The sequence below is a fragment of the Scardinius erythrophthalmus genome (assembly GCF_964197995.2).
Source record: "Scardinius erythrophthalmus genome assembly, chromosome: 18".
Taxonomy (NCBI): Eukaryota; Metazoa; Chordata; class Actinopteri; order Cypriniformes; family Leuciscidae; genus Scardinius; species Scardinius erythrophthalmus.
In genome coordinates, this window is record NC_138238.1 from 33,121,399 (window position 1) to 33,193,487 (window position 72,089).

At 37.3% G+C, this 72,089-nt stretch overlaps 2 protein-coding genes across 4 annotated transcripts; one reads left to right on the top strand and one right to left on the bottom strand.

Moving 5' to 3' along the window:
* Nucleotides 1-20,250: 20,250 nt before the first annotated feature.
* On the top strand, nucleotides 20,251-38,320 carry fam13c (family with sequence similarity 13 member C; the record flags this gene model as incomplete). The annotated part of the gene is made up of 10 exons (XM_081392241.1): nucleotides 20,251-20,419; nucleotides 23,889-24,081; nucleotides 25,774-25,915; nucleotides 26,198-26,279; nucleotides 32,753-32,949; nucleotides 33,059-33,142; nucleotides 33,256-33,351; nucleotides 34,896-35,080; nucleotides 35,905-36,006; nucleotides 36,401-38,320. The coding sequence occupies 10 exons, from the start codon at nucleotides 20,251-20,253 to the stop codon at nucleotides 36,513-36,515; spliced, it is 1,365 nt and encodes a 454-aa protein (XP_081248367.1). The 3' UTR covers nucleotides 36,516-38,320.
* An 84-nt stretch (nucleotides 38,321-38,404) lies between these two features.
* Nucleotides 38,405-50,388, bottom strand: phyhiplb (phytanoyl-CoA 2-hydroxylase interacting protein-like b). 3 transcript variants are annotated; one of them, XM_081391997.1, is made up of 5 exons: nucleotides 50,252-50,388; nucleotides 42,035-42,231; nucleotides 41,712-41,886; nucleotides 40,827-40,944; nucleotides 38,405-39,051 (listed from the first exon to the last, which is right to left on the bottom strand). In XM_081391997.1, the coding sequence occupies exons 2-5, from the start codon at nucleotides 42,197-42,199 to the stop codon at nucleotides 38,514-38,516; spliced, it is 996 nt and encodes a 331-aa protein (XP_081248123.1). In that variant the 5' UTR covers nucleotides 42,200-42,231; nucleotides 50,252-50,388; the 3' UTR covers nucleotides 38,405-38,513. The 3 variants fall into 3 exon arrangements, with proteins under 3 accessions (XP_081248123.1, XP_081248121.1, XP_081248122.1); XM_081391995.1 differs by having other exon boundaries at nucleotides 40,809-40,944; XM_081391996.1 differs by lacking the exon at nucleotides 50,252-50,388 and adding an exon at nucleotides 46,451-46,569 and having other exon boundaries at nucleotides 40,809-40,944.
* Between the last annotated feature and the right edge of the window lie 21,701 nt (nucleotides 50,389-72,089).

The following is a 72,089-nucleotide window of genomic DNA, read 5'->3' on the forward strand; positions in this document are numbered from 1 at the left end:
ACCCGAATAATTGATCTGTTTAAAATGATTGGTATATCTGCTAGGTGTTAAATTAAAATTCAACATTAAAATTCTATTTTTGTGAACGCACAATCAGAAAATCGGAAAACGAGTCGTTATTCGTTTTTTCATTTTAGTTCAGGAAATAAATAATGGAAAAACAAGTTGTTTTTTTATTTTTGGTTTTAATAATAAAAAAATAGGCTGATTTAAAAAAAAAAAAAAAAAAAAAAAAACGGACTTCCAAAATAATCCGGCGGGCCAAAAAATATTGCTCGCGGGCCAATTGCCGACCCCTGCTTTACAGCTTGGCAAACGCTAGAGCGGACGTTAGCTAGCAGGCTAGCTATTATGTTTTGCTAAATTACTCAAAGACAACCAAACCAAACATTTTATACATTTCCTGTGAGAAAATGTCTTCCACAAACACGATGATGGAGGTTTGGTTCCCAGTCTGCCCCGTTAGAAATGGCTATTCCACCACCAAGCAGTCTTGCTATCTTTTCTGTAGCACTACTTTTGACAACGTCCACTCGCTTTAACCTCCTCACCCACAGGTTCCGCTGGATAAATTGACTCTTTTCTGAAGGAAATCGATAAAACTCAACACGTTTTCTTCATCGTTTCAACTTTGATCAACAACAATGTTTTTAACTATGTACAGGTAACTGTTTACAGTAGCCGGCTGGATCTCTTCAGTTGGTCAGTAGAAGCCACTCGCGTTCTGCCACCCGGAAGTATCTTGGTGCCTATTGTTTACAAACAAACACATGAAATGCTGTATAAAAGGCCACTCTAAAATGTGCAGTTTTATCACACAGCACAATGCCACAGATGTCGCAAGTTTTGAGGGTGCGTGCAATTGGCATGCTGACTGCAGGAATGTCCACAAGAGCTGTTGCCTGTGAATTGAATGTTCATTTCTCTACCATAAGCCGTCTCCAAAGGCGTTTCAGAGAATTTGGCAGTACATCCAACCTGCCTCACAACCGCAGACAACGTGTAACCACACCAGCCCAGGACCTCCACATCCAGCATCTTCACCTCCAAGATCATCTGAGACCAGCCATCCAGACAGCTGCTGCAACAATCGTTTTGCATAACCAAAGAATTTCTGCACAAACTGTCAGAAACCGTCTCAGGGAAGCTCATCTGCATGCTCGTCGTCCTCATTGGGGTCTCGATCTGACTGTAGTTTGTCGTCATGACCGACTTGAGTGGGCAAATGCTCACATTCGATGGCGTCTGGCACTTTGGAGAGGTGTTATCTTCATGGATGAATCTCGGTTTTCACTGTACAGGGCAGATGGCAGACTGTGTATGGCGTTGTGTGGGTGAGCGGTTTGCTGATGTCAACGTTGTGGATCGAGTGGCCCATGGTGGCGGTGGGGTTATGGTATGGGCAGGCATATGTTATGGACAACGAACACAGGTGCATTTTATTGATGGCATTTTGAATGCACAGAGATACGGTGACAAGATCCTGAGGCCCATTGTTGTGCCATTCATCTACAACCATTACCTCATGTTGCAGCATGATAATGCACGGCCGTGTTGAAATGATCTGTACACAATTCCTGGAATCTGAAAACATCCCAGTTCTTGCTTGGCCAGCATATTCACCGGACATGTGAGTCACCATTGAGCATGTTTGGGATGCTCTGGATCGGGGTATACAACAACGTGTGCCAGGCCCTGCCAGTATCCAGCAACTTCGCACAGCCAATGAAGAGGAGTGGACCAACATTCCACAGGCCACAATCAACAACCTGATCAACTCTATGCGAAGGAGATGTGTTGCATTGTGTGAGGCAAATGGTGGTCACACCAGATACTGACTGATTTTCGGACCCCCCCCCAGACCCCTCTAATACAGTAAAACTGCACATTTTAGAGTGGCCTTTTATTGTGGCCAGCCTAAGGCACACCTGTGCAATAATCATGCTGTCTAATCAGCATCTTGATATGCCACACCTGTGAGGTGGATGGATTATCTCCGCAAAGGAGAAGTGCTCACTAACACAGATTAAGACAGATTTGTGAACAATATTTGAGAGAAATAGGACTTTTGTGTACATAGAACTTAGATCTTTGAGTTCAGCTCATGAAAAATGGGGGCAAAAACAAAAATGTTACGTTTATCATTTTGTTCAGAGTATATTTATAAAACATTTCCAAGTTTCACAAAAGTAAATGGGGAGATTATTCAAATAAAAAAATGTCTCCTCAGCCACAGTGCAGAACATAATTAAACAGTCATAAATGTGATACTTCTACAGCTTATGGCTACTATTATTGATTATACTGTATTTACATGTTAATTCTGGTTCAATATTTCTATGTGCATTTTATTGTGGACAGATAACCTGCTTACACCCAAAAATAAAAATGATGTCATTAATTACTTACCCTCATGTAATTCCAAACCTGTAAGACATTTGTTCATCTTCGGAAGACAAAAGATCTTTTTGATGAAATCTGAGAGTTTTCTGTCCCTCCATTGACAGCTATGCAAATACCATTTTGATCCTTAAAAAAATTCATAAAGAGATCGGAAACCTAATCCATATGCTTCAAGCGGTTTACTCCAAATTTTCTGTAGAGACACGATCACGACCAGATTGAATTTAGGCTTTTATTCACATACAAACATTCATCAACTCACACATCACTTGTGGTAAAAGGAAGCTCAAGTATGTTTGTTTGACTTGCAAGAAGTTTGAGAACCAAAGAGGTTCATTCTCATGTTAAGCAGCACGTTTGAGCTTCCGCAAGAACCAATGAGGTTTGTTCTCACGCAGGTTCGGTTGAGCTTTAATCTCCAACGCGCCAACACACAATCTGCTCTCGTGTCAACACAAAACATGCATGCATCTCGTAAACGTGGGTTGGAGATTAATACTTTGTAAATAAATCATTTTGCACAAACAAACTAGTCATGTCACTTCATAAAGTTGAGGCTAAACCACTGGGTAAGTGTGGTTTCCCAGTTAGAAGGTCCCCATAGATTTATTTAATGATGTATTTAATATCTTTCTGGGGCTTGAAAGTGGTATTTTTGTTGCTGACTATGGAGGGATAGAAAGCTCTCAGATTTCCTTAAAATATCTTTATTTGGGTTTAATTTTTGGGTAAATTAACCCTTTAAAATAAGTGATTGTAATATAGTGAATGTATTAAATAGAGAATGCAAGACTATTTCTCTATTGAATAGTGCAGTGTAAAAGTAAAAAAAAAGGTAGTGTACAAGCATTTTTATACACAAGGGTAAGATATTGAAACTGCGTAATCATGGCAAAATAATATTTTATAATAATATATTATTTATTTTAGTTAAGCATACAATTTTATACCTACATTTTGCAAGATTTATGCTTTTGGACTTGAGCAGCTTTGAATAGTCGGTACTTTTCTACCTGATGGAAATAATATAACAGCTGACTAAGAGGAAAGAGTGTAATCCATCTGCAGTCTGTGTTTGGCAAAATGTCCAGAGAGGAAGAGAAGGAAGACTAAGGGCAGCCAATCACTTCCTCTATAAATGATGAAAGGTTTCCTGCATTCAGATCTAAAATAAGTGATTCTTAACACAAGTAATTATAATTTCTTCATAAAATTTAGTGCATCTGCTTATACTGTATCTGGAATAAAGTTATTTTATACAAAAACAAAACACGCATAACCTGCAGCCACCAGAGGGCATCACTAAACAAGGCAGACAGTCCTGCTTAAAGCAACTTCAGCCTGATTAAGATTTTGATATAATTTAGTCAGCAAATGGATCAAACATTAAAATGTTCAGATTAGTTGTTTAATATTAATATGCCATAATTTGTGTGACATGCATAAAAAATGGCATCGGGTAGAGCTGATTTAAAAATTGCGAGCTATTCTAATAGTCAGAAACACTGAAACATACTCGTCATATGAAGATGTAGCTGCAACCCAAACTGTATCAGACTAAGTAGCCAATTGGTGACCGTGGTAACGCCTGAAACGGATGCTGTTGTCATCCGCTGTTCAGATTACCATGTCTGATGAACTTATAAATAGCCCCCGTAGCCCAGTTTTTTTGCATTAGTCTTCAATTTAGTCTTCAAAAGATCAGATTCCATGTGGTTTGAGTTGTTCACACTTTATAGGAAAAAAAAATTTGCAGCACATTTTATTTCTGTATTTCTGTATTTGATCCACTTTCACCTTTGTCTCCGTTCACCATCACATGGCAAAACAAGAGCTGGGTTTATTTTTGATCCAAAAGGACTCTGACTAACACATCTCAGTACAAGAAACCAATCATCTCTACAGTAAATGAACATAAAAACTCTATTTCTGGCTTTTGGCCATTGACAAAATATCCATTAGCTGAGTCACTCTCTAATTCCATATATTGCACAGTGTAACCAGATTCACATCATGTAATAATACTAAAGTGAAACAGCTTCTGTTTAACAGCACTATGAGACTTGTGTATCCTGACTGTCTTTTAATTTTGTGAAAGCCCATGGGAGGCTCTCCAGTACCGGACATTTCATTTTCCATGGGGGCATTATATACCACTGGGCACGAGCATATTGTTTTTGCTTGAGCAATATCTTTGCGCATCAAAGTCAGTAGCATCGATCAACGTCAAGTGCAATAATTCAACACTGTAACAGATCAATCAATCCCAAAGCAGACACTAAAGCAACAACTAAATATAAAACTGCTCTCTGTATTTTCCCAGAGCTCAAATATGTGCTATCATATTATTTTCAATATTTAAAAAAAACAAATAAATAAATAAAACAACACAAAAAAGGGGCGGCACCGGAGGGAGTGGGGGAAATTTTCCTTTAGTTCCGGGACTTTCCGGGCTGGGAAGATTATTATTTTTTTTTTAACAATGTCATGTACAAACAACATGGCAACAAAAATATAGAATTGCACTATGACAGTAGGATTAGGTGCAAAAGTGCATTACAGAGAAGAAGAAGAAAAACATTATAATAAAATAAATAAAAATAAAAAAGAAGGGGGGGTGGCTAGGGTTAACTTTTCAAATCATATTCTACTGTTGTAAAGTTTGTTTGCATTTTTACTTTTCATCATTTTAAGGGCATTTGTATAGAAAAGAAACTCATTGTGAAATACACATAACTTAAGTTTCAGATATTTAGATTTGTGTATATAAAATGTATATACAAGTACTACTGTAGTTTCAAATCCAAATCTTCTTTGTACAAATTCACTGGATGGATATACACCATTTATCATTTTAAAATGGATTTCCTTAGCTTTGGGAGTTAATGGGAATTTTAAGTAAGTTTTTCGTAACCTGTGAATTATTTAATTTTGAGAAGAACTGTGAAATCAAGTTTCTATAAGATGCTATTGGGAATGAGATGTTATCAAGCATATTTCGATCATTTTTTTTGGAAGTTTAGTTTCTTTCAAATTGGAACTTTCAATTAAAAGTAATGGGAGACACATGGGTGGGGGGATTCGGAGTTGAAAGATATCCTTGGATTAAACATTTGAAAGAATTGGGGATAGCTTTAATCATAGAAATGAATGTGTTCTGACTACAGGAGGTTATATCATACTTGAGACTAGGGCTTGCATAGACTAGTCAAGTAGTCGATAGATCGACTACTTCAACCACTAGTCGACGCTGTCGGAAACAATAGATTACTCGAGCGTCCATTAAACATAAATGAATTAAAAATGGCGAACGTCACCAACAGACACCACGCGTCAGATGTGTGGAAGAATTTCATCAAGGATGACAAAAATATGTGCGATATGTGAACGGCCCCTAGAAGCAGACGTCTGAAATGAAAGGCAAGAACGGCTATTTATTTGGCTTTAGACTGTTACATGAAAATTTAAAAATGAAATGTCATAATTATAATGTGTTGAGAATTTACTTATGTAATTGTTGCATTAGGCTATGAATTAATAAATGTTTATTGATAAGATCTAGCTATTTCATGTCTTTTCATATACAGTAGCATAAACGACGAGTAGTCGAGTAACTCGAGTATTGTTTTGATAAGAAATCGACTAGTAGAAATCAGTAGTCGTGCAACCCCTACTTGAGACAGAAACTCTCATGTGATATAAAACATCCTCTGGTATGACTAAATGAAGCACCGACCAGATACCTTTCTCCATCCAGTCCTTTCGGGCTGGGAAGATGAGGCTTCCTGTCTGGAGCGGGCAGGGAAAAGCCTGCGAGTGATGGTATGGGCTGGTATATGAGCATCGAAAGTTGATGCCGTCTTCCTCAACGACTCCCACTATGAAGGAGGATCCACACACCCACAGGGCCTAACTAATGAACTCAATCAATGGAAGGCGGTCCTCCTCAACAATGCATACTCTGCTCCAAAAGATGTACTTCAGAGTCTCATCATCTCAGTGCACCTGGGATGGAAGAAAGAAAAAATAATATGAAGGAGAGAACGGTTGCTTGCTGAAGCCATGCTTTTTGATATTTTGTTGCTGGTCTATGACTCCTCCCCCTGAACTTTCACCTGCCCTGTCCTAGTGGCATAACCAATGTAACCTGCAGAGAGGCTCCCTAACAAATCGTATGTAATTTTTGTGAAAATGTTCATTTTGTCAGAATATATAGATCATTTTTAAAAGCTGAAAATGTAATCCAAATAAATTTGCCAGGTTGTGTAGTTACTGTATCTATCAGCAGGGTCTAAGTGAACTGTGTTAACCAGCCATTTCTTGACCTCTTCTGGATGAACTTCCAACCTAAATTTCTAGTATTTTTACCTGAGGCATTTTTCCCCCACTTATTTTGCTTTGGTCGGGCAGCTGTTTTCCATGACCTTATTCTTTTGTCCTGACCAGACACTCTTCACCATAAGCAGGGCAATCTCTCTTGTTTTGTCTCTCTGTTCCTCCAGCTATACATTATTCATCCGTTGTGTCCACTCGGCAGAACTAATATGGCCTGCTGGTGATGACTGCACATTAAAATGCACCTAAATGAGCATGTTTCTTGTGTTCGGCCATTAAAGACCCTAAAAGGATGGGAAAGATCTATGGAGCGCACCATAAGTGCGTTCCCAAAATAGAAGGTAAAAAGTTCAATGTTGATGTAAAGTTTAGACATGCATGACTGAATTGTTGTTTCTCAAGAACCTTTTGATCTAGTTTTATGCTTGGAATTCTTGAAATGAGTTTCAAATAGTCAAATATAAATTGTGTCTATGGATTATTATTATTTTTTACCAAACAAATTTGTCCAGATGAGTTGGACTGGATAATGAAGGAAAAGCAACAAACCATTGTTCAACAAACTCCTGCAAAACAGTTTTTTGTACCTTAGAAAACAATCATCATAGTTTTAGATTATAATAATTTTTAAACATTTTAACCATTTCAATTTGTGTTTCATGTGTTCCAGACAGACTGTCAGTGACTCTTTCTTCAAGTCCAACAATGTCACACATAGTTACACCAGCATGTGGCGACAAAATTACTGTCTTTATGAGTGAGTCATTGAATAATTCATTCAAAACACTGATTCAATCAGGACGAACAACATACAACTGCTTTGTGGAATTGGTTCTGCTGTGGCGTCCTTGGAGGTATTTTTGCTGGCGAAGCAAAAAAGACAAACAACTTTAACTGCCAATAGTCTAGAAAGTAAGTTACTCAATAACTCATTGTTTGTTAAACTGCTGTATAAACGCAATATAACTGCAAATTAATTTTTTAAGCTGTTTTGAATAGCTAACTGTTGCATTTGTGTATCTACACATTCGTTGCTTGTTTTCAGTACTACTATACCCGACACCACAACGGCGAATATAAATGACTGGTTTATTGTGCACGATTCATCATTATTCATTAATTTTTTTGTAATCATCTGTCAAAATCTCAAGTGGTGCTAACTTGCTTTGCCTCTGAAATGTCTTTTTTTTTTTTTTTTGGCTGAACCCTCAACCCACCATGCAAGCCCTATATAAAGTTAACCCTTCCCTATAACTGTCTGTCAAGTATGAAGTGTAGGCTATAATTTTTTTTGCTGTTTTTGCTTTTTGTAACTCGAGTGCTGAACAACAACAAAAATCCCATGCATTGGGACAATATAGGCTTATAATTTAACCCTTTAGCTGTCACCCCCCTTTTTGAGAATGGACATTAAAATGCACTATTCAAGCTTAAATGGTTGTAATTCAAGAATGCTTTGGAGTATAGACCCAAGTTTGGTCTTGTTTTAAAGGGGAAAAAATGCAGATTATTACTGATGTGAAAGCACTTCAAAAAATTAAAGTATGACAAAGTATTTACATTAAATCAAATATAATTTATTTAATATTTTTCTTTTATATAAAATATATATTTTACAAAATATGTTTTGCAAAAAAATTACTATAAAATCAAAGCCATATATCTAACCAAGTTGTGTTCCAAATTTGAAGTTGATATCACAAAAATTGAAGTTCCCATAAGATTTTGTTTAGGCGTATTACCAAAAATAGCCACCGGGTGTCATTGAATTCCATTTAATTTAACTGTATACCATAACAAATTAATCAATTTCTGTCCAAATATCACTTCTGTCACAAAATATGCAACCTTGAGACTCAGACCTTTCTGACAATGTGTTTTGTCAAGATTAGAAAATATTTTGATCATAAATTATGAAACATGATGACGCCCAAAAGGGGAGGAGGCTGATAAAATAATTTAGAGTACCGTTTCTATGGTAACACAATGTCCAATTTCAAAACCGTTTTCACAGGATGAATTCTGAGATCGTAAGCTTTCAAATGATACCTAATTTGTGATAACTACTAAAATATGTGATGTAATAAAAAAGGCAATAAAAAAGATATTATATTTTAGAGGATAATATGTATATTATACTTTTTAGAGGATAATATTATTTTATACTTTTTTTTTATTGTCAAATACTAGATTAAATGTTTTATTATGAACTTTTAGCATGAAAACCAAAGTTTCAATTATTAAAAGTGCGTCGACTTTTTGTGACAAACGACAGAAACACCTGTTATGATGTAGATTTTTTGAGGTGCGCTCTTGTCATAAATTCATCTATTACTGTTCCGGCATAAATTGTAAAAAAAAAAAATGCTGAAATATCTATTAAGGAGTCTTAGACCTTTCCAACAATATATAGTTTGTCATGACTAGATTAGGATTTAATAGTAATATAGTGAAGTAAATTTAGGTTGCCCGTATACGGGCAGGTGACAGTTAAGGGGCTAATATAAAGACACTTTTCACAATCTAATCAATTCCTGATAAAACTCATATTAGAATATTATTTCTCACTCAGAATATAGCACTTTACAGATTTTTTGTTGTTGCTGCAAACAGTTTAATGTTGCTTAAAAAAAAAAAATCCTTCCAGTCTCTCACTGAAAATTGTGTTTTGGCTCTATTCTGTAAGTTTAATGTCAAGTATATGGACTTGTTGATTTGAAATTAAGTAACAGATGGATATTTTTGCGTCACAGGATCAGGGTTTGATTATGTTCAAGATAACATCATGTTGTTTAACTGTTTTTTGAATCCAGTTTTAGTATCTTCTTTACACCTCCCACCCTTCCTTATGCACATATGTTCAATAATTCAACACATCCTCTGAATAACCAAGTTACTGAGTCAGTAAATCCTATTCCTGAAATTAGAATTGGGATGTTTCTTTTGCTTTTGAGTTTGTTTCAAATGTGTTTATCAGAGTCAAAAATTATAACCAAGACTTGAGTTAAAAATCTCAGGGGCCTTTAACATGACACCGTTTTCAACTAAAAACGGAAACGTTTTTATGTGTTTTTGTCGATTATTTACACGAACATGCCATTTTGGCGGGGGGGAAAACGCAAACTTTTGAAAACAAGTTTCAAAATCCTCGCGTTGTAATTAGAGAATTGAGATGTCCTTCAAAATGGCTAACTTTGGTCGGTTTCGATCCGGTGTTACGGTTTAACTGGTTACCAGAGAATGTCTAATAAGGGAGTACACGGGCTCTGTGGTTACCATGTTATGTTGTGACCGTTACGCCAAAAGATGTGAACGATCGGCCGCAGATTCGTCAATTCCGAAATCCGAAAGTGAACATTTGCACTACACTCTAAAATGCTGATTCAAACAGTAATGAAGCAAGTGACATCTTATGAGCGAGTCATTGAATCATTCATTCAATCATATTAAAATAATTAATTAATATTAATTATATATTTGTTAAAGGACAGCAGTCTGCAGTGTATATATCTATGAGTCTGCAGCAGTTAACATTTTGCCAGAACCTCTCGTAAATTACATGTTTGTTTTTTTAAATTGTCTATTCAGAGTCATGGGAGAATTGGGAACTCTATTTTAAACAAAAAAATATTGTGATTCTCAATTTATATAGAATTGTGCAGCTCTACCCAAAATACAATAAATATTACCTCTATTCTGATGCTGATTATGACTGTATCAGTGTAAGCCAAAATGAGAATTAGCATTTTAGCAATTCTGGTTGCATCATCCCAAAGTCATACCTGCTGGTCACACGACACACGCTCACACGTTTTTTCCCTTTTAAAAACAAAAACAAAAACGTTATTTCCTGTCCAACAGGATCTAGTCAGAAAAGTGGCTGCGACCGAAATCGAATACTCTCTAGGTACTTATTTTGGAAAAGTAATTACTTTGTTACCATTAAAAAGTATGTTCTGTAGGCTATAGTAGGAAGTTTATGTGTAGTATAAATGTAATCTGGACATAGTGTGTGTTCAAGTCCTCCTGGGACGTAGGCTACTTACGAAGTCGTGTTTATGACAGCAGGTGCGTTCAAGTCACTTTCGTCGGAGTAAGATGGCGGTGTAGGCTACTCTCTCTCTCTCTCTCTCTCTCTCTCTCTCTCTCTCTCTCGGTTTTTAATTAAATAAATAGGCTATGCACAGTGTTAGTGAAGACAGGGCTGCCAACGCTGTTCTCAGTTTTTTTTCACGCAATGAAAAATCGTGAAGCAAAGAGGACACTGACAGGTCAGGTTACTTTTGTTGATATGAAACAAAGTCTCAGCTTTCAAATTCTGTCAATTTTAATAAATACCGTTTTGGCGCTCTTTGTGACGTGACAGATCGCTGTAGCACCTGCAGTTCAAGCGACACGTGAACTGATCTCTTTAGTTAATATAGAAAATAAACATGTTGAAAGAAACAGTAGAACTTGATGAAATGTAACATGTCTCATTTAATCGTTCAATCAGTGTTTCAACCGCTGAATTAGGTCAATAAAACAGCTTGAGAACAAAATGTCAGGTAAGGTACATTTACCCGAAAGCCATTTGATGACCACAGCATAGCTAGAAAAATTAACTATAGAGAAGAGTATTTTGCTAAATATATGCCTATATTACATAATAATATATTTTTACTCGTATCATTAAAAATGTTATAACATTATTATTATAAAAAACACATTATATTTATTTGAGTTGTTAATTTTAACCTTTAATAATAGCCTAGTACCAGCTCACTGTATGTTTACATTATTAGTGAGAGATTTTTTCCTTGAGAAAAAATAACATGTAGCTATGTAGGCTACTGTACCTGATATGTGTCCACATTAAAGGTGAACTAAGTAACTTTTTTACCTTAACTGAACAGCTTCGGAGTCATTGGAATGGTTATATTACTTATTTCGGGTTGAATGGTGGTCGTTTCGCACCCCCCTGGTGCCTGTGAGCGGAAAATTCGCACTTGCAACTTTGAGACGGCGGGCCGCCGGCAGCCGCGGCAGGAAGTATCGCGTGATATCAGGTCTCGCGATGTAAACAATTGCTTTATGGCCAAAAGAAATCTGCTCAAATACTGTCATTATTGCGCTCCCTCACGCTGTTCGAACCCGAAGGAAGAAGACGTTTTAAAGAATGTCCCATCTGCTTTGATGTCGTTGATCTACTAGCCTCTGGTGTCTGAGAATCACCAAAGAGTTTTTACAACAGTGTTGTCAAATATCTATTCCGAAGCTGTGGGGGGAGCTCTAGAGAGAAACCTGCGAGCAAAAAGCGAGAATACAGCGAAGAAATCCCGAAGCTACTGAGTGCTGCTTTAATTGATGTAAACATTTTCACATGTTGTTACTAATCTTAATGAAATTCTGTTTAGTCACCAAATGTTTTGACAATCACAATACACTTATTGTGATGCAAGTTTTTAGTCATAGGCTGCGTGCATGTTAACAGGTAACCCTGCGGTTTTTCGTAAAATAAGTTTTCTGTAAAATAAAAATATTGTTATAATTTTCTAATTATTATTTTGTTATATTTATTCTTAAATAGTAAATACTATATTGAAAAAATTAAAGTGTTATTACAATAGTAATATTTCTTATTTAGTTAATAATTTATTTAGCAATAATAAATAATAATCATAATAATTATTATTAGTCATTCGTATATCAGCACAAAATTGTTGCAATTTTTTTTTTAAATTGTGCAGCTCTAGAAGTTATGATGATCATGAATATTCAAATTGTTCTCACTAAGGCCTCAAATCTCAGCATATATTTTCATAATGAACTGAAAATATTTTTAAAACTTCATAACATAAGAGGTCTTTAACATTGTGTTTTGCGCCATTGTTTTGGCAAAGTATCTGGCAAACAAACTAAACTCACTAGTCTAGTGGTAGTAGATTGGACCAGTCTTTTTGAGTGCTGTAGCTACTAAAATTTGGTTTGACCAGTAAAAAAATAAAATCTGTAATTTCCAATATACACTCTGCTTAATTGCCTTTTTATTTGAAGGTGCGTCTTTTACAGTGGTTCAAACAACTGTAGAGTGAAGGGTGTTCTTACAGTTCAAATAAATAAGTATGCTAAAACATACTCTATTGCTATCTCTTGGCTCATTTTATTGGATTATTTAGAATTTAGGCCACAACAAAAAAATTAGGCAATGTTTTAAAAATGTTGTCTCACTTCAACTTTAGTTATGCTGTAATAATACATAGTTATTTTTCCAATAGGCCTACCTTTAACACAAAGAAAGATAAAAAAAAAACTAGACTTTTATGCATAGGCGTAATTTGCGGGTGGGACGGGTGGGAAATGTCGCCACCACTTTTTGCTAAGGCCGATATTGTCCCCACCACTTTTGAAACATTTCGCGGCACGAATGTACCAATACAAATAAATAAAACCTCCAGTTAGCAACGCTTTTTTCCCGCTTGGCAAGCCGACCGGACGTGACATGGGGGCGTGGCATTAACTACGATTCCATTTTTTTATTTGAAGTTCGAGATTGTGACTTAATTTCGATCAATTTCGATTTAAAACCCTTAAACCAATATTACATTCACCATGTTGTCTTGATCACGTGACCTACCAGCATCAGTTGTGTGGCTTCATGGCCATTCACAAATCCCCTGTGGCCTTATGGGATGGTAAAGTGTCTATCGTACACACAATTCAGAGTCTTGCCAGAAGTAGTAGGTCATCCGGGTACTTTTTGCCTAAAAAAAGTGAAAGTGTGAATTCAGACTTACTTCTTTTGTCACATACTGTTTTTTGCCTACTATGTATTAGGGAAGTTTGCGATTTCGGATGCATCCAGAGTCCCACAGATAACCTGATTCTGCCAGTAGGGTCACCATTTCTACATGTGAGCCCTAGTGCACCAGATCTGTCAAAACACATCACACCATATTGAAAGCTCACCCTCTCTCTCTCTCTCTCTCTCCTACACACTGGATATGTGGGACTGATCAAGACCAGTTTTTGTAGATGTTTTTCAGTTCCTGCCAAGCCAAGCCTGGGACATCCGCACCATGCAAATGAAAGCGCTTTAAGGGCAATCTGTGGGGATTTCACAAACAACAACACCTAATGAACAATCCAATGATGCGGAAATCTTTGATCGTTTACTGAGGTAAGACTTTCCCAAAATAAATTGCTTAGAGGTTGATCTTTCTCATAGCTTAGGAGTCTTAACTTTATCATTCCTACATTTCTAGGGTCTTTAAATGATCAACATGATCAAAACTTTGTTGAAAAACCTGTTGTACACAATCTACTACATGCCTTGCCTTCTGTTGTATTATACATTTTTTTTAGCAAGTAAAAGGCCTTTTAGTATAAATCTAAAACTGCCCAACATCAGGTCATCTTTGCTGCTAAATCTTTACTGATTTTTAAGAAGTAAGCATAAGAATAACTTTTATATTTTTGTAATATTTCAAAATTATTTATGATTACACTTACTGGACATCATAATCATTATCATAATTTTATTGCATTGCACATGTTTTGCCTCCACAATGAAAACTACAGTACTTTGATCATAAAACTAAGCCATTAAGACATTTTATTGGGAAATATAGAGTGACAACTGATATACAACTGAGTCTGTTCTACAGTTATAAAGATCTCATTGATTTACATTACAAGCTATCAGAATTTCATCTTACCTACATCACTTTTCTGATGCTCAGTTTGAACTTAAAGGGAGAGGTCACCCAAAAATGTAAATTATGTCATCAATTAGGCTACTCACCGTCATGTTGTTCCAAACCCGTAATACTTTTGTTCATCTTCGGAATACAAATTAAGATATTTTATTGAAATCTGAGGGATTTCTTTCAGTCCAGAGATGACAGTCCATGCAACTAATTTGACACTTCAAAAAGTTCATAAAGAGACTGTAAAACTATGAATGTATGAATGAATAGAGCGGTTAAGTACAATTTTTCTGAAGAGACTCAATCACTTTAAATGATGAGCATATTGAATTTAGGCTTTTATTCACACATGAACATTGATCAGCGAACATAAACAGAAGCTCAACCGTACTTGCTTGATTCATAAGAATGAACCTCAGTGGTTTTTGCTGAAGCTCAAACGTGCTGCGTAACACGAGAATGAACCTCATCAGGCAAGCATGCTTTAGCTTCCGTTTACCATATCTGATGTGTGTATTGATGAATGTTAATTAAATTTGTTTATCATAAAAGGGTTGTCTCTTCAGAAAATTTGGACTAAACCATTCAATTCATAAGGATTAGTTTTACGATCTCTTTATGAACTTTTTGAAGCATCAAAGTGGTAGTTGCTTAGTCTGTCTATGGAGGGACAGAAATCTCTAATATATCTAATAAAATCTCAATATGAAGGTGAACTAACTACATGACTAAATACATTGAGTTGCTGCCATGTGATTGAGCCATTGTACGTGACAGGAGTGTGTACTGTGATTCCTTTCTGGTTCTTATGGGAGAGTCCTGAGATGAGATGTGAGGAGCATTCCAAGGAGGAAATCTGCGGGATTTTCCCACATCGGCATGCTGATCATGATTCTCACTTTCACACACAAAAGCTTTTCCTACGAGATCGTAAAAGCACGTTTGTTTTTTTTGTTTTTTAAGGGTTGTGCTTTTTGGAATGTATGAGATTATGAAAGTATGTCTTTTGACAATTAAATAAAATGATCACATTCATGCATTTTTATATGAAACCTGCAAATAAATATTGTGTACAGCTGTTGATCTGATTGTAACTCTGTCTATTTGTTGTTGCTTTTTGGAGATGGAGATTGCTTGTGAAGAGAGAGATCCAGGTTTGCACAGGTTTGTGGGATCTGTCTGTGCTGATTGGAGGAACCGATTCTGCCTCACCCCACCAAATACAAGGTAAGAAGCAATGCCAATGCTGAAACAAAGATGAATTCATTATCTACTGGATCAAGTCAACAGTTTTTTTACAGCCAAATACAGTCACAGGATAATTAAAATGTTAGTGAATAGATGAAGATACAATAAAGGTTATATAAAATTTCTCAGACCTGCTTATATCCATTTACCAGGTCTCCTTTCTTCTCTCATCCTGTAGCTTGACATTCTTACTGACAGAGGAAGACAAACCTCAAACGCCTGAGGTAAAACACTCTGTGAGTTACTTCAAAAACAGCACATCATCTGCTCATAGCTTAATTTTAAATGTCATAAAGCTATTATTTTAATTTGGCTTCAAATGTAATCTGCTAAAAATTGTAAATCTTTCCTCCCCCTCATGTTGGTCCAAACCTGTAGCCTATCACAAAAATTATTAGAAGAATATTCTGGTAATTCTTTTTTTAAGGTCTGTGGTAAACAGACGATACTTGGATATTTTGTTCTACAATGTAAACTGCACACACAGCCCAAACGTCTACATTAAAAATTCACGTTTTCATTATGGGTGTGTATAATTTACTTTTCAAAACGTTCAAGAAAACATTAAAGTTTGTCAATTTGTGCCACAATCATAAGTAGAGGTCCAAAGATGTACTTATATAAAGTTGTGGGCATCTGTCAGTACAAAAACATTTAGTCCTGTGAATGGTCCATGAGTGTTCCTGTAGCCCTCACAGAAAAACATCTAGACCACCCACTTTCCTGTGATGTCATTCTGAGTTTGCATGATAAATGGCAAGGAACACCATCAGGTCACCACTGACGCCACAGAAAAAATCAAACCTAGAAATATAACCTTGCCCATGGGAAAAGATGCTTCAAAGATATCAATTAAATGCCAAGACGCTTTTTAGATTATGATTATTGGACATTAGGGCACTTAAATACTTATTAATCATCTTAATATTTAATTTCATAATTACTTTGAAAAATGACACTGTTGAATGTACTTTAATGTGATAATGTAATATTGAATAACAAACTAGTTTAAATTATAATCAAGTTCTTTACATGTGCTTTAGTTTGTTAGTCAACACAGATATGCATTTCGTTAAAGCACGACAACATAAAGTTGTAATCAAAATGATTCAATCCCCATTGCAAATCAGGCAAAATTTACAGACTTTCAGTTGTTTGCAATGAACAAATTAAACAAAAGTAATTGAAATAGCTCAACACAACAATTTTTTTAAGTGGTTTCCCCAAATAAATGCAACTTTTAATAACTTCTGCAGTCTCAAAATTATTCACCCCCTCACAACAGCACAAATCCACAAAACAGGTGTTGTCTCAAGCACAACTGATGCAACTAATCAAGGGCTTCATTATTTGAACCAGGTGGGCTTGAGCTAGAACACATGAAATATCTGAACTGGCTTGGTTTGTTGAGTGTCACATTTGACTGCATGTTAGAAATATGGCTAAGTCAAAAGAATGGACCAAAAAGAGAAGATATCTTCGTCCTTCACAAACAAGGAACAGGAAACAAAAAGTTAGTGAAGGCACAAAAGGTTCCTAGAGACACCGTTGGAAGCATAGTTTGCAAGTTCAAAGTTAAATGAACAGTGGTGACACTACCTGGACGGGGCAGAAAAAGGAAGCTATCAACGGCTGCAACCAGATTTCTGAGAAGGCAGTTTCAGAAAAACCCTTGAGTGACTGCAAAAGACCTGCAGCAAGACTTGGTGGCAACAGACACTGAGGTTTCAACTTGCACAGTAAAGCACACACTTAACACATGCCAGAACTCCAAGATGTACACCACTACTGACCCAAAAGCACAAGAAAAGTTGGCTCCAATTTGCTCAAATTTTTCGGCCCTATGGATCATCGGTATGTCTGGAGGAAGAAGAATAAAAAGAACACTCTGCCTACAGTTAAGCATGGTGGGGCTCTGTGATGCTCTGCGGCTGCTTTGCATCCTCTCGCACTGGAAACCTGCACTGGACGGCAAATTGGATTCATTGAAGTATCAGGTAATCCTAGGAGAAAGTGCCATGCCGTCAGTGAGGAAGATGAAGCTTGGTCATCATTGGACCTTCCAACAGGACAACGATCCCAAGCATACCTCACATTCCACCAAGGCTTGGTTGCACAGTCACACTTGAAACCCATAGAAAATCTCTGGTGGGATTTGAAGAAGGCGGTTGCAGCATGCAAACCCAAGAAAAGTCGGCTCCAATTTTTTTTCTCCAATTATTGATCTGGATGCCATTGCTCATGATGAATGGGCTAAGATTCCTCAGATACGCTGCCAGAAGCTGGTGTCTGTTTATACGTTTCGTTTGCAGCAGGTCATAACAGTTAAAGGGTGTTCTACTAAGTCCTAAAGATGCTTGCCATGAAGGGGTTGAATAGTTCTGCATAAGCCATTAAAAGTCGCATTTTCAGTTGAATTTGTGGAAACCACTTGAAACATTTGTTGTGTTGAGCTATTTCAATTACTTTTGTTCACTGCAAACAGCTGAAAGTTTGTACATTTTGCCAATAAACCTGATTTGCAATGGGGGTTGAATTATTTTGATTACAACTGTATATTAAAACAATGATTTAAAATGTACCTGAAAGTAACTTAATTTTACTTTATTACAAAGTGGACTTAAGTGGGTTAAGAAACTTGAAGTGTACTCTCTTTAAGTACTTTTATGTGCAAGCAAATATTAATAATAACGATTAATTGTGATAAATTTGATCAATTTTCTTCAATCAAATTTTATAATGATTTCTTCCTGTTTGGTTTGATTAAAAGCTTTATTTTATTTAAATCTTTATTGAAGTATTTTAATGCCTATGAAAAAAGAATAATGGAAAAATACTAAGGATGCTGAAAAAAGGGCAGTTGCTGTATTAGCATGCTCCGGTGCAACATCAGAATATGGCAATGATGTCCTTTTTGATGGCTGATTGCATTCCAGGGATATTGTACTTTTGATTATGATCTCCTTATTGGTCAGTGCATGATATCAGCATGCTTGATCTTTACATAAGTCCTTTTCTCTCACACACACGCCAATACTGTCGGTTTGATGAGCGTCATTGGTGCTTGAGGGGGCGTTACCCTTTCCACACAACCACGCAATCTATTCCCCCCGGAAAAGAGGGGATGAGCGGGGAAAAGATGGATGTAGGAGAGGAAAGGGGAGGGTGGGAGAGGGGGATGACTCATCCTCTGTGAGAGGAGCAGTGCATCAATGTCTTAACCCACAGACTTGCATTTACAGTCATCCCACAATACTGACAAATGAACTGTGAAAAGAGGGAAAAAAAGGAAAATGAAAAGATGGGAGGGCTCAGGGCAAATATGCCACAGAATTGTGAGGGCTACTAATGTATTTTATAATCATGGATTTTGACGAATTAAATTATTCAAATTAATTTATTTGACATAAATGGACATTATATGTCAGAAACAAAATGTGACTGGGGCAAATTTGGATGGCAGATTTCTGATATCGGTGTACGTGAATACACTCAAAAAAAAAAATGAAGGCCAAAAAAGGGGGTTTTCACAGTGATGAACCAATTGGCTTCCCCAAAGAATCTTTCAGTGAAAAGATTTTCATTTTTTGCAGTGGGAAGGTTCCATGTATATTAAAGGTTCTTTTTGGAATCACAGATTCCAATAAAAAACGTTAATCTTTAGATGATTCAGTTGAATTTACTTAAAATGGGCACAGTGTTATGTGTTAAAGACAAAAAGTGTCCTCAAAAAGGTTCAAATGGGCTTGGAAATGAATACCTGGGACGTCACATTTCTGAGATCGATATGTGTGCGTATATGCAAACGCAACATCGCAGAGCTGCACGATCCTGCAGCTACGTTGGGCTGTTTTCTATTTTATGAATGGATGCTGGGAGGGGCCATGATGTCAATACTCTTAGTGAGAACCCCCCCACCCACACCCCCACACACACACACACACACACACACACACACACTCTCACACACACACACACACACACACCGCCAGATGCGGGAAAAGCCTCCATAACCGCCAAGCTAAATCTGAGAACCCCCCCACACACACCTCCCTCCTCCACGTATCCCACGCATCCTTTCGCATGCACTCGCCTCCTCTCTTCCACCAACCACACCTGTTCTCCTATCAGAGAAACCAGCTTCAGCCAGTCTGCTAAGGGGCTTGCTGACGCCAGAAGACCCCCCCTCCCTTTTCCCTCTCTCTCTCTCTCTCTCTCTCTCTCTCTCTCTCTCTCTCTCTCTCTCTCTCTCTCTCTCTCTCTCTCTCTCTCTCTCTCTCTCTCTCTCTCTCTCTCTCTCTCTCTCTCTCTCTCTCTCTCACGCTCCCTTTTTTCCACCACTAAAAGAGTGGCATGAATAATCCATGCCAGATAAAGAACTGCAGCAGAGAGAGACGTGATCACAAGCCTTGCTCGTGCACGTTAGCACACCCTCGGACACACACACACGCGTGTATCACAAGCAGGGCTGATGGAGGCAGAGCAGAGGGGCGTGTGAGACTGCAGTGGCATCCTTCCTTTCCGTTTGACGCGTGCGGTACGATCTTCCTCTTACGCTCCAAAAGCTGAAGCGGGCATGTTCTGCTTCTGCCTGCAGGGCTCTCTGCTGAAGCTCCAGGCTCTGGAGGGAGACTCCAGCCCTTCTTCAGACCTCTCTCCTGAAGAATGTCCACCCAGCCTGGGATTCAAAGACGAAATCTTGCTTCCTTCATGCAATGGCGTTGGGAAAGAGCACAGCCTACCAGGTACGAGAGCTGACAGCTTTATTGAAGCCCTTCTTTTACAGTAGCATGTGAGTAGTGATGCAAACCGAATGGTGGGCTGCTACATTATGTGAATGAATGAATGAACGAATGAGTGAATGTGGTCTGCTGATATGAAAACCCACTGACTGATTTAACAGGACTGATGGCAGGGCTGGGCTTGTTTGTTTATGGGTTTTGTGAAGAAGATGGCTCTTGGTTTTTGGGCACATGTGAGTCACTTGGCCGAGCCGCTTCACACTGGCATCTATTAATAACGCAGGTTGATGGAGAGGCACTGAGATTGCAAGCACCTCCGCACAGCACGACTTAACACACACGTTCATCCCACATCTTGGCGAGATTTTTTTATGCACTTACATACGCCATTTAGCTTTTTTTTTTTTCTGCCCCAAAATCAAACAAATGATGCTGGAGATTTTTCAGAGGTAACTTCATTCTTCTGAGCAGTTACTTTTAACCAGCTGGTAATTTTTGGCAGTTGTATGAAGTCAGTTCTCCTCAAGTTCACACAGGTGTCCTAGCAGAGGAACTACAGGTGACTTTGACAACCATACTGTAAAATATATATATATATATATATATATATATATATATATATATATATATATATATATATATATATATATATATATATATATATATATTATTATTATTTTTATTTTTTTTTGAAATAATTATCTAAAGTCATCTAATGAAGTGATATCGTTCAAATGTCAGTAAGGGGTCTGTAAGATTTTTTTCATGTTTTTAAAAAAAGTGACTGGGCTTATTTGATCAAAAATACTGTAAAAACAGTAATATTGTGGAATATTATTGCAATTCTAAATAACTGTTTTCTATTTGAATTTATTTTATAATGTAATTTATTTATGTGATGGAAAAGTGTCAGCATCATTACTCTAGTCAAAGGTGTCCAGTGAACCTTCAGAAATCATTCTAACATGCAGATTTGGTGCTCAAGAAACATTTCTTATTATCAATGCTAAAAACAGTTGTGCTGCTTAATATTTTTGTGGAAACCCTGATTTTAAGGATACTTTGAAGAATAGAAAGTTTAAAAGAACATCATTGCTGAATAAAAATTTAAATAATTTCTTTAAAAAAAAAACTGACTGCAAACTTTTGAACAGTAGTGTACATTTAGTTCATTTAAACTACTCTGATAACGACCTGGTCACCCCTTTTTTTCTTTTGGATCACACTCACTTTGTCTTAAGATTTTCTTATAGTTTCAGTGGGTCAGAGAGTTTACTGTGTGTGTGTGTGTGTGTGTGTGTGTGTGTGTGTGTGTGTGTGTGTGTGTGTGTGTGTGTGTGTGTGTGTGTGTGTGTTAAGCTCAGCAGTTTGTTCACTCCATTAATCTGAATTTCCGCTGTCTCTTACATATTTGTTTTCATTTGTGTCGGCTATATTTATATATTTTTGAAAAAGTGTGGAATGCTAAAGTTTACTTGAGTCAGGATAAATAGTGTATTTGCTTTATTGATCATGCTCTAAAAACGCTTCTGCATTTTAGAGTCATAAAGATGTCCTATCCCCAAAATTGCTCATTTTGGGGGGCTATGAATTTAAGCAATTTATCTCAAAGGGATAGACCTACTTCATCCAAAAATAAATATTCTGTCATCATTTACTCACCCTCAAGTTGTTCCAAACGTGTATGAGTTTCTGTCTTCTGTTAACACAAAAGAAGATATTTTAAAGAATGTTGGTAACCAAACAGTTCACGGTAGCCATTGACTTCGATAGTATATATTTTTCTTAATATGGAAGTCAATGGGGGCCAGCAAGTTTTTGATTACCAACATTCTTTAAAATATATTATTTTGTGTTCAGCAGAAGAAAGAAACTTACAGGTTTAGAAAAATTTGAGGGTGAGTAAATAATGACAGAATAATTTTTTTTGAATGAACTATCACTTTAAATACTAGGACTGATAATTATAGCATCGGCCGTTAATAAATGATTGTTTGCTAAGACAAGCATCACTATTACTGTTTAGTGTTAGTGAATTGAACAACCCAAATGCTAAGTTTTAAACATCATCACGTACAGCAACTTGCCCCATATTGTTAATACTATGGAGATGAATGCTCCCTCAAATTATGCAGCTCGTTTAGAAGTCATGTGTGCTATTACTTTTCTAACTGAGTTTCTTCTTTTAAACATCTAAAAAAGTATGAACAAATCCTATAGAGCCTTGAGCAATATCTAAAGAACAGAATATGAGTCAGCATACTGTGAACAAAATTCACTAAAGGGAAGTCTATGCTCACTAGTTTTAACAGTGCACTGTGGTAATTTTTTTAGTAAGAAATGTTTCAGTGCATTAACTGCACTTAAATGTTTGTTAGGATTACTCCCTTGTACTACCGAACTAGAGAGTTGACTAAAGCGTAACTCCAGAACTCCCTACAGCAACGCAACAAAACAACCACTGAGACAATTTAAGCAACCACATAGCAACTCCCTGACAACCAAACCAATCAGAACACATTAGCAACCTTAATAGCAACAACCCTTAACACCTAACAACTGTATAGCAACACAACAACTACTCAGAAGACATTAGCAACCACATATCAACTCCTTTGAAACCACACAACAACCCAATATCAATCATTCAGAACAATAAAGCAACTGCATAGCAACATACTCTAGTAGCATCCACTCAGAACATCTTAGCAACCACATAGCGACTCCCTAGCAACAATTACACATTTGAAACCACACAACAACACAATGTCAATTATCAATCAATCAGAACAAATTGGCTACTGCATCTCAACTCCTTAACAGCCCTGATCATCTTTGTAACCACATAGAACATCTTAGCAACTAGTTATAAACATCCTGGCAACCACTCACAATATCTTGCCAACTGCCTAGCAACACAATAACAACCACACAAAATCACATTAGCAACCGCATAGCAACTCCCTAGCAACCACCCAAAATCCTTTGAAAGGGCAAAACAATACAATCACTCAGAACAAATAAGCAACTGCATAGCAACTCCCTAGCAGCTGCAAAGCAACATACTCTAAAAAAATCCACTCAGAACAACTTAGCAACCATGTAGCAACTCCCTAGCAACCACTCAAAACACTCTTGAATCTTGCTGACAGGTTTTGCACTGCAAGCACCACTTACGTTTTCTTCAGAGTATTTAACTGTCTAGTTGCATTTTAAATGGATCAGTTTGAATTGTAGGCACGTCCTGATTTTGCAGAGTGCCTGGGTCAACATATTTTGTTGATCCCTACCCCTCAACCTACCCCTACCCCTAACTTATCCCTAAAATCAGGGTGAAATGACAATATGGTGAATAACACTGAATATTGTCCAACATGTTGGACTTGGTGAAATCAGATTCTGCGAATTGTTGTCTCAGGCTTAGCATCTGTAGGAGGCACTGCTTTTATCTGATCTGTGTGTCTGTGTTCAGACTGTAGGCTGGCAGAGGGTGACTGTAGCAGTGATCTCCAGCAGAGCCCGGGGCCCAGTCGACTCATCCAGCACATCACAGACGACAACAGTCCCCTGCCCTCCCCACGCTGCTCCAGCCTCAGCCAGAGCCAACGCTTCAACACAGACCCCGAATCTGCCCCGTCTCCACCCTGCGCACAGCATCTGATCATGTACGAACACACACACATCGCTCTTTTGGTTGGCCTGTTCAGTCGAAATACCTCCTTTTTCCTTTCCTCTGAATTATCCAGCTGCCGCTAGTAGCACAGTGACCCACTTTAAACCTCAATTTAATTTCTCATTATTTACATGACTTTCCTGCTGACTAATGCTGGGTGTTGGGAACAGACATCTGTGACAACCCATACTGTATGCTGAGATGGGAAATAGGCACTGACCTTTCCGAAATTATGTCCCTCCCTCTGACTCACTGTGTCTGTACTATTCAGGGACATTGAAGTCACACACACGCACGCACAATATTGGAAATTCTTGAACTGTATGTTGTTAGGAAGTTACATTTTTAGTCTGGTCTGCCTCAGCGGTCATTAATGTCATAATGATTGAGATGGCCAATCAAATCAAAGTAGGAGGGGTTTAGATATAGATCTAGATCTAGATATAGATAGGTAAGATATAAATAGCGAAACATTTAATACGTGAACTGTTTTGCGATAGAAATGTTAAACGACCAGCAGTAACATCCAGTGATGCAAACTACTTTTTTCTCAAATATGGCCATTTTGAATTGAAAATATGCATTTACGTGATTCATGTAATTCCTAAGTGTGATGGGAAACATTTTACGTTTTCGACATATAAGGCATACAAATAAAAGTACATGTGTGCATATTTTAATGCAAATATTATTTACAAATTGTTCAAAATGAGTATTTCCTAACTAATTAGACATAGAATTTCCTTCACTGTCACACATATATATATATATATATAAAGCAATTAAGGTAATAAGAAAATAGCAAAATAAACCAGACCTCGAATGTGAAGGAGATATCTTGCTGATTTGCATGGCTGCTTAGAAAATAAATTACCGGTAGTTTGAGTTTGAATAATTATGTTTTGTAAGAAGAAAGAGATCGCAGGATGATACAAATGACATGAAATGATCAGTTAATCTACAAACCATTATGCAAATGACTGTTTGCTCTAGTATGTACTGTACATACACTACAGTTCAAATGTTTGGGGTCAGTAAGATTTTTTTTTTTAAAGAAATTATTACTCATCACAGATGCATTAAATTGATCAAAACGTACAGTGAAGACATTTATAATGTTCCTTTCTTTTCAAATAAATGCCGTTTTTTGTTAACCGTTTTCATCAAAGAATCCTGAAAAAAGTATCACAAAAATATGTAGCACAACTGTTTTCCACAATGATAATAATAAATGTTTCTTGAGCAACAAATCAGCATATTAGAATGATTTCTGAAGGATCATGTGACACTGAAGACTAGAGTAATGATGCTGAAAATTCAGCTTTGCATCACATGAATAAATTAAATTTTTAAAATATATTCAAATAGAAAACATAATATTATTTCACAATTTTACTTAAAATATTTTCCTGACCCCAAACTTTTGAACAGTAGTGTAGTGTACATTACAGTACATTACTGATACAGTGCAGTATCATATATGTTAAACACACTTTTTTGTACACAATATTTGTTCAGAATTCACAAACGGTAGTTCTGCAAACAGAAAATATGCATTACTGTCAAGACTGCGATTTTAATACCAAATATCGGTTGATTAATCAGCCTGGCCAATGTAGCCTGTTCTATACTATCCCTGTAGTTGTATGACACTGTGTTTATATCTGTGTTTTCTTCACTTTAGGGCTCGTGGGGTTGTTAGAACAGAGGTTCATGGAGACGCTAAGGAATCTACTTCCATCCCGCTCCTCACCAAACAAATCCAAACACTCAAAAGGAAAATACGCAAGTTTGAGGAGCGCTTTGAGCAAGACATGAACTATAAGGTCAGATTAATTTAAAAGCAATTGTATTACAATTGTACAAGTCAAAACATGAAAATATCTACTCAATTTAACATTCAGTTCAACATTCAACATTGCTGTTTAGTAATGCCCTCTACTGGAGAATGGTGATACTGCATCTCTCTGCTGCCTGACTCAGATGATAACTGAGTCATTAAGATGAAATAGGATCAGAGGATCAGGACTCAGGAGAATGTGCTAAAGACTTAATCTAAATCAAAAGTTAAAGCTTCTGAATTGAGCTGTGTCTGTTCTCACCTACAGCCTTCACATAATGATAAATCAGCCAATCCAGAGATGTTCAATCTCATGAGTGAACTAGCCAAGTCTCGCAAGCAGCTCAAAGGTAAGACTGCCAGTCCACATAATGATTTTTTCCATGATGGGCTTTTTTTTTTATTAATTAAAGCTGTTTATCAGTTAGATTTGTTGTTACATGCTCCTTGTGACGTTGTTATACATTTAATTTAATTGGCATTTCTTAATCATAATCTCATGAACAAATGTTCTGATGTACCACTATCCAGTGTTGGAGAAAGTTACTTTTAAAAGTAATGCATTACAATATTGCGTTACTCCTTAAAAAAAGCAACTAATTGCATCACTGTAACGATTATGTTTGTTCTTTCTGCACCTGTTCTTGTTAGTCCTAATTAGTTTAAAGGAACACTCCACCGTTTTTTGAAATAGGGCTTATTCACCTTCTTTCCTACATTTAGATAGGTGGGCAAATGCATTTTTGTCTCAGTGCATGCATTGTTTTAGTTTGACAGGGTCGGCGCTAGCTTAGCTTAGCATAATGAATGGAATCCTTTGTTGCCAGCTAGCATGTCCTGAGTAAAAGTGATATAAAAAAACCCCCACCTAATTACTTCTTGTGGCCTGCGTATTCACAACAAGTACAAATAGCGATGCAGATTAACACTAGGCGATTTCCTATGCAGATATTGACTTGGGACTATATTAAGGGTATATTATATATTAAATGTAGGAAAGAAGGTGAATAAGCCCTTTTTCAAAAAACGGTGGAGTGTTCCTTTAATCTTCCTCCACCTGTGCCTGTTTAGTTCCCTCATTCACCTTATGTATTTATACTCCCTGTTCTGTTCTACCCTTTGTCGGTTATGGTTCAATGTCATGCTTGTCAGACACGAGTAAACTCTTTGTTAACTATAGTCAGTATTCCACATCTTCCTTCGTCGGCTACCCGTGACAGTTACTTTTTATGAAAAGTAATGCGTTATGTTACTTTTGCGTTACTTTTTCTCACCTGGGCTTGCTTGTTTATTTTTTAATAACAACAAAAAAAGTTCTATTTTTAGCAAATTTTAAAGCCCTTTCACACCTAAAGTGAAATAAATAAGCTAAACCTGTCAAGAAATCATTTGGATGGTTAAACAACCTGTTCTGGTGATATTGGTGACTTTCCCCGCTCCCCCCAGCGTTCCCAGGCGGAAAACCAACCTTGCAACTTGGGGACTACCGTCCCGGCAAGATAGAAATTGGAAGTCTCGTGAGAAACGAGAACGTATGGAATGATATTCCGGACATTATTCAAAAGGAATTGCAAATTGTATTTGCAATTGCGTTTTCAAATTGTGGACGCATAAAATGTGACATAATCCAAACGCAAATGCAAATCGCGCATTACCGTTTGCATTTTCGTTTAAGCGAACGCACAGTGACTGCCAAATTTAAAATGGAAATGCAAAGTCCGTTTGCAACTGTGTTTCCCATATCTAACGAGTCTTGACCCTGTCATATTTAAATAGCAATTTCAATTACCACGTCTGCTTTTTCACTTTCTCAGCGTCGCGTATGTAGCCAGCCAAAACTCAAATGAAATCGCAATTCCTTTAGTATTTCCATTTCCGATGCCTTACACGGAAACCTGTCAATCAGCGTCAAGGGTGGGATTATGCTATGGGGCGTGTTCGTGTTGGGACGTGACGTCACTCACAGTCGACGGTTAAGAGGTGATACTCTGAACAGACAGACACCGATTTATTTTAAACAATGGAGGTAGTTGGTGAAATTGTGGAGGACCTTATGATGCTCGCGCAGCAAGTTGATGACAGTACATCCTCTACAGATGTAGGTAATGTAACAAAAGTCACAAAATTCCATGACACTGAGATAATCTTTATGTCTTAATCTCTATCTTTAATCTTGGTTTTGGTTTAGTTTAAAATGAATATTTCTTAAACCCTCACGTCTTTGGGTTCTGTTTGGATCTCATTTGATATTTTCCCCCCATTCAAAAAAACATATCTCTCTTATCTCAGTGTCATGGAATTTTGTGACTTTTGTTACATTATTTGTCTAAACACACAAAAAAACCTGGGTTTGATTTAATTGGTCTGAAAGTAGCCTATGTATAATTTTGTTTTTGTCCATTTCACAGCTGAGATTAATTTAAAATGATTAAATCCCACATAAATCTAAACAAATAGACTACACCATAAATGTAAAGTGGAACAAACATTCTCTCTCTCTCTCTCTCTCTCTCACACACACACACACACACACACACACACACACCAGCCGCGGCGCTACATTTTAGGTCCGGGCCCATCCATTTCTACTATGGTTTTGTACGTTTCTTCATTCGGATCTATTTGCGATCCATTCAATTCTAAACAACGCAGTTTACATGCTTTGTCCTTGTTACATTATTCATTAAGTGATAATAATAATTAGTGATAATAATAATTAGTGACATAATTATCAGTGAACTTGATAAATGTTGCAGATATGTTTTACTATGCATGCAAACAAATGCCTTTCAACTTATGCGTGCAAAATTCAGAATAAAATGAATGTGCAGCAATTTGTACAAATAGAGAGTCTGTATACATGTTGTAGCCATTAAATAAGCTCATTTAGTTTCATATTTGTTAAAATATTATAATGTTTTTTTTTTCATCTATGTTGATTATGAAAAGTGAACCGCACGAGTAAGATAGGATGCGCAATATATCGAGAGATGTGGGTCAGACATGATTTTTTTTGTTTTGTAGAAAGCCTTTTTAAGTGAATTTCGTTTTGTATAAATTGTATCTTAATTTTAATATTTTTTTTATCAACCAATAATTTTTTTATTGCCTGGATTTAATAAATTAAAAAGGAAATATAGCAGACAATAAAATCATTGAGGGGCCCGCGCGGTCATTGCATTGCTCGTGAACAGGAGCGCATCTCTTCTCATCCTAACTTAACGAAACTCAATGTATGCCTCACAGACATGAAATATATCTTAAGAAAGCCCAAAATGTATTTTTAACAATTTAAAACGAAGGCTACTCTCTGATTATGTAATCCATGATGTGCATTTCTCTCTATAGGCGCGTTCACTATATGGAGATGACGATCGTCAACTTCATCTTTACAGCTGTTGTTGCTGTTAATAAACTAAAAAAATAATAGGCCTATAATTTTATTAAACAATAAATTCAATTAAACTGTAATTGTCTTAAAAAAGCAGCAAAAAAAAAATCCGTTTTTTTTTTTAAACCTATGCTAACTACGCATTAAATTCAGGTATAGTTAGTCGCTGTCCTCGGTGCCGCAGAAAAGCACTGAAACGGAGATGAAGGGGAACCCGTTTTTGTTTTTGGCTTATTTTAACTGGCCCATCCAGTTTTCTGGAGGCTCACCTACAATCAAAATCCTGCGCCGCTAGTGACACACACACACACACACACACACACAGGTTTAACTGCAACAGACAGCATTTTTATTGAATTTCGCAAATTGAGAACACTTATTTGAAGGGGTGAGACCTAGCACCGACACTCATCTCTTGTGGTATGTCCAGTAAAGGACGTCCAGGTTCTTTAGTTGTCCTGTCCTTCACAAAAAGCCTATTATTAGCTACTTCACTGAGGTTGGCGAAGACAACATTACTGATGTTGCTGTTGGTCAAGGCCACGAAAACATTTAACTTATCCAAAATGAAATGGCTTCTGAGTAAGAGGACATCTGTAGAGGATGTACTGTCATCAACTTGCTGCGCGAGCATCATAAGGTCCTCCACAATTTCACCAACTACCTCCATTGTTTAAAATAAATTGGCGTCTGTCTGTTCAGGGCATCACCTCTTAACCGTCGACTTTGAGTGACGTCACGTCCCAACACGAACACGCCCCATAGCATAATCCCACCCTTGACGCTGATTGACAGGTTTCCGTGTAAGGCATCGGAAATGGAAATACTAAGGGAATTGCGATTTCATTTGAGTTTTGGCTGGCTACATACGCGACGCTGAGAAAGTGAAAAAGCAGACGTGGTAATTGAAATTGCTATTTAAATATGACAGGGTCAAGACTCGTAAGATATGGGAAACACAGTTGCAAACGGACTTTGCATTTCCATTTTAAATTTGGCAGTCACTGTGCGTTCGCTTAAACGAAAAGGCAAACGGTAATGCGCGATTTGCATTTGCGTTTGGATTATGTCACATTTTATGCGTGCACAATTTGAAAACGCAATTGCAAATACAATTTGCAATTCCTTTTGAAAAATGTCCGGAAAATCATTCCATAAGAACGAGTGCGAAACACAAATTGCTTTACGGCAATTCGACATAAACACACACGCATGTATGATGTATTAGCAGATTACCCACCTCGGTAGATATAGCTCCACACGATACAGTTGGCTTGCTCCGATCAAAACAAACGCACATGAGCAGCGGTAGAGAGGGGAGGAGGCTGCCGCAAGTGAGTTTTTTACAACCGTGTTGTGAAATATACGCCCCACAGCTGTAGGGGGAGCTTGTGGGGAAAACATGCGACAACAAAAGGGAAAATCAGCAAAGAAGTGACTAGAGTTCACTAGAGTTGCCGAGTTCTGCTTTAAACACTCTTATTTCTAAATCTAATCTAATGTAATTTTTGCTCATAAGTATGTTTGGATTAGATCATTGAAGGTCAGCAGCAAAGACATTGGTTAACGAAGTGAGATTAAATACATAGTGTACTTGTGTGATTTAATTTAGTTAATTATAAAAGTTTTGTGAAAAATTCTGAGATTTCATTTCACTGTTTTTATTCGTTTTGAGGAATACTGAATGTTTTCGTGCAAGTGAGATGAGTAAATGCATGTTCATATTTAGCCTAGAACTAAAATAAACATCATGTTTACACAGCGCACGCAAATAATAAACTCTCTTTATTTGTCTCAGCATGAGGACAGGAGAGCTGTCATTCAATAAACTAGCGTTGCTTATTTGAAAAAGTAACTTAGATATTTTGTTATAAATTGAAAAAGTAAGGTGGTACTTTACTAGTTGCTTGAAAAAGTAATCTGATTACGTAACTCAAGTTATTTGTAATGCGTTTCCGCCAACACTGCCTATCTCTTCAAAATAGTCAAACATCAATATATAATGATCAGTGTTGGGGATTACAAGTAACACAATGTAATGTTATGTAATCAGTTTACTTTTTTCAATTAACTAGTAAAGTAACACATTACTTTTAAATTCCAACAAAATATCCGAGTTACATTTTCACATAAGTAATGCAAGTTATTTGTTTTCCCATTTATTGACTGAAAGCTCTCCTGTCCTCATGTTGAGAGTAATCGGGAGTACATGCAGAGGCTTTGTGTGCGCTTTGTGAAAATTATGCTTATTGTAGTTGTAGACTAAATATGAGCAGGCATTAACTCATCTCACTTGCACAAAAACAGATTCAGTATTCCTTAGAATGATTAAAAACAGTCAAATGCAAATATGCAGAATATTATGCAAAACTGCAACAATTTAACATGTTAAATTGCACAAACATACTTATGTATTTAGTTTCACTTTACTAACCATAACCAATGTCTTTGCTGCTGATCCTTGATGATCCGATACTAATAAGCAAAAAATGACTTTAGATAAACATAACATTTTTATTGCTAAAGTAAGAGTGTTGAACTTTCTTCTCCTGCATCCTATTCTTCTGTAATTCAGAATGGAAGCACAGCTGAAAGGTTGAAAGGTTTGTTTGAGCTGCGCCCTCTACTGTACATGAGTGAATTTACATTTCCTTCAGCCTAAAGCAGAAAGTATACTTCGTTGAGGCTTATTCATGTCACTTTTCGTTGGAAAAGGCCTTTACATTTGCCAAAAAAATATATTTTATTAAAACAAACAAGCAAGCCCAGCCCAGCTGAGAAAAAGTAATGCAAAAGTGAAAGTGACATGTGAAGGCCAAGTATGGTAACCCATACTCAGAATTTGTCCTCTGCATTTAACCCATCCAAATTAGTGCACCCGGAGCAGTGGGCAGCCATTATTGGTCATTTCCTGCAGGTACTGGAATCGACCCAGCAACCTTTGGGTTACCAGTCGGACGACTGCCCCCTTAACGTATTACATTACTTTCCATAAAAAGTAACTAACACAGTTAGTTACTTTTTGGGAGTTACGCAGTATTGTAATGCATTACTCTTGAAAGTAACTTTCCCCAAAACTGATAATAAGTAGATTCCCATTTTGTTAACAGTTATTAAAAAAATCTTTGGTGGCAGACATTTTGTGGCGTTGTGTGACAAAATGAATGTTTTGGTGAGGTTTTGATGGCTGTGTAATAATTTTGCCAGCATTTAATGTAGATAAATATATTTAATCAATAGAGAAAGTAAATGTATCAAAATTCTTGATGGAAAGTTTGTAAAAACAAGTGCTGGACTAATGGAATTCCTCCATTGTGTGGCAGTTGAATTGCTTTTACTTCAGTAAATACCACGTCCTGTCATACTATCCTTAAATCCCATTCAAATTCGTTTCAAAATTGGACTCATGAACTTGTTCACCCTTCTCCCCAGATTTGAAGCTTAGACAGTCATTTGTGGAATCCCGGAGACATGAGAACGGCCAGTCCACAGATTTCTGCAGGTACACTAACGGCCAGCAGGAGACGCCAGAGCAGCAGCACAAGCCCTCTCTGGAGGAGACGGTGGACGGGCTCCTGAAGCGACTACGGGAGAAACGCCAGGCCCTCGGCCTCCCAGACAACATGAAGGTGAGGCCATCTGTGGATGCATTCTGTTCGGGTGGGTGGGGATTTGATTGTGTGCTTGTGCGGCCAGGGTTTGCGGTGATTAACTCAACACGCACTCTTCTGTCCACAGGAGATGACCCAAAGACAGATGGCCCTGGAGAAGATCACTCTGCAAAAATGTCTGCTGTATTTTGAAAACTTGCACGGCCGCCCTGTAAGAGGTTTTTAACATTTAAATACATAAATGTTCTAGTTAATTAGGCACGGATTAGGATTATGGCATTAATATTTGAAAAAAATTAATGTGATGTGATATTGTGACCGTAGGGCACCAAACAAGAGAGGAACCTGGTGAAACCTCTTTACGATAGATACCAGATGGTGAAACATCTCCTGTGTGCAATTCCCACTATCACAACTATAGTAAGTGTGATCATATATACTATACATACTCTGCAGGTCAAAAGGTTGGTATAAATCAGATTTGTAATGTTTTGTATTTTTAAAACTTAAAATAACTGTTTTCTATTTTGCTATATATAAAATCTAATTTATTCCTTATCTATGGAAGCTTGTTTCCGCCACAGAATAAAACATTTTAAGAGATAATTGCGACTTTTTATCTCACAATTGCAAGTTTACATCAGAATTTCGACATATAAAGTCAGAATTGCGTGAAATAAAGTCGCAATTGCGTGTTATAAAGTCAGAATTGCGAGATATAAAGTCTGAATTGCATGAAATAAAGTCGCAATTGCGTCTTATAAAGTCAGAATTGCGAGATATAAAGTCAGAATTGCGTGAAATAAAGTCTGAATTCTGACTTTTTTTCTCGCAATTGCGACTTTATATCATGCAATTCTGACTTTATAATACGCAATTGGGAGATATAAAGTCAGAATTGCATGATATAAAATTGCAATTGCATGTTATAAAGTCAGAATTGTGAGATAAACTATTCCGAGGTATAAAAAAAAAAAAAAAAAAGTCAGTCTTTTTTTTCCCCTTAGAATTGGACTTTATATCTCACAGTTGTGAGTTTATATCTCACAATTATGAGAAAATATGTCTGAATTGCGTGTTATAAAGTCAGAATTGCGAGATATAAAGTCGCAATTGCGTGAAATAAAGTCAGAATTCTGACTTTTTTTCTCACAATTGCGACTTTATATCTCGCAATTCTGACTTTATAACACGCAATTGCAACTTTATTTCACGCAATTCTGACTTTATATCTCGCAACTCTGAGAAATAAAGTCAGGATTGCGAGATGTAAACTCACAATTGTGAGATAAAAAGTCGCAATTATCATTTCATTTTTTTTATTTTGTGGCGGAAACAAGCTTCCATACTTATCTTCATTTCCTCCAGAACAAATTATTTTGTGGAAATTGGATACACTACCATTCAAAAGTTTGTGTCAAGTAAGATATAAAATTAAATTAATACTTTTATTCAGCAAGGATTAAATTGATCAAAAGGGACAGTAAATAGACATATTAGAATGATTTCTGAATGATCATGTGACTGAAGACTGGAGTAATGATGCTGAAAATTCAGCTTTGCATCACACGAATAAATTACATTTTCAAATATATTGAAATAGTAAACAGTTATTTTAAATTGTAATAATATTTCACAATATTACTGTTCTTACTATATTTTGGATCAATGAAATGCAGCCATGCTGAGCATAAGAGACTTATTTCAAAAACATTAAAATATCTGAATTCCAAACTTTTGACTGGTCGTGTACAGTATATCAACTCAGATACAACTTCTGCTTCAACATACATAAATGAAATGTCTCCATTATATGTCCACAGTCATATTAAAAAAAATATTATTTTTTCCCTGTGGTCCACTTGTAATGTTTAAATACAATTAAAAAATAGCATTTTTTTAATTTTTTTCTCTTATTTTTACACTACTATTGAGAGACTCTGTTTGTTTTGAACGTATCACAGGAAGAAGAAGAAGGGTCAGATGATGATTCAGTTCGGTACACACCCCCGCCCATGTGCCTCACTGATAAGAGAGGTTGTGGGGAGGAGGAGGGAGACAGCGACACAGCCTTTGTATCTCCACTGGATGAGATCAAAACAGTGAGACAGCCATCCATAACCATGTGCAACCTCCACGAGGCCTCCAGGTACACAGGCCTTAGTTCTGAGGAACATCACATAGGCCTACAACAGTGCTTTTAAAAGATTGATAGAATATCATTCCAAACATTTGAATAAAACATAAGGACAATATTTGGAGGTACTCTAGATACTGGAGAACTATTTCTAGATACTGCTAATAAGTTGGCAAAATTTCATTTACTAGCAATAGTCCTGCCAATCTGTTCACGCAGGTTATTAGTGACCCGCTCACAAAAATCTCCTGACTTTGTCTCATCATTTAGAACAGTTTTGGTAGAATATAAGTATTTCATTAGAAGCATTTCTGTCAAATAAAAAGTATGTCAAATCTTTAACCCATGCACATTCTGCAGTATATATTCTTTTTAGGGCTGTCAAAAGATTAATCGCGATTAATCGCATCCAAAATAAAAGTTTGTGTTTACATAATATATGTGTGTGTACTCTGTATAATTATTTTGTATATATAAATACACACACATGCATGTATATATAAGAAATATTTGCATACATATACTGTATATATTTATGTATAATTTATATTATAAATAAATATAATTTTTTTATATATAAATTACACATTTTTCTTAAATATATACAAGCATGTGTGTGTATTTATATATACAAATTTAATTATACACAGTACACACACATATATTATGTAAACACAAACTTTTATTTTGGATGCGATTAATCCCGATTAATCTTTTGACAGCCCTAATTCTTTTATATCTTACAGGTTGAAATGACCTATAATTGTGTACATGCAAATTATCCTTTTAGGATGAATTATTCCTTAATAAACTGTCTTTGTCTAATTTAATGGCAGGTCTGAGTTGCTGGATTGTTTGCGTGAGACTCGAGCCGAGAAGAGAAGACGACGTAAAGCCATCAGAGAGTTTGAAGAGCAGTTCTTCAGACAGATGGGAAGGTAAAAACACAGATGCGTTATTGTGGCAATAACATATTTTAATGGTATTTTTTGTTACTCTTTTCTTTATGAACATGGACAGGAAGGAAACAGGAAAATAAAGATCTAAATAGTTCAGCAGAGTTAGCGTAACGCACATCTAATCAATGATACACAAAATAATACCACCAGGAAGAAAAACAATGTTTCTGTACACAATATATGAATTTGTTTTTTTTTTTAAATAAAATACATTTCCATTTATCTGCTATCCACTGATGTACAAAACTGCTTCAGTAAGGCAACTCAAGGGTTAAATGTGTTTTAATGGTAGTGTAATCTCACAGAGTCATCCGTTTCATGCGGTATCTGGTTTTTTTTTTGCTTTCTTTCCCTCTTCACCAAAATAATGAAGAACCGCACAAAAAGATGACCGGATCCCCATGGCCGAGGAGTACCAGGAGTACAAAAGTCTCAAAGCCAAAATACGCTTACTGGAAGTGTTGCTCAGCAAACAGGAAACCACATAGACTATCTGAGTTAAAGAGATTCTTTCTGCCTTTCAGTAATGAACCCAATGTTTGGACCAAATGGAGTTTTTACATTTGACATAATTGTGCCATAATGATGCTAAAATGCACTTTAATATAATTTCTGACCACATTGGAAGTCCTAGACTCAATGGGTTGGGCCGAACCGATCAAGGCCTTTCACATAAACGCAGTGTGCGATCTCTGTGCTGTGTACAGTGCAAGACAGATCGATACAAACCTCATCCAGATTTCAAAGGGCAAAAGGAAATCTAGAGTATTCATCTGTTTATGGAATATGGCACTTTATTTTTTTAACCAAAGTGGAATCATATGCAATTTTCACGTTCTCTTGCTCTCGTTTGAAGCTAGTTTATGATTCTAATTAGGAACATGGTGACATTATGCACACTAATGAGGTTCCATGATTCTCTCTGGCTAGACTGGATTTCTAGTCTGTCAAATAATGCAACACTCTAGATAGAAAACAACTCAGAGCACTTAAAATGGTGGTTTTATGCACATTTCAGTGAGTTCCCTAGCATATAAATACAGCAACAACCGACCATAATTGTACACATTGTATGAACTAACACAAGTTAATTGTTTATTTCTCATATATTTGTCTCTCGCATGAAAAAAGGGAGCACAAAACGAGACTTATGCCCCAGAGTTAAAAAGGTTCTCCCAGAAAAAGATAAGCTAAGGACTGTATTTTTAATGACCTATTATGTTTAAAAACATGGTAAAGTACGGTACGTGGCCATCACAGAGCACAGTTTTCCTCCTATACATAAATAACAAATCGTGACATATTAAGCCAGTGGTTAAAATGAACACTGACTAGTCACATTGTACGCTACAAACAATACTGAAGCCCAAAGCAGGGGATATGTTCATGACAAGCGGATGTGCGCTTTAAGTGCAATTCTGCTCAAGTAGCTACTCTGGAAACAAAACAATCAATATCTTTCCTTTCCGACGGCTCTACTGCAATGAACTATTACAATCTTTGTGTAGTGTCTTTGCATGCCAACCAGCGTAAACTGTTGAATTGTGCTACAATCAGGTGTGGTTATTCTGTCATGTTAACGTCGTCCCAGACTTTATTTGCTGTACACATCCACAATGACATATGTAGCTTTTGAATGTTAGCTATAGTGCACGTAATTCTACATTGGTTTATACAGTAAATATATATAATTATCTATATATATTTGCTTCATGGTGTACCTATTCTTTTCCATCACCAAAGTCCTCTGTATTGTGCACTTCTGGTTCTGTCCATTTTCTATTCACCAGTTAAAAAATAAATATTTTTCTATCTACACGTCGTATCACATTTATTATATGTTAAATCACAGTATACTGAATGGGTTGGAATAGATAACATGAAACACTGCCGAAGAAGAGTTATGGAAGGGCTAATGTCAATGTTTGCAATCATGCTACAGATGCGTCCAATCATGTTTTTTTTAGATCTCGCCTGATCGCCACGTTCATAATGCTTCATAAGAATGGTTGTCGATCGACTGGCTCCTGTGACTTAATGAGCAATTTGTGTTAAATTTGTGTAGACTTTGGTAAACTGTTACAATGCCACGTTCTAATGGGAGGGTCTGAAAGCCAATGGGGTTAAAGAAGCAGTTTGATTGACAGGTCAACATCCCAACACAAAAAATAGGAGCACGACATATCTAACCTGACCCCGGGTCGAGATCCATAAGCTAGTAAAAGAAAAAGAGCATCTTGAGACACATGCTGCGAAGGATCCTTACCCAGACAGCAACATAGTGTCGGCCCAGATCCGGCCCACATTTGGTACGCGTTAAATCCACATGTACTAGATGTGGCCCGGATCTGGGCCGACACTATGTTGCCGTCTGGGAATGGATTATGGATAAGTTTGATGGTAGGATAATGGGTAAGGAGGACGGCTAAAGGAGAAGGCGATTTTTCTGTGCCGTTCAAGGCAGCAGAAGGGTTCAGTTTCATAGGCTAGCGTCCCACGCTGATGTTGCAGGTCTTGCAGCTGGGATCCTTCTTGGCGTTGACTGTGGACATACTCATGAGCTGGTGGCCGCTGATCTCAGCTACCGTTCCCAGGCTCAGGTCCACGGGATCGGTGTAGATGACCTCCAGGATAAGGTCCTGCGCGTGGTGGAACACCAGTTGGCCATCTTCATCCTCCGAGCACGTCATAAAACGGTTGTCGCCGATATCCAGCGCTGGTAGGCGCTGCTTGCAGAACTCGTCTCCAGGTGAGCCTTTCGGCGCGATCACCAAAATGACGTAGTGATATGCCGTGTACATGCAGTAGAAGTCGGCGAAATACAGGTTTGTCTTGGGACTGAAGAGCGTCTCGGCTGGCAGCTGGAAACGGTAACGGCCGTATGGTGAGTCCTGAGGGGGTTTGCCCGTGTTGAACTCGGTATTACAGCTGAAGAAGACGCCCTCTAGCTTCCCGCTGATGGGCGAACCATGGCTGCCACTGTTGTCCTTCACTGAAGGCAACATCTTGTTGTTTTGGTCCTCCCTGTAACAAGAAACTTCAATGTAAGTGTCAGATGTTACATAAACCATTTTCTCCTGCCTTTTGCACTAAACTTTACTGCCAGTGACTAACGGTGCGGTGCGTTCACATTTAACGTGGTTCAGTTGCAGTCATTTCAATAGGAATTCACACTACAGGGAATTTCACGTGTGGGTGAAAGATTTTGCCACACAGATTTCGCAACAGGTTCAATTTGGTCACGTGGATTCACCGCGACACTACTGACGATAGACAATCGACGTGAAATTTTGCTAATGTGACCACACCTTGACCAAATTAAAACAGTAACCTGTGGTAGATGGAGAATACATACATTACTGCTATTTTTTTTAATAAATGGAAACTGGCAAAACTGGAAAGTTAATAGCAAAACTATCATTTGGCTTCAAAAAACTTTAGAAAGAGAACATCTCATTGGCCACTTTCATGGTATTGGTATGATGAATTGCTTTTTGGCGCTTGACAACCCCAGTTGCCATTCACTTTTATTATGGAATAAGAGCAGCTCGAACATTATGCTAAACGTATCCTTTTGTTCAGAAATAGGCTTCCATAACAAATAGCCTTTTGTGTGAAATATCGTTTAACTGTCTTCTGATGAATTCTCAGAGAGCTTTTTCCTCCCTACTATCACCTGAGGGTTCAGACCTGCTCTTTGTCAATGTGGCAAATAAAGCTGAAGTGATTGTGAAGGTTGAACCCCTATCTGAAACCTATCACTTATAATACTGATATCTAATAAAGTCAAAGTAGAACCAATTGAGTTATTCATGCACAGCATCGATAGACCTTCATTCACTCATGTGGAACTGGATTTAATGACTTGCATAAAGCAAGGCAATGGAAACTGTATATCTCACTATGTTACATTCAGAATTAATGTGAAATAAAAAAAAACAAACAATTCTGAAGGGAAAAGAAAAACCTTCCCTTTTACTACTTTTGACTGTAATGAGCCTTTTCAGAAGGATTTAATTTGATTCCAAGGTGCCTCATACATCTAAAATCTTATTCATTTTATTCATGGAAAAACTCATTATAGACTTATTATATCACCTTAGATGCATCAAATTCAACAGAACAAATTGAGTTTTCTGCTATAAAGACTGATGTAATGGCTATTTTCATCAAATTATACTATACTAGACAGTATTAGATTAGTACAGAAGACATTTAAATCACTGGGGTTACGCAAAAGAACATTCAAAGATAGAAAGAAAGATGATTTGCATAGAGAGAACTAAGTTGTTAATTAAAAAATAAATTTCAGGATTTTGGATTTTTTTTTATTATGGTGGAAATGAAAATTCCGTCATCATTTACTCACACTTGTGTGTGACTTTCTTGCGTGGAACCCAAAGGGTCATTTTGAAGAATATATTGGCCCCTATTTTTATAAATAAAAGTGGATAGGGAATGGTCTGATACCACTGAAGCCAAGTGCCATTTATTCTCACGTCTCATGAGCACACATCACTGACATCAAACCTGAAGCTGTATATTTTACAGAGCTCTGGTGGAGGGGAAGATTTTCAATGAATAACTATTTTAATTTAATTATGCTTTTTATTTGTCTTTTCAAACTTTACAGACCTAGTCCACTTTCATTTTATGGAAAAGAGCAGCCAGATTATTCTTCAGAATTTAATCTTTTGTGTTCCACAGAAGAAAGTGAGTCAGGAAGGAAGGTTTAGAACGAAATACACAAGACTGTTTCTTTAGTAATTTAGTGTTGTTACCCCGGTAGAAGCACACACCTTGCATGGTCAAAGTACTCCTTGTTCTGGTTTCGATAAAAGACTGAGAACCGCAGCATTCTGCCGGCAATGACCTCAGCTTTCTCCATCAACTGTGTGAGATGAACAGTGGAATAATCTGTAGGTACAAAAAAGAAAGGAAAAAAAAAATCTATTAGAATAGTCAATACGAGTCAATATTAACCAATAACAGCCTAAATAAGTTTGTGGAGGCCATTATCAACAATACTTTAAAGGTGACGTATTTAAGATTTCTTTTTTTAAATACATTCTCTTAACCCATTTTATTATTCATTGACTAATATTAGTATGCCATTCATGGGCTTATCTCCCCCAAATGTGTAAATATCGAGCCCCTCAGGCACCATCTAAACACTGAGGGCGTTCTGCTTAGATCTGTGCTTTCTTCCATGTCGTAACAGTAAACCCGCTCTGTTATATCGCAAAATATATTTAACTTAAATAAAGATTAACATTCCATGATTACTTGAAAAAGTGTAACATTAAACATTGAACTCCTAAGCACAAAGACAATGACAGCGTAGGCTACGCACAACACATTAACCAAATCAATACGTTTGAAAACGGCCTTTGCACTTTACCGCGCAGCATTGGTCAATCTATCAATTAGAGTAACAAATCAACAATTCAGAGGTTTTATGCCTGGATGTATTGTGCAGTCCCATTATTTATTTTAATTTTACATTCAATATAATTAATTATTACCCAGACAGCAACATAGTGTCTGCCCAGATCCGGCCCACGTCTGGTACGCGTTGAATTCACATGTACCAGATGTGGCCCGACACTATGTTGCTGCTTGGGTAGCTTTTCATCAACTCATGAAACCCCATTTGGGAAACCGTGCTTTCATGTGCATCTCACCGGCTGTACAGAATTCAATGATCTCGCTCCACTCCGACACGGCGTAGTCTCCATCGCCCTGTTTGGACGCGGTCTGAACGGCCACGGTGTACTCGGTGCGTGGACTCAGAAACCAGTGTCCTCGCACTGTCATGGGCAGAGGAACTGCTTTCGCCACCAGTTTAGTTGGGACGTCCTAGAGAAGACAGATAATGAATGAGAATGGACAGTCATGTTCTTGCAGGTCTCTTTATGCAAACACATGGTATTTAAGATCCGCTTTTGCATACAACAGGCCAGGCTGTGAAGGGACAGGTAAATATAGAGTGTCTGCAGACACACACCTTGTGTTTGAACTTGTTAGCATTCTTGTTTTCTTTCTTGTTGAGGTCGATGAAGTAGTGTGTGATGCGTTCCTTGGACCTGGAGTCCATATCCCAGCAGATCTTAAAGGAGTCGCATGTTATGTTGCTGATTTTGATGTTCTGGGGAACTGGAAGTTCCTCCATCTCGGCAATGCCACTGTCCAGGGACTTATTTCCTGAGAGACACAACAAGACAGATAGAGATGTTGAGAAAAAATAACAGAAACGGATAACTATTTGACTTATTTTGTCAACCTGAAAGTGGAGAAAATGATCTTTCAGCATATACTGTACACATTTACAACAAAAATACTGGTGACTCATCTTCTTGCATTCAGGGGTGTATGCAAATTTCAGTCCAATCAAATGCTAAAATGATACCACCTTCTGTCAAATAATGTTAATATATTAAATTACTTAAATCTTTTTTTTTTTTTACCTCTATAAAATACTGACATACAAATGGCAAAGAGAAAGCCATTTGACAAATCTAAATTCATCACAAGAAACTTTTCCATAAGCTGAGGTAAATACTACTCATAATCTATATAGTGTAATGCTCACAAATGCAAAACACCATCATGGTAACTCACAGGACTATAAATTAAATTATGTTAAAAACATAAGTAGAATAAAACCCTAATGTACATAACTGATGTAAAAGCAGTAATAATAAAAAAAAAACATTAAATGTGAAATGTCACACAGAGAATTCTGGGAATGTCAATTTGTTTTTTCACTGTATAAATTATAAGATGTCTTTTTCAAAGCAAAATTTGCACATTAACAGTATTTTACAGTAAGATTACATGAAATGTATGCAGTAAAGGAACTTACTGTTAACCAATTAGCAGGTTTTTACTGTAGCATTTTTAAAGTCGTTTACTATTAAAACTATGATAATTTTTTTTCACAGGTGAAGTAACAAGGCATTGTTGATGTAGTCACAGGGAAGAAAACAGTGATTGTAAAGTCATAGTCTCGAAGAGATTCAATAATTGGAATAAAGTTTTATGAAATGTGTGATTCTAGCAGTGACTACAGATGAGTGCAGTGAGTACAGCAAAGGTCAAAAATGTTAACACAAGATGTTTTCAAGAGGAAATTCCCAGTCCGACTTTTATCCAGGTCAATACTGAACTTTACCACACTAATAGCAAACACTGCCACTATTGACTTGCAGGATGTGCCGCAGGGCAAAGCGGTGAAGGGCTTTTTTAGACAACTGGGTTATTTCATCCATGATGAGAGATAATGGAAGTGGAATGGAAGTATAATTCAGTAGGTGTGGAATAACATTCAACTAGATTCTATTTGGTTGCTAGGTGGTAAATTAAAAAAGAGCCCAATTTAAAGAGCTCTGGTCTCTCCTTCAATGTAGCAATGTATCTGATTTATTGTCTGCCACATAAAAATTGAAAGTCTGATCAATGATGCTTAGACCCTAGGATTAAGTAAGTACGTTTTTGTTGTTTTGATTTGTTTAATCATCAACTGCTTGACTTGATTTGCAATTGTTCCGGTTGATTCATGCTTTCAAATTTAGTAGACTACAAATTGCAATCACCATCTTTTCATGTGTTGCTTTTTATCATGTAATCAATACACTGCACTATCAAGTCCACCTCAAAGCATTTCTCTTTCAGCTCTGAAATAAATCAGAAGAAAACACAGTCATCATTGAAGATCGAATCAGTGAAACAGCTTGCAGCCCTAAATGAAAACTAGCATGACTAGCATTCAGTCTCTGGCCTCTTCAGTCCACAGATGGGAAAAATTACCCAACAAACAATGTCATGAAACATGTTAATTACGGCATATTAAAGGGATACTTCACCTCTGGAAAGATGAATGTTTATTTAAAATTTGGAGCTTTCTAGACTAAGAAAAGCCAGAAAATGTATTTTTGGCTTATGTGGTTGAAAGACAACAACTCCCAGAATGCACTTGCTTCGCTGCCCTAGGAGGCCACTCCCAAGCCACGCCTACCGGTAAGAGAGGGCAGTTGAAAACAACAAAGCTAAGCTACTAGCGAGTCTCCGTGATGAGTTTGCCCTGGATTTCGAGATCACCCAAAATGTCTGGGATTCGGCTTTTGCGTTCTACGGTCGCCATTCATCATGTTTACTGTGGCGAGCAGGACGAGGCTGAGGGGCGCGGGAGAACGGCGCGAGGCCGGTGGCGTCATTACTGAGACGCACCGGTCTCGCATCTCTCACAGAGGAGCGGGAATTTTCTTAGCAATGTTAAAACACACATCAACCGATCACTTGTTTAGCGTTCATGTAAACACTACATTCAGATTCACCAATCGGAATGAATTCATCTAGATTGAAACAAAAGGCGTGCATGTAAACAATGAATGGCGACCGCAGAAAGCAAAAGCCGAATCCCGGACATTTTGGACGATCTCGACGGCTGGACATGTCCGGGAAAAAGAGGATGGCATTGGAAATCAAACGCACTGGCACTGATCTGTGATAGGTCTGTTATATTAGCGCATTAGGTCCAACCCCTTATGGGCGGGTTTGAAAGGGTGGGAACTAGTGCTTGTAGTCTCAACAGAAATCCGCCCCTCTTACACTTCCTCCGACAATGACGCAAAATGACGATTTTTGCGTCATTGTGGGAGGAAGTGTAAGAGATAAATACGGATTTCTCCCGTCTCAGGGGAAAATGAGAGAGTGTCGCACGACCATTCAATAGTATGACTGGGTTTCTAACAATACAAAGCTTAATGCAAATGGGTGGAGTGTTCTTTTAAAAAAGACTTTTCAATATTCGGTAGCAATTTAATTTACAGTCCTGTTCCACATATACATACTGTACTTAAAGTAATTATAATAACTGGGTAATAACTAAACCTAAACCTAACCGTAACCTATGTAGTTTTCTAGGTAAGTATGCTGTAAGTACACATTAGAGCACACACTGTTAAATAAAGTGCAAACCAATATATAACATCTTTGTATACTGGATATTATGCCAACATTTTGCAAGATAAAAGCAAGCACAGGTTTACTGTTTACTGCATGTTAAATGTCGAACTAGCAACTTAATCTGCTAAAATATTAATAAAATAATTAATAATATATGTTTAATACCATTTTCATATTTCACTTGAAATTGTTTGTTTGAAAAAATAAATATCGGACATTTCAGAACTGTTAGACCCTATAATGACAAATTTACATAGATATTTCTGGCAAAAATATGTGATTTTATAAATAAACAACTATCACAAATTTCTGAGTATTTGATTCCTATAAATGCCCTCCCTACAATCTATGAACACATAAAAAACACACAGAAGGTAACCTGACAGTATATGCTGCCATACATCAATAAGATAATTTTCTTTATGACATTTTTAAAACCATTAGGCACAAAAACAATGCTTTTGTTGTGTGAACTATTAGAGTTGTTTGATAAACTAATACCTAACCTCAGATTAACTTAGCATTAAAATGACCTACTTTTAAACATAACAAATGTCTGCATCCCCCCGTTAATACAATGATTTTAGCTTGTCCAACCGCCAAAGTTCTTCTAACCTCAACCCGACAATTAAAGCATACAACATAATTTTGTTATAATATATAAAATTTAGATTGTAGTACAATTATTTACCCTATAATTATCACCTGCTGTAAACCAGTTTTTAAACTGAGTCAGGCCCGTTTATTGTAAATTAATTGTTGCTTTTAATTTTTCCTGTATAATAAATGAAATGAAATAAATTATTGTTTTTAAGTCCCACATTTTTGCATTCAATCCTGTTACTGCATGATTTTTTTTCCCGATTACAATAAATGTATTTTTTTTTAAATGTGACACCCAGGAAGTGACATCATTTGGACTCTTTCTACAGAACGGTAAAAACTCTCTGTTGACCGTATTCAGCAAGGTCAGCCTTCAACCCTGTCATCACGTTACGTTACTGTAAAATGATCAAATAATTATGTAAGTTTCATGTAAGAAGTTTAATGGGAAATACAAGTTTGTCAATTGCCAATAACTTCAATGAATAATACATTCAGTAACAGGGTTGCAAATTTTTTACAAACCTCTATAATCGATATACTCGATTATACTCAATAATGTTTGACCGGCCAAATTTGACAATTTCCTGAATGTTCGGCGCAGTCTTTCACTGACCTGTTGTTGGAAAAAAAATGTGGCCCTTTTTTAGGCCCTAAAAATTTGTCTGGTACAGTAAACTAGACGTATGAATTGAAGAGGTTTAGCTATTCAAACACGAACCCTAAACCCTGGCGCCAAGGTGGCCCTGTTCATTCACTCCAGCTCTATAGGGAGACGCGAATGAATGAACTTAAAAGAAAAAGAGAGAAAAGGACAGAGAATGGCTGTGGGAGCACAACGCAGACACATTACCTGCCCAGTCAGCTAAAACCGGTGTGCAAACACACAGCGTAGAAAGAGAGATGAAGGCACCATAAGAGAGACGTCCTCCTGTGGCTCTTCAGATGGAGCGTTATGGATGAGCGAGCTCTTCTCAACCACCAGAGAGCTTCTGAATGAATGATTCATAGGCAGACCCTTATAGTGTAGCTCCCAGCGCTGAATCATTTCTCGTTTTATCTCTCGCCTGCACTATGCGTTCTCAGTACAAAGACTCAAGATAACAAGAGCTCGCCTACGTTAGGGAGGAGCGCTCTGACACCCGCTACTGTCTCACTGCTACAGTATTATCTCAGCTGAGAATTACTCGTGGAGCACTTTGATGCTTTCAACTACAAAATGAAAAGGCAAAAACTTGTTACTTGTTAGTTTAATTTCACAAGGAATTCACAATTCCGATTCACAACCAGAGGGTCTGAGAGACAAGAGAATAAGGTCTATTGGTTTGTTCATTTTCCAGTATAGCTGTGAGATGTTCTTGTAGAGCAGCTCAGCTCTCTTTACACACCCACACAGCTACAGTAACACAATAAAGTCATTTATATTCATTAACACTAACACATTAAACTCTCACCAAAACATGCTGGGACATTAAACCACAAACTTCAAAGGAATATATACCATATACTTTAGGGTTAGTTCACCCAAAAATGAAATTTCTGTGTGTTGTTCCTAACCCGTAAGACATTCGTTCATCTTTGGAACACAAATGAAGATATTTTTGATGAAATCTGAGAGCTTTCTGTCCCTCCATTGACAGCTAAGTAACTGACACTATGACGCTTCAAAAGGCTAATAAAGAGATCGTAAAACTAATTCATATGAATTGAGGAGTTTAGTTCAAATTTTCAGAAAAAAACACGATTGCTTTATATGATGAACAGATTAAATTTAGGCTTTTATTCACACATAAACATTCATCAACTCACACATTAGTTGTAGTAAACTGAAGCTCAAGCATGTTTCTCTTAACGTGCAAGAACCAATGAGGTTCAATCTCGTGTTACGCAGCACGTTTGAGCTTCAGCATGAACCAATGAGGTTCATTCTTGTGTTACACATCACGTTTGAGCTTCAGCAAGAACCAATGAGGTTCATTCTCGTGTTACGCAGCATGTTTGAGCTTCAGCAAGAACCAATGAGGTTCATTCTTGTGTTGTGCAGCATGTTTGAGCTTCAGCAAGAACCAATGAGGTTCATTCTTGTGTTGCGCAGCATGTTTGAGCTTCAGCAAGAACCAATGAGGTTCATTCTTGTGTTGCGCAGCATGTTTGAGCTTCAGCAAGAACCAATGAGGTTCATTCTTGTGTTACACATAACGTTTGAGCTTCAGCAAGAACCAATGAGGTTCATTCTTGTGTTGCGCAGCATGTTTGAGCTTCAGCAAGAACCAATGAGGTTCATTCTTGTGTTGCGCAGCATGTTTGAGCTTCAGCAAGAACCAATGAGGTTCATTCTCGTGTTACGCAGCACGTTTGAGCTTCCGCAAGAACCAGTGAGGTTTGTTCTCGCAAGTCAAGCAAGTTCAGTTGAGCTTCTGTTTATGTTCGCTGATCAATGTTTACATGTGAATAAAAGCCTATATTAAATCTGTTCATCATATAAAGTGATCGAGTCTCTTCAGAAAATTTTGGACTAAACCACTCAATTCATATGGATTAGTTTTACGATCTCTTCATGAACTTTTTAAAGCGTCAAAGTGGTAGTTGCATAGATTGACAATGGAGGGACAGAAAGCTTTCAAATATCATCAAAAAGATCTTCATTCGTGTTCCGAAGATGAACGAAAGTCTTATGGGTTAGGAACAACATGAGAGTGAGTAATTAATGACAGAATTTTCATTTTTGGGTGGACTATACCTTTTAAGATAACACTGAGCAGCACAACAGTTTTTGACATGAATAATTGTAAAAGGGAAAAAGACTTTCAGGACCACTTAGAACTAAAAGATTTTTAGGAATTTTTTTTACCACCAACTGTTTGATAACCAAAATTATTTAAAATATCTTCTTTTCTGTTCAACAGAAGAAAGAAACTCATACAGGTTTAGAACAACATGAGGGTGCGTAAATGATGACACAATTTTCATTTTTGGGTGAATTATCCCTTTAAACTTCATAAAAAAGATTTGAAGTCTTTTCGTTCTAATTTGTTCCTTTTTATTTGCCAGTGTCAGGCTTTTTCTTGAACTCCTTTAACTTTAACGTCTTTTGAACAGTACTGTAAATACTTTACAACTTAAGATAAAAAAAGAGCATTTCTGTGATGACAATATTATTTTTTCTTTGCTAAATAATAATTAAAAAAATGATTAAATATCACTAAAACTAGGCTTATTTGTATGTAAAATAAACAACTGTGTTTGTTTATTGTCGTTAATTATTATTATTACATTGGGTAAAATGTAACCTGCTACTGACATGTTTTGTGAGAAAAATAAAAAGCTTTGAGAATGTATACTTTAAGTCACCATACAGCCACAAATAATTCCACCACTGACGTAACCTTGTTATGAGATTTTACCAAGAAGCAATGTCGCATTTAAAAATATAATCAAGGACACTTATCCGACAAAATTAATGCAAGGACACAGTGTAGCGTGCTGTAACTCAAATTACACCTATAAACCTTAAGAGGATCAAAATGCCAAACTGCTCACAATTTAGATTCTCTGTGGGGGAAAGTGAGTAATCTCAGGCTTAATGGACAAACAGGACATCTTTCTGAGCATGCCAAAAACTCACAGATGGCATAAAATGCTTACAGTACCGGTCAAAAGTTTGGACACAATTCGAATTCTTCATTATTACTATTTTGAATAATAGTATAATATTTATGAATATTATTAAATTAATATATTGAATAACAGTATTAAATAGAAGTATTATTATTATTATTACACATATTTTATTACACATATTTTATTATTATGCATATTTTGCAGAATTTACATTTGTATACAAAATGAAGCATTTAAGCATAAATAGCAAGAAACAAATTCAGTCAAATGAGTCCAAACCTTTGACTGGTACTGTATGCATTTACAGTACAGCATATATAATAACACGTTGGCTTGCATTAGTGAATGACAACTCAAGCAGCACTAATAACTTGTCATCTAGAATCATCATCAAAGATCCGGACACACAGTCATGCACAGGAAACTCAGTTTAGCAAAGCCTCAGTTGCTATACACTAGGAATGCAAAATTTGGTCTTTTCTCCTTGTAAGGACATTTGAATGGGGTGATATGTAGACATGGGGGATCCTCCTTCTGCCAAAAAAGTGCTATTGAAATCTTTATCCATGATTGGAGTTAGTGTGGTTACTCGGTTGTTATGGTGCTTACTCGTAACTTAAATTAAGAAGCTTATATTTATATTTATACAATAATACAAATCCCTCCATATTTCCATTATACTTGCATCAAAAACATCCTCTATTGCCTTTTATGTTCCTAATATAAACTGCCCTCTCATTTTGGAGATAGCATCACTAATCCATTAACACAAAGAAATCAATAATTATATTTCTGGAAAAACAATAGCAGAATTATTCTAAGGATGAAGCATTTAAGCGTTTCATTAACATAGACTCATTATTTATCAGTCACAAGGTCATCACATCTGTTTCACTAATGAGCACAGATACTCTCTCTGGCTTTCATGCGCTCCAGGTAATACTTGTTCAGAACGGACAACAAAAACCACTGCTAATGCAAAAGCCTAAGCCTACAGGAGATTAAACACATGGAGAGAAACCACTACACATACCAGCTGGACGAACGTCGTCCTCTCTTGGACTCCTTCAGGCAGGAGCAGCAGGTTTGTGTAATGCAGTAGCCAAGGCTAGTGGACATGGTCTCCTGTCCAGCTCCAGCGCACTGACCCGTCTTCAACGCACCCTGAGCCTAAAGCGCACGCTATTGGCTTAGAGCAGCTTTAGTGTTTGTTTTACAAGCCTATAGCACACTCCCGTAGGAGGAGCCCGGATTATGTCATCAGCTGGACTCAGTGACTGACTGCAGGTCAGCGCTGGATTGAAATTTCAGAGCGTGGAGAGAGAGAGAGAGAGAGAGAGAGAGATGGGTTTTGTCTCAGGGTAATCTGGTCACCAGCTTCCATTAGGAAAGAGGAAGCTATCCAGTGAAGTTCTGCATCCCACCCTCCCCCTCACTATGCATTTCACACTGTCTGTCATATTTCCAAAAGGTGACATCATTCTTATACCGGATGTCAGCGGATTAGAGATTATTTTCTATTGTGGTAGTAGGAATCCGTCTGTTCTGTGAATGTGACACTCACATTTTCACAGTAAGTGGTAGACAGCACAAAGATTTCAGACCTTCTGACACCTCCAAATATAACTAGAAGTTCATCAAGTCAAGCTTAGAATGTTGGTTTGACAAAGCCTAGCCTGGAAGTTTACTTTGAAGTTGAAGGTTATTGAAGTCTTATGTAATTAGAGTGCTTGGGCAGTTTGAAGAGACTTGACGTTTTTGTGGCTTGAAGCGATGTAGATCTTTCTTGGCAGTTGTTCAAACAGATGGATGGATGGATGGATGGATGGACGGATGGACGGATGGACGGATGGACGGATGGACGGATGGACGGATGGATGGATGGATGGATGGATGGATGGATAGATAGATAGATAGATAGATAGATAGATAGATAGATAGATAGATAGATAGATAGATAGATAGAAACTCTACTCCTCACAAAGGCCACACAATGACGACATCCGCTGGCATCCTCACATGACCAGACAACAATGGACAGAGTGAACCCATGAGACCGCAGACAATGGCCATCTTCATCCTCGACATTCTCTGGTGGGCCACTCCATGAGCGCCACAACACCCTCATTGAGCTGAAAAAGACCCTCAGCAGCCCTCCACCGCTCTGGAGCATGAGGAAAGAGAGGGATTGCTTTGTTGCATTCATCCTAATGAATAATAAACGGGAAACATGATGCAGCGATGGAGCCTTTCATGAAACACTTGTGGATGAAATCCAAAGCCAAAGTTAACGGCATCACTGGCATCGTCAAATAAATGCATGTGGATGAACACATTAATCCTTTATGATGAGCGACGTTTGGCCATTGTGTTTGATGCTGGTCAATGCTAGACGAAAGCCTGCGATTGGTGGATTATAAAACGTGCAAAACAAAATCTATGATTGGATGACTACATTAAGACACAACGCACTGAATGAACATGGCCATCTCTCAGTTTGTGCTATACCACGCACTGACACTGGGAATTTATCATAATACCCTGTTGTTTCTGAAGTGCTATGGCCTCATGGGTGATGTCTTAAAGCTACGGCCACCACATTACTCTAATAAAACACACACAGAGCTCTTCCCCAAAACCCAGTGGTTGTCCATGTTTATATAACCTCTCCTTCTTCAATTCCCACTTAAGATGCAAGGATGATGGAGTTTAATATCTCCAGGGTGCGGGTATTACTGGACCACTCTTGTGCCTGAGACAGCGCATTAAAGTTTCATCAGTCCTTGGTCCCACGGCTATAAATAGAGCAGCATTTCATTCTTTAATGTGTTGAATCAGAGGGGAGAGATGCTGCAGAGATGAGATCCTCAGAGCTCTTACAGTGCAAATTCAATGACATATTGTTCGGTTTGGTCAAGGAAGTGTTGACATGGGCGCTGACACGAAAACAGAGATGGAGAAATAAAAGTGCTAATTATGCAGTGGAAGACACTGCAGAGTAAGTGAAAAAGCGGCTGTTAAAACGCAAACCTCTGCACTACTAACAAGAACTCCAGAGGAATGTTTCATTTCTCAGAGGTTTCTCGTTCACAGCTCAGGAGTCTTAACGAGGCTCTTAGTTATTTCAAACTAAAAACTTTTGTCTCACTTATTTCTCCTAAAATGAATAGGGAAAACAATGTTTAAAAAAATACTTTTATTCAACAAGGATGCTTTAAACTGTTGCTTTATAAGAGCCAGCAAATAGGCTACATTTGTAATGTTACAATTTAATTTTTTTTAAATAGAAACCAGTTTATTATTAATTGTAATAATATTTCAATATAACTGTTTTTTCCATCAAACATATGCAGTTTTGGTGAACTTTCAGAGACTTTCACAAGCATTCATACATACCTAAATATGCCTTGAAATGAAAACCTCATTAAATACGACATGACACAGGCCTATCTTGAAATGAAATTTAGTAGACAAAATAAAACAGAAATAAATGAATTAATGCAATCAAGAAATAGAAGCATAATGAAAAGTGAGTAGTATCCAAAACTTTCTTCACTTTTAAACGTTATGAATTTGGCCCTATGAAGACTTCTACCGATAACTCATAATCTCTAGTCGTTAATATGTGACAGAATAGATAAATAAATGTTATTTTTTATGGTTATGGGGCTTTTTATTTGTATCTGTATATCATTTAATGCAAAAAGCAAGCCTTATCTTGCCTTTTGTACTTTGTCAAATGATTAAATGATCCATTATGTCGTCCCTTTTTATTGTTGCTTAGTGATTTTTGCGTTCTTTTGCTATGGCAGTTAACAGTTTACTTCCGGTCGCCGTTGCCGTTCCGTCAGCAAATGTTGCTTAAAGTCCCTTGCATTTCACATGGCTTTATTTCCAGATTTTTATTACTTTTGTTTGACCTTGCAAGCTATGTTATCATTTTTATAGCCTAACTATTTGAAGGGCTCAGCTGTTCTCTTGAGACAGAGTAGGACATTCTGACCTCAGGCAAGCAGAAACTGTGCGAACAGCATGAAATACAGCCTACCCGTCAGTTTAATGCATGAAGTCACATTTTCTCAAAGCTGTCAAGAATCAAAGGATCTTAAGCAACAGCAATTAAGCGAAACCCTTAATGATGCACGGCTTAAAACGCTCCTGCAGATTATTACCAGTGTACTAGTCCTCGGGGAGATGGATCATCCTGCTAGAATGGCTGATTTTTTCAGTGCCTTTTTTTTACCAAAGCTAAAGAATCATCAGGATGATGACAAGCAGTAAATGTGTGGACAGATCCGTTTTCACAGAACTGTTTTGATGTTAGATGGGATTAGCCACTGAATCATAAATAACTCTCTTGTAGGATATGCTTGCATCTCTGCTGTGAGGCTTTCTGATGGGTCAGCGTTTCAGGATATTTATGGGAGCGTCACGTTTATAGTACAATATTAGGCAAAATAGATCTTGGACTAATGCTTATTATCATATCAAAAGACTTTGTTTTCAGCTCCATTTTCTTCAGAAGTGGTTGAAAAAGTACAGTGAATTTGGGTTGTCACTTTGGCACCACTTTGATTTTACTTAAAGCTGAGATGTACCATTTAAAACTTAAAAATGAATGATTATTTTCTAAATTTTTTGTATCAATATCTGCTGATGTATCAATATATCAATATATCTTAAAAAGCAACATTTGTGTAAAAAGCTGAGAAAACACATTTTAGACAAAGACTGCATCCAGATCGGATTTAGAACGATGATCAAAACATAGAAACATAGATGGAGTAGATCGAGTCCATCAACACCCCTTGCACAGTCCTATAGCTCGTCCTGGATCGAGATTTCATTCAGTAACATTACGCAGTTTTGATTTATATGCTGTTTAATGTTGATGATCATATGATTACATATGATATCGCTTGTTTCTGCTTCTTATTCGCATGTGTTTTGATCAGGAGATTCTGTGCTTTCAGAAGATGTGTCATAGCGCCCTCTACCTACAGTGAAAACACGAAAAGCCGTAAATTTCCATCAATGGCAGGGAAGCGTTGTCTCATAAATGACGGAAAATTCCATCAATGATGGGGAAAGAGTTAATTACCATTTTAATAGGTCATTTTTGGACTGAATTTCTGGGCCATGTTTTTAATTTAATAGATGTGAGTGCTGCGCGATTCAAAGTCAAAAACGTGGCACTGCTTCATATTCTACAGGCATACGGTTTCAGAACAGTTCGCAATCAATGAATACTGTTATGCCGAGCAATTGCTTATGATCTACTTTTGATGAATTATGAAAATCTGTACTTAATGGTGTTTATATTGTAATATGATATAGATTTGTTGCAATACATATTTTATCTCCCTCAAGTTGTTGTGCCATCTAGTGGTTTAGAGGAGAATAAAAGCAAATGTGCCTTTTACCCCGGTGCGCCTTTAGCCCCTATTAGTAAATAAACCAGTGTAAATACATATATATATTGAATAAAAGATGTCTTGAGTATTTTAAACTTGCAGTTGAATATGAGGCCCCAGCACAAATGAATGAATGAATCAAGTAAATTAATCTGAGATACATGATTTATTTTGAGGTTGTATATGGATTTGTTCTGTATGGACATACAATTTTCATGTTACGTGTACAGGCCATAAAAAGTCTAAAATTTGATTGAATTTTTTTTTTAGATACCCTGTTGAACATTCCCCCCATCTTCCATTGGTTGTAATTTTAGATGTTTTTAAACATTAAAAATATACTCTTGACCACAAATACATTTTTAATTTAAGTGGGTTGTATCTTTTACAGTGTACATTGGTCTGAGGGGATTTTAGGTGTGAATAATTCTTTTGAACAAGTAAAACCCATTTGAGAACTTCCAGTATAGTGGACTTGACAGAAACAGGCCTTTGTTGTTCAAGACTCTGAAATATTAGCTGTTAAAGCCGCCCTGGCTTGATCTACTGTGCCGTCCCACTATGAGGCCCAGAGCGCGTACAGGAAGAGTTCATGACAGCGATGGGACGGCAGGAGCATATGGTCCTCGCAGCAGGATCGTCTCATCAACCTGACACCGCTTCAGAACCTCAGAACACGACCCAAACCAAAACTCTCTAAACACTGCTGAAAGACTTATTGTGCATGGGTGAAATTAGAACACTAAATCCTTTGTGAAAAAAATAAGTACACTTTAGCATACTTTTAAAGAGTACTTAAATATACATAAATAATATACTTCACCAAAAAGTCACCATGAAATCAAAACAACAGGACAACCTGTCTCTAACATAAGATCGCAGCAATAGCAAACGGGAGTGATTTAACAATCCCATCAATTACCGACAGACAAAATCAAGTTACTGTACGTCCTACATTTTTTCTTGTTTGAGAAACCGTTCACTCCGATATAAGACACATTAGGGAAGAAAAGACTATTGCAATTTCCGTTTCATGCCGACTTTAAAAGAATATGCTTAGTGTGTGAACTGAATGTTTTAGACACTTTATTGCATGTTATTTAATCACATGATAACATATTGCATTTTAAATTTAGATATTTAAATTCAATTAGTTGAATTACAGAACGCTTTATTGGACCCACTTCAGTAAGTCTTTGGTACATCTTTATTTGTAATTTCATATTCACTTCTATTGTTTTTGAAATATTGTTTAAGTAGATTGCCGAAGTTACTGACAAGCATTTATGGTACTAAAACTAATTATGCTTTAATGTAGTTTCTGTTGAAACTTGTATACCATGTTAAATGTATGTTTAACTTGTACACTACAGTTAAATGTATAATCAAGTACTTTACTCCTGTTTTAGTATGTTAACCAACACATCAAAATACGTCTACTTCTTTTAAGCATGACAAAAGATTATAAAAACATAATAACTTAAAGGTAAGGTAGCCGATTTGTTCTAGAAACATTTTTTGTTATGCTGGTTGAAAGTTTCTTCACATAGCAATCACTAAGTTAAGTGGTCTAAATGTATAAATATCTTTGTGGAAGGCGTAAAAGATGCATTGCATTGGTTCCAATAATGTCCTACTTGCCTGTCAATGTATCTCCATAACTCCGCGCACCTGCTCGCGCAGACATCACACGTCATCAGCACATTTAATGCTATGCAGAGTTAGACAGACGTCAGTCACTGAGCACTGCAACAGAAACAGCAGCCGCCTTTTACAGTTCCTCCTGAACCAAAACAACGCGCTTATGCTCTGTTCATGCCAGAACTACTGTAATTTGGAAGAGATGGAAACCCGTGACGTTATGCTTGGAGCAGTTTGTGATTCAGATGTATGCGTTTCAATGGCAAAACTAAAAAGCAGTCAGGTGGTACAGGTTAGTGCTCTTTAAGTTATTTATGTTCACTATTATTGTAATGTTATGTGCTTTGAGACGTGAGTTAGTTTAATGGCGTCTCTCTTGATGCTTTTGTTTGCTCCCTGCTGTACACGCTCATGTGTTTTGAATGAAACGTGGGTTTGGAGACGCTCTGAGTGGGATCTTATGTCTTCAAAGCTAGCTCGCTATTGCTAGCCTCTCCGAAAATTGCCTACCTTACCTTTAAGTTGTACTTTAAAGTAAAACTTTTATTATGATTGTTATTACAAAGAGCACTTTAGAAAAGTGTTAATAAAGAAACAGTCATGGAAATCTACTCTCTTTAAAAGTGGCCTTTTATTTCAGTAATATTTTATCTGCTAATACAGTTACAAAAAAATACTTTTAAGATTTGAGGTACACTACAATTGACATAAATGTAGAAAAGTGTTTTTTTGCAAGCAAAGTATTGTGTTTATAGACAGTGAGAAATGAATGAATAATGAATAAAATCACAATGTCACACAAGCACTGACACATGTTTCCTCAAAACAAAGGTCATTCTCCACTGGTTTATATTGGGCCTTGTTGGGCTTTTGGTTAGTATTGGGTAACATAAAACCTCTTTGAGTGGTCTCTTTTGCTCTAATTGTGTCTTTATTCAAGGTTAAAGCTGGTTTCTGTTTCTGCCAACTGATATTTCATTCGCTTTATAATGGCATTGTGCTTAACCATTGGTTTTTACACAGTTCTCTATAGTTTTTTATAATAGCAAAATCATGTCTAGATCTCATTGGGTATTCCTTGTAATCCATGCAATTTGCTAAACCGACTTTCTTTCTGACAGTACTGTACTAAGCTACCTGTTCAACCAAAAATGATTCTGTCATCATTTACTCACCCTTATTGTTGTTTTGAACCTGTTTGACTGCCTTTCCTCTGGATACTTCTATTTGCATTAAAGCTTCAAAAAGGACACAAAAGCCCCACATGCTGTACTGTATCAGTTATGGCTCTTACCTCATCATAACAGGCTGATCTGTTTTTAGAGAGCATCAGAGACATACTGTTCTGTATTTACTAATCTGTTTCTGTTTCTAATCTGAGTCATCAGGTGAATGAAAATGGGCCGCAGACAGCAGGGAAAAAACACTCAGTATGCAAAAAATTCCCATATTTGTGTATAAGGTAGTTAGATTTGTCAGCTTTTAAAAAGCAAGAAGAAAATATTTCCTAAATCTTTAGGCCTAGTTGTTAACATCCAATCAATCTTTGCCATATTCGGGCACAAATCCATCACGATTCAAATCCATCATCATGAATATGGCCCATATTTAGACATTTAGTATGCATGTATGCATTTGGTAGAGGCTTTTATCCAAAGCAACTTACACTGCATTCAAAGTATGCTTTCCTTTTTCATCAGTTCATGTATTTCCTGGGAATCAAACCCATGACCTTGGCGGATGCTCTCCTGTTTGAGCTACAGGAATACTTATTCAGTATTTGACCAGTATTTGTTCTATGTTTTGGTCTATTAAACCACACTTGTGCTGTTGTTTATTCATTTACATAATTCACACAGCCTTTGTCATGTTAATTATACTACATATTGTTGGGCATGTACAGTTCATGGTGATATCAATGCATTTCATGTATTATAGCATTTTGCACAATAAACAAGTTTGGTTCACCGCTTTCAACAAAGCATGCAAAAACTACACAAAACAGCCAGGATTAAATGAGGAGACATAGTTGATGTTCAGTCGGTAACACTTTATAAGGTTTCATTAGTTAACATTAGTTAGTTAACATGAAGTAATAATGAACTGTACTTCTACAGCATTTATTAATCTTATTTAATGTTGATTTCAACATTTACTTACTAAAATCAAAAGTTGTATTTGTAAAGATTAGTTCATGCACTGTAAAGTAACATGAACAAACAATGGTTAGTTGTATTTTTATTAACTAACGTTAACAAAGATTGACAAATACAGTAACAAATGGATTTCTCATGGTTAATTCATGTTAGTTAATACATTAACTAATGTTAACAAATGAAACCTTATTGTAAAGTGTTACTGTTCAGTCTTTATCCATGAGTGAACAATAAGCTTGTCTTAGGGGCATGTAGAGCGAGAGTGAACAATCACATGACTGAATCTCTTAATAGAGCAGGAATGTGACGTATAACTGTCTTAACACTAGACAGATAAGTTCTGAACAGCACACACACACAGCATGTGATGCCAGTGATATAACACCACGAGAAGAGATGTGATCTGAGAAAATCAAGCCTGTCATGGTGTTTCTTTTGGTGTGATGTTTGTGCATGAGGTGATGGAAAAACATACAAAGTTGGAGCTGAAGGGCACAGTCTCAAGCTTTTATTAGAAGATGAAAAATCATTGTTGGAATTGTGAGGCTTTTGGTCTACATCTATTTTGGTTTAATGCAGTGACAACAAATCCCATTATTTAATTTTGGAAACATGTTTTTCTCAGTGGAGTTTTATACATGGATGTATGCAGCTGGCTTTGCATTTTAGTAATGCACAAAGTACACTTGTTACATTCAGAGGTCTTTGGCATTAAAAGTTTTGAAAACCCCTGTGATAAAGTTTCCTGAAAAGTTTTTATACTCAAAATTTAAAGTATTTTGCTTCCTTGAAAACAGAACAAACATATTGATGACTCATCTTGCACTCAGGGGTGTATACAGGTTTTTCTTTTGTGTGTGTGTGTTCTGAAAAAGAAAGGTCATATGGCATTAGAACAACACCAAAGTGAGTAAATAATGATAGACTCCTTCTGATGTTAGCCTACATCAGCCAAACTTGACCTATTGAACTTACCGGTATTTCTGATCAAAGAGACCTAACTCTAAGTTTCTATAAATACTTGTAGACTACTTATGATGTTACATCAGTCAGGAAGTAGTCCATATTTAACCTATTGAACATATTTCTGGCCAAAGAGTCCTCCAAGGGTATATCTTACTATACATTCTCATAGATTTCTTCTGATGTTACATCAGCACACAGTAGTCCATATTTCTGGCCAAAGAGTCCTTGATTTTGAACATTCTATACATAATCATACAATCCTTTTGATGTTACCTCATCCGGACAGTATATTTGACCTATTGAACATATTTCTGGCCAAAGAGTCCTGGAACTTTAACTTACTTTACATTCTCATAGACTCCTTCTGTTGTTACATCAGCCAGACAGTAGTCCATATTTAACCTACTGTATATATTTCAGGCCAAAGATTAATTTTTCAATCAGACCCATTGCCACAGGTGTATAAAATCAAGCACTTAGCCATGCAATCTGCATTTACAAACATTTGTGGGAACAAATGGGTCATTTTGAAGAGCTCAGAGAATTCAAACTTGGTAGTGTGATAGGATGCCACCTTTGCAATAAGTCAGTTCATGAAATCTCATCTCTGTTATACACTATATTGCCAAAAAGTATTGGACAGGGATACCCCTCCAAATCATTGAATTCAGGTTTTCCAATCACTTCCATGGCCACAGTTGTGTAAAATCAAGCACCTAGGCATGCAGACTTGCTTCTACAAACATTTGTGAAAGAATGGGTCGCTCTCAGGAGCTCAGTGAATTCAAGAGTGGTCCCGTGATAGGTTGCCACCTGTGCAATAAGTCCATTCGTGAAATTATAACAATTATAAGAAAGTGGAAGCAATTGGGAACAACAGCAAATCACAGAGTGAGGTCAAAGCAGAATTCTGCAGAATCAATAGCTACAGACCTCCAAACTTCGTGTTGCCTTCAGATTAGCTCAAGAACAGTGCGTAGAGAGCTTCATAGAAATGATTTCCATGGCTGAGCAGCTGCATCCAAGCCTTACATCCCCAAGTGCAATGCAAAGTGTCGGATGCAGTGGTGTAAAGCACGCCGCTACTGGACTCTAGAGCAATGGAGACGTGTTCTCTGGAGTGACGAATCACGCTTACCAGACTGGCAATCCGATGGATGAGTCTGGGTTTGGCAGTTGCCAGGTGAATGGTATTTGCCTGACTGCACTGTGCCAAGTGTAAAGTTTGGTGGAGGGGGGATTATGGTGGGGGGTTGTTTTTCAGGGGTTGGGTTTGGACCCTTAGTTCCAGTGAAAGGAACTCTCAATGCTTCAGCATACCAAGACATTTTGGACAATTTCACGCTCCAAACTTTCCTGTTCCAACATGACTGCGCACCAGTGCACAAAGCAAGGTCCATTAAGACATGGATGAGCGAGTTTGGTTTGGACTGGCTTGCACAGAGTCCTGACCTCAACCCGATAGAACACATTTGGTATGAATTAGAGAGGAGATTGCAATATAATGTATATTCCACGGTCAACTGTAAGAGTGATATGGTGGAAGGGTTTAGAAACAGCAGCAATTCAGCTACAAATGAAAGACCACATAAAGTCACAGAGTGGGGTAACCAAGTGTTGAGGCACATTGCGCATAAAAGTTGCCAACGCTCTGCTGGTTCCATAGCTGAAGAGTTCCAAACTTCCACTGGCATTAATATCAGCACAAAGGCTCTTTGGGATGAGCTGGACATTGCGAGCCAGACCTTCTCGTCCAACATCAGTGCCCGACCTCACAAATGCTCTGCTGGATGAATGGGTAAAATTCCCACAGAAACAATCCAAAATCTTATGAAAAGCCTTCCCGGAAGAGTGGAAGCTGTTATAGCTGCAAAGGGGGGTGAACAACTCCATATTACTGTTTATGTATGTAGAATGCAATGTCAATAAAGTCCCTGTTAGTGTAATGGCAGGTGTCCCAATACATTTGTCCATATAGTATAGATATAATGAAAAAGAGTTTACACTCAGCTGACATTAATTTAAACAGCATGATTGTCTTTAGGAGCATGTTCAGCTGAGAAAAGGCTAATAATCATGAATCAGCTCCATTATTTGTCTGATCTACATCGGCTTTGTTGTCGTTTTGCTGTGCTATGTGCACAGTGGACACAATTAGCAAATTGATGGCCATGTTAAATAGTTTCTTTCACTAGCAGGCGGGCTTGGCAGATGGTGGCCCCTGTTCTGGAGCCAGTCTCCCATCCACAGCTGGCCAAAGCTGGATATTCAGACAGGGGTAGTGAGTTAGCACTGTCAGGCTCCTGTAGGCCTTACACAAAGGAGTACCCATCTGAGGCCTGCCCCAAGGGGGAAGAAACGCCCCCCTTTAATGCATGCCTATCAAGGAGTCCCGCAGCACGTCTCGGCTCGTCCATCTTTTCACAGATGAATGCCTGTCCTTAGAGTATTCTGTGGTTCAGAAGCAAAAGCTTGCTTTGAGTGCATCTGCAGTTTCACAACGATTACATAATGGAAATATGGGCTCACTCCTACTGAATCTAAAGGAGAAACTTATCATATTGGAACCAAGCAATAACAAGAAGGTCATAAATTGGTTTGAATATAATGAACATTCTCAGTCATTCTCAGGATATTGGTGCTATTTGTTTCACAATGACTGCATTAACAGGATACTGACTTTATTTGATTGTTTGATATATTCACCTCTGTTTAGTGTGTAATGCAGTTTTTTTTGTTTTTATGTTTGTTTGCCAATTTGCATATACCCAATCATTATCATTTTAATGGGTTGCAGGAAAAAAGAGTAATTCTACCTAAATTTGGCTTTTAATGAGAATTCAGTATTCTTTTACTGTCGGTTATTTTTTTCTAAAATGCTTTATTTTTTTGGCACAAACCAAAAGATAAATATAAATTTTACACTTTAAGAGATTAATCTATACAAAGAAAATTCTCACATAAAATGACCAGTACATTTCCTTAAATATAAGCATAATTCAAAATATGGGCAAAACAAAAACATCAATGAAAAAAATGTATACAGAAATTAACATGGTATGCTGGTCTTTATTATTTATGAATTGTCTTGCTGTCATAATATTTGCTAGCTAAGGATGTTTTTTCCGCTGATCTTCAACCCTGTACCACTCAACCCTAAAACATTTTTAACAGAACAGGTTTTGCATAAGATATGTTGGAAGAGAAATATCATTAGTTATTATATTATTTTCCTTTATAATGCTGAAAATGAGTGAAAACACCAGAGATTACTAGGGAATCTGAAATGATAAGTATATAAATGCAACTCTTACTGTGATGGGGTTGAAATAACGTAGTGCTTTGGGGTTTGGCTTATAGGGTTATAAACGAAAAATACGTACTTTGCAAGGCTGAAACCACATATTTAGGATTATGGGTAATAGTTTATTAATAATCAGACACTGAAAACCACTGGGAATCATTCCCTTATGTGGTCCCCAGTGTCTATTGCAGTTATAGCCATGATCCTCGGCAATGAAAAACTGCCGTACAGCATTAATCTTTTCCAATGAAATTGTTTGAAAAAGTCCCAATTTTTTCCCTTAAAATTGACAACCTAAAGTTGGATTAAGTTTACTTCATAACTTGGTTACCCTTTCCTCTAATCTCTGACACAGATGTCCATTATTATGCCAACACAAATGGAGAGGGGAGGTGTTGGAGTGTTAATGGCACGCTGAGAAGTATAAAACTCAGGGGACAGATGGGTCAGAACAGAACGTACCCATTGTGACTCAGTCATGTTCATCATATCATCGTCATGTTCCTTCTTGGCCCACATCTGCGCACATTTTTGTCCAACCTCCATTAACCAATCAGATTCGAGTCTGTGACTCTGTCCATGTGCTTTAACATATCTAGCAATGTCCAAAAGAACGATTATTTGATAAAGTCTTTTAATACAATAGAATCGAAATCAATAGAGTCATGTGTCCACACCCATTATATCGCTCAAAGGACTGTGACAGCATCGATGCCACACTGGACCGTGTCAATAAGAACGTTCTCTCTTTGTTTGTCTCTCTCTGTCTTGTGACAGCATGGCTGAAGGGACTTCGAGTTCCTCTGCACAGTGCTGGTACAGAATACAAAACAGAGCTCTTAGGAAATTTCGATCAGCTCACACAAAGCATGTTCTTTTCTTCAGCGCTGAGAGACTGATGCTAAACAAGTCCTCAGAAATCTGTAGATTTGATATAATGGATATAATAACCTCTTGTAATTTGTACTGATTATTAGTGGTTAACTGATTAGGATTTTCTGAATTTAACTTTTTTTTTATTCTTTTTTTTAACATTTGCTTTGAAATATTTACTCAAAATTCACCAATCAGCATTTAAACAGAAAATCTACATTATCTTCACATTATCTTTACTTTGTGAACTCGACACATCTGTCAGTTCTAGTTATGTATTCGACTTATGTGATAAATGTCAAAATAACCAGATATTGGACAATTAATTGACTTAGGAAAAAAAAATCAATTGAATATGAAATAGCCTACTAAATATTCTGCCATTTTGATACAAAAGGAGCAAAAAAAAAATGCTCTTGTGCTTTAATATGACATGCTTTGTATTTTAATATTACACTCCTTAGCTAAAATGTTATATTTACATAAACTGCTTTTCCAGAACAGCAAAAGGCAAGAGAGCTTTATCTGGAAAATCAACGACTAGGTATGTCTAGAAACGCACGCACTGGGATACACCCATGTAAACCCTGTCCATAACCATGAATTGTGAACTTACAGTTGTAGACATTCGCATATATAACAATGTACAGCACAGTGGCACCTAGATGAATCAGCATATTCGGAGTGTGGATCGACTAAGAATGTTGCTGTTTCATTACGGTGTGAGTGAGTGAATTGCTCACTGGTCGTATAGCCTGATGCATGCAGCTGCAATCCGTTTCAGTATTGTGCGCGCGCAATGACCGTGTCCATGGTGCTGAACGTTGCGCGAGCATCATCCTGAAACAAGCATTCAAGTGCAAGGAATATTAATGCTCAGAGAACATGCATCTTGCAATGGCCCAAAGGAATATAATATATCAAAATTCATGCGCCTTAGGAAATATGTGATTTATTCATCAAAACGTCGTTTTCACAAAGAAACTCAGGACTAAAATAATAAGTCCTTGTCTTGAAAGCTTAAATGCAATGCTATCTAAAAAGAAAAGCCAGAATAACTAGGTAAGCTCAGGCGCAAATCTCTAGTAGCCTATGCATCAAGCGCCCAAAGAACAGTCATCAAAACTGTTTTGTTTTTTTTTTTTTTTTTTTTTGCATTTCAGCACGTGAGTTCTGTGATTGCATTTGCGTGTATTAAAAATGACATCTCCCAGTGAAAGCTCGAATGCAATGACACACCAAACCAGATCCAGCCAAATGACAGAAAGGCTGAGCAACCTCACGCGCTCCTCAGACCTGTAGTAGGTACTGTATGCATCAGGATCTTTAAATACATTTGCATTTTGTATTTTGCATGCATTTAAATATTTCCCCGTCTAGAAAGCTCAAATGTCACTGCTCCTCCACTCCAGTTCGCCTGTCTGAAAAAAATGGGGGAGAATTGAACAAAAGCAACACTTCTTACCTTCTCTCCCACAAAGCTGGATGGCGTCCAGACTGAGATTCTTTATCATGTCCTCGCACGGGCTCGTGGGGCTGCTGACACTGTGTCCCACGCGTGGAACCTCCATCATTGAGCTTCTAATGAAGAATATTCCGTCAGTGAGAGTGACTGCAGTGCCGCAGGACAGATCTCCACTCACTCCGCGCTCTCCCAGTCTCTCGCGGGTTTCCACAGTGTGCTGCTGATGATGAGGGCTACGTCAGCACATCGTCAGAGCTGATCTCTCCTGCGACACCACAGTCAAGGGCAAAGAGCAGTGTGCTTGTCTCCAGTGACGTGTTCTACTGTAATTACACATTTATATAGTCACTCTCACTGGTGTCTTCGTTACAGTCAGTACTTAAGTATTTTACTTAAGTTTTTATATTTCTGTCAACTTTCACTTTTACTCCACTATTATTCCTAAATAAAATGTGTAATTTTACTCCGATACATTTCCCCGAAGCATATTCGTTACTTACTACAAAATAAAGTCGGAAGAAGAACACAGACTGCAAGCAAGCAGGTTTGACGAATTAGTGGTCTGGTACTTTGCGCATGTGCGTACAAGTGCGGTTGTACGAGAGCGGCCTCTAGAGGCGAAATAAAAACCATCACTCGTGGACGTGGAGTTTGTTTTGATCAAGGGGGTAATCTTTCAGAAAAAAATGAAGCTTCCCCGGGCGCCGCCATTGATTAGCAGACCATCACCTGCTGTTAGCATTCCATTGACTCCCATTCATTTTGGCGTCACTTTGACAGCGAATAACTTTACATCTGAGGCGTTTAAAGACTCCATTTGTCCATTATTTATTTCTAAAGAAACACGAAAATGTATAAAAGGCTCCATTCCCTTGTATCTTACGTTATGGCCCCGTAGAAGCAGTTTTTGTAAAAATAGGCTAACGATTGCATCATAAGCACGCGACTCTCTGTCGCACACTAGAGAGATTACCGTATAGACAGGAGGAGAAGCCTGTGGGCAATCGGGGGGACGTGGAGGCAAAAGGACAAAATAATTAATCAGAATACTTAGCAAAATTTCTCCTGCTCCTAGCTCATGGACACCTCCTACTCACACTCTCCGTCTCTGCAAGTTTCGGAAGGGAATGATTCAGATTTCTCTTGGCACAGCTACTAGAAGACAGACAGTTTGCTCACGTCGCATCTATGTGGTCAAGCTCAGTTTGAGTCTGCGCAGTACGCTCAGCCATCAGTAAGTGAGTGCTTCTAATTGACTTCACTTGTCTCCGTTGAATCCAATGGGGTCGCTGTGTCCATTTCTTTTACTGTCTATGGTTTTGATACGCGAGACTGCACGTTGCACATTGTGGGACACTTTAGATGCGGATTTAAAACATATAATGAAACGGTAAGTTATACAGTACACAGTGCATGTTTTCACATCATTAATAGATTTGTTGACTAGATGTGGAGAGCAGCAGTATGTTTGCCGTCGAGGCTGAGAGAGGATGCAAACATAGGCCTAAGTTACCTCAAGCGGGTTACCTCAAGCAGAAAAACATTCGATTATCTTAACTGTAATACATATTTTGACTGATCAAGTGATCAGTAACAAAACAGAAAAATCACAATAAAATAAACAAACAAATAATTAGATAAAAAGTACAAAATAAAACAAGGTAAAAAAATTAATCAGAAAAGGGCTTTTTAAATTAATTTATACTCAAAAGAGAAATCAATTTGAGGGCTTTCTTGTTTTTAACAGGCTATCTGTAAGCATGACTGCTTGGATTTATATGAAATGGGAACTTTACAATAAGAGCTCATTTGTAACATTAACTAAGGTTAATACATGTAGTGTTCATTGTTCATTTTAACATTTACTAATACATTTTAACATTTTACAAGTTTGTTTTAGCTTAGGTGTAAAAAGTTCGAAATACGTGACCAGTGGTATACTGTTAAGTTTGCACCAGCTCTGCAATTCAGCACTCAAGTGAAGTGGCAGAGAGGAAAATACAAAAGAGGAATAGGCAAGGGGCATATAACTTTAAAAAGAAGGGTTAAGATCAGGCAAGAGGTAGGATCCGCCTTAATATCGCAAGATATTGCTGGAGAGACCTTAAATGTGCAATAGGTCATCTGGGAAATGCTAACTTTAGCCTGGTAGCATTGAAAGCATACGATCCCACCCTCCCATCAAATCGCCGTCCAAAGCCACGCCTCCTCCAAAACACATGAACACACTCAGACCAGAAGCGAGAAGACCAGAGACAACGTTATTGGATTACATCATGTATTATTCACCGGTGAGAAAACTTTACAATACAGAGAGTAACAGTAATACAATAACGAACGTAATTGCCTGCCCTTCTCGCTCTGTCTGCACAGCATACGTGAACGTATGATGACGTATGATGTCTGCGTGAACAGGCTGCGCAGTGCTGTGCAAACACACGTTGACTGAGAGGGAACACATACTATCATTTCATTCGGTCCGATTGAACTTACATTTTATGATCCTACAGACGATATATAGGGGAGAGTGGGGTGATTTGTGCCAGGGGGGGAAGTAGTTCCACCCCTTGTTCTGGAAAACCATAGAATAATTTGGTCATGTGACCACATAATTTTGAAAAGCAATCAATTTTACTCATCCTCCAAAGAAGAGAGATACATGGCATGAGAGTTAAGCACATTTTAGTGCAAAAAACTGTTTTTTCCCTTTCAAAGTAAATTTTCTATGATTAAGGTTTTTTGATTGTAGTGTCTGGACAATTATAGACAAGTTTGAAAACATTTCACACATGTTTTAGTGCTTTAGTAGGCTACACAATGAGTCTATTCAGTTAGCATGATGTTAGCTCTTAACTGCTGGATCATGCTAATTATTCAAACTTGTGGGTCTGGGGTGATTTGTGCCAAAGGGCCTGGGGTAAGTTGTGCCAGATCCAGACCACCTAGAGACCTACATACTCACAGGGGATAATCTTGAGAAGTGAGGAGATGGGCAGGCCTCATCAGTGTTTGACTCAGGCCTACCTGCTATTTGTTTAATTTAGCTAACACTGATTTCAGTTTCGAGTTTGCACTATGTTAATAAAGAGAAGTTTTATTCAGTTTTTAAGAGGCTAAGTCACAATAGGATGTTTAGAAATTAGCCTAGTAACTTTATTCTTATGTTACATAATTGACAGACAGCATTCTGTCAACAGGCATCTATTGCCAAAGCCTTTTTTGCCTGAAATGATTCACAAATATCATATATTGTGTTGCTATGGTGCTCTAAATGGTTGCTAGGGCGTAGCTTGATAGCTTCACAATGATCCTGAGAGACTGATTGGTCGTCTGAGTAAAATGAGCCGGCCCCCTTGTCTCTATGACACTGTGATCCAGAGTTGTGTTCAATACAAAATCCCTATGCAATTGACCATAGTAGGAAAAACGCATGCTATGGTATTCCAGGGTGACAATATCTAAATAAACCTTAAATTAGTCATTTTGTATTGAATTTGTCTTGCTTTCATATAGCATACGGTTCATAACAGTAAAATGTTCTGTTTTACTTCAGAAAGCACTGGCACAATTTACCCCAACATATTTCCCCAAAAGGCACAACTTACCCCGCACCAGGGGCAAGTTGTGCCATGAGACCACTTTTTTTCCAAAAGCTATATTTCTGAAACTATTTATTTCAGATCCAAAGTTATTATTCTCAGGGATGCACAACATCCTGAAATACATGTACATCCTTAAGTTGAAGGCATTACTGTCATGGCCTCACTTTAAAGTCACTTTGAGTAAAAACTGGCACAACTCACCCCACTCTCCCCTATTTATAAAAATACATTTAGACCGCTTAACATAGTGATTTCTATCAGGATATGAGGAGACTTTCAACCAGCATAACAAAAAAAATGTTTGTAGACATTCACTCACCTACTGCACCTTTACGGAACGGGAAAGCCTGAAAATGGACACAGAGGTTGCTTTATTTCTTCTCCATAGGTGAGTAATGTTGGTTTTGCTGTGTTTCACAGAACTAAGATATGCTGTCTTTTGCTTGAATATACTTGTGCGTCAGCTTCGCTTGTTTGTTATAATAAGCCTAGAAAGTCTAAACCAAACTGATGGCATCATGCCCTCGAGCAGCAGGCACAGCTCCAGACAGCAACATAATGTCGGCCCAGATCCAGCCCACATCTGGTACGCGTGAAATCCACATGTACCAGATGTGGCCCGGATCTGGGCCGACACTATGCTGCTGTCTGGGGCAGATTCCCTCATAGTCATTGACTGTGTTGTATAGTGTGTTTGTTAATGTGGGTGCGGAGGCATCAAGATAGGGGGGTGTGATCCTTTTGTAAATCTCTTACTGCACCTTTAAATACGAGTGTCTCTTTCAATTAGAATCACAACTTCCATTTCTACTATAAAGCAGTGCATCTCCAGTGCATTCATGTTTTTACTCATGGAGGTCTACTCCCTAAACGAACTACGCTTTGGCCTGATTTTGTTTGAAATGACGTCACACCAGTTCGTTCTTCGATTTCCCTTGAAGTATATCGGGGTCTTAATTTTTTTTTAAAGTACATTATTTCCGTAATAAGTACTCTTTTTAAAAGTATGGTTAAGTGTACTTCTTATTCACAAGGGAACACAGACAAGAAATGGATAAAAAAAAAAAAAAAAAAAAAAAAAAACCGAAACTAAAAATCAGCACTCTTAGAGCATTGCTTGGGAAATCAAAACCAAGGACCATGAATGATTGATGTGTGCAGAATGTTGAATATTTGTCAATTATAGTTTAAACCAAGACCAAAATGAATATTTGTCAGGCCAAATGCAAAGCAAATTTCACTCCTGTACAAGAGATGGCGCTGATTTTCTCTGCACCTTTCTTAGGACTGTCAACACGAATGCTTTAACACGTGGAATGAGTTAACTAGTTAGAGCCATTAACTAATATCCTCATATTTTATTGATTGGTCCATTTTTATCTCTGGGTGAAACATAATGCTAATTTCACAGATACTGCCGAGTTCACTGTGAATATTCGGTTCTATATTACAGGGATAGTACATGATGTTTCAAGCCTGTAATGTAATGTACCATGTAATGGGTAACATAATCTCAAACTGGAATCTAATACTGAAAGTATTATCTAAGTGTTATCTTATGAACCTAGTGGAAAGCTACAAGTGTTTATTCTTCTCCTGGGCACACAGTGAACTCAGAACGGATTAACAGTAAATGAAAAGTGAATTAAATATTTTGTTATGTAACAAGATTACAGCCCGTCTGCTTACTTGTTGTCCTATTGGTATTCTGGTACACTTTGTCAACCAAATAAGTTTCACTCTTGTAAAGGAGAGGATAAATGTCAGGATTTTCTATACTTCTCTCTTAATAAGTGAAATCTATTGTTGTATTATAGTAGTATAATGAAGGTACAGTGAAATAAACACTAACTGGGGAATGTCCAAATGATATCATTACCTGTGTATAGGCTGAATTTAGACATTAAAAGATGATGCACAATAGATGGTGTTATTGTGTTGCATTCATAGTATACATTTTTATCAGTAGCCTACAGTATGTCTTAAAATTAAAGGTTTCAAAAGGGGGGTTTCACAGCGATGCCATAGAAGTACCATTTTTGATTCCCGAAAGAACCTTTCAGTGAATAGTTCTTAAAAGAACCATTTTTTGAAGAACATTTTAAAAACCTAAAGAACATTTTTCCACCATACAGTAACCTTTTAGGGAATGGAGAGGTTCCATGGGTTTTAAAGATTCTTCATGGAAAATGTGGGATTCAAACCCTTTCTAGCAATCAGTTGAGAAACACGAAATTAAAGTTTAGGACAAAAATGCAAATAACTGAGATTTCCATACAAATGCAGCTTAATGCTACACTAATTCAGCTTAGAAAATATTTTCAGATTACATCTTCAGTGCGTAATCCCGAATCTACTATGATGAGGAAACTGTCAGTAAGCCATTTGTAGGTTCAGGTTGATTCCCCACAAAAGTGTAACACTGTGTCTCTGTGTCACTTTTAAAACATTTGGTGTTTCTGAAAGTGCATGCTGTTTATTTAGTATGAATATGTGTAGTTTGAATGAAATTCAGATGTACTATATCCACCATGTTGTCACTGTCATGTGACCTATGGCATCAGTTGTGTTACTTCAGTTCCATTTACAAATCCTCTCCTGTGGCCTCATAGGATAGTAAACTGTCCATCGACGGCACACTTAAGAATCTTGCCTACTATTTTATGAAAATTATGAATTCAGACATACTCGCATACTGTTTTTCACTTACTGTATAGTATGGAAGTAGACATATTCGGACACAACTATTGTTTGTTTAAAGCTACGCTGTGTAGGATTTTCTCCCATCTAGCTGTGAAATTGTATATGACTACCAACTGAATATTACTTTCTAGCCCCTCCCATTCCGAGGGCGTTTTAACTCCTACGGTGGCTGTGTTATTTCAAATCTGCCGGCAGTCTCGAGTAATCTCCCCCTCGCATTCGTCACGGTGCCGCTGAGTGTAAAAACGCGAAAGGCGAAGCTTGAATTTCCAGGTATGTCCCTCTTTGTCTAATGTATTTTCAAGATGGATGCGCAACATGGCTTCCGCCATTCGAGCGACTCGCTTGTATGTATTATAAATTGCAGATTATACACTTACGAGAATACTTAATTAATTGGTTGAAGTGATTACACATTAATGAGAATGTATAATTTTGAAAAAACAAAGTGTTTCAACTTAAAATATTACACAGTGTAGCTTTAAGCATCCTGACCAACATTGGCTCAACCAATGGCATGAGTTTGGGGCGGGACTATCTGTTTGTCGAACCAATGGAAGAAAGAGGGAGTGTCCGAGATGCTCGTTTAAAAACAATATTTTCAAACATTTCAAAACATAATTGCGACTTTTTATCTGACAATTGCGAGTTTACATCTTGCAATTGTGACTTTATTTCTCGCAATTACGAGTTATAAAGTCCAATTCTAAGAAAAAAAAAGATTTTTTTCGAGTTTATTTCGCGTTT

What these genes read in the sequence shown, in the direction of transcription:
- phyhiplb (XM_081391995.1), bottom strand. Translation starts at nt 42,199, where the DNA reads ATGGAGGAACTTCCAGTTCCCCAGAACATCAAAATCAGCAACATAACA. An exon ending in CTAACAAGTTCAAACACAAG is followed by an intron (nt 41,887 to 42,034) that starts GTGTGTGTCTGC and finishes TGTCTTCTCTAG; the next exon opens with GACGTCCCAACTAAACTGGT. An exon ending in CATTGAATTCTGTACAGCCG is followed by an intron (nt 40,945 to 41,711) that starts GTGAGATGCACA and finishes TTGTACCTACAG; the next exon opens with ATTATTCCACTGTTCATCTC.